General features: G+C 36.7%; 1 protein-coding gene and 1 pseudogene across 1 annotated transcript; both read left to right on the plus strand.

The window, feature by feature from the left end:
* Positions 1–14,390: 14,390 nt before the first annotated feature.
* Muc7 (mucin 7, secreted) lies at positions 14,391–19,685 on the plus strand. The gene is made up of 3 exons (XM_046428735.1): positions 14,391–14,444; positions 18,504–19,338; positions 19,474–19,685. Exons 1-3 carry the CDS (start codon positions 14,391–14,393, stop codon positions 19,683–19,685), a joined length of 1,101 nt encoding a protein of 366 aa, XP_046284691.1.
* Positions 19,686–24,042: 4,357 nt separating this feature from the next.
* LOC124082274 (mitochondrial nicotinamide adenine dinucleotide transporter SLC25A51-like) lies at positions 24,043–25,258 on the plus strand (annotated as a pseudogene).
* Positions 25,259–63,777: the final 38,519 nt, after the last annotated feature.

Consider the following 63,777-nt stretch of genomic DNA (forward strand, 5'->3'; position numbering starts at 1 on the left):
TTAATGGTGATCTTCTTCTCATGCTCTTCCTCCCTATTCTGTTCTTAGTTGCTCTCCTTATATCAAAGATGACATTTGGCATTTGTTTTTTAGGGATTGGCTAGCTTCAGTTAGCATAATCTGCTCTAGTGCCATCCATTTCCCTGCAAATTCCATGATTTTGTCATTTTTTAGTGCAGAGTAATACTCCATTGTGTATAAATGCCACATTTTTTTTATCCATTCATCTATTGAAGGGCATCTAGGTTGGTTCCACAGTCTAGCTATTGTGAATTGTTCTGCTATGAACATCGTTGTAGCAGTATCCCTATAGTACACTCTTTTAAGGTCTTTAGGGAATAGTCCAAGAAGGGGAATAGCTGGGTCAAATGGTGGTTCCATTCCCAGCTTTCCAAGGAATCTCCATACTACTTTCCAAATTAGCTGCACCAATTTGCAGCCCCACCAACAATGTACAAGTGTACCCTTTTCCCCCAACCTCGCCAGCACTTGTTGTTGTTTGACTTCATAATGGCTGCCAATCTTACTGGAGTGAGATGGTATCTTAGGGTGGTTTTGATTTGCATTTCTATGAATGCTAGAGATGGTGAGCATTTTTTCATGTACTTGTTGATTGATTGTATGTCCTCCTCTGAGAAGTGTCTGTTCAGGTCCTTGGCCCATTTGTTGATTGGGTTGTTTGTTATCTTATTGTTTAATTTTTTGAGTTCTTTGTATACTCTGGATATTAGGGCTCTATCTGAAGTGTGAGGAGTAAAAATTTGTTCCCAGGATATAGGCTCCCTATTTACCTCTCTTATTGTTTCTCTTGCTGAGAAAAAACTTTTTAGTTTAAGTAAGTCCCATTTGTTGATTCTTGTTATTAACTCTTGTACTATGGGTGTCCTATTAAGGAATTTGGAGCCAGACCCCACAATATGTAGATCGGAGCCAACTTTTTCTTCTATCAGACACAGAGTCTCTGATTTGATATCAAGTTCCTTGATCCATTTTGAGTTAACTTTTGTGCATGGCGAGAGAAGGGGATTCAGTTTCATTTTGTTGCATATGAATTTCCAGTTTTCCCAGCACCATTTGTTGAAGATGCTATCCTTCCTCCATTGCATGCTTTTAGCCCCTTTATCAAATATAAGATAATTGTAACTTTGTGGATTAGTCTCTGTGTCCTCTATTCTGTACCATTGGTCCACCCGCCTGTTTTGGTACCAGTACCATGCTGTTTTTGTTACTATTGCTCTGTAGTATAGTTTGAAATCTGGTATTGCTATACCGTCTGATTCACACTTCCTGCTTAGCATTGTTTTTGCTATTCTGGGTCTTTTATTTTTCCATATAAATTTCATGATTGCTTTATCTATTTCTACAAGAAATGCCATTGGGATTTTGATTGGCATTGCATAAAGCCTATAGAGAACTTTTGGTAGTATCGCCATTTTGATGATGTTAATTCTGCCTATCCATGAACGGGGTATATTTTTCCATCTTCTAAGATCTTCTTCTATTTCTCTCCTTAGGGTTCTGTAGTTTTCATTGTATAAATCTCTCACCTCTTTGTTAGGTTGATTCCCAATATTTTATTTTTTTGAGAATATTGTGAATGGGGTGTTTTTCCTCATTTCGATTTCAGAAGTTTTGTCGCTGATATACAGAAATGCCTTTGATTTATGCGTGTTGATTTTATATCCTGCCACTTTGCTGAATTCATTTATTAGTTCTAGTAGTTTCTTAGTAGACCCTTTTGGGTCTTCTAGGTATAGAATCATGTCTTTCGCAAATAGTGATAATTTAAGTTCTTCTTTTCCTATTTTTATGCCTTTAATTTCTTTCGTCTGTCTAATTGCTCTGTCCAGTGTTTTGAGAACTATATTGAATAGAAATGGTGATAGAGGCATCCCTGTCTTGTTCCAGATTTTAGAGGGAATACCTTCAATTTTTCTCCATTCAGAATGATGCTAGCCTGAGGCTTAGCATAGATAGCTTTTACAATGTTGAGGTAAGTTCCTGTTATCCCTAGTTTTTCTAATGTTTTGAACATAAAGGGATGCTGTACTTTGTCGAATGCTTTTTCTGCGTCTATCGAGATGATCATGGTTCTTATCTTTAAGTCTATTGATGTAGTGAATAACGTTTATTGATTTCCATATATTGAACCATCCTGCATCCCAGGGATGAATCCTACTTGATCATGGTGCACAATTTTTTTGATGTGTTTTTGTATCCGATTCACCAGAATTTTATTGAGGATTTTTGCATCTAGGTTCATTAGAGATATTGGTCTGTAGTTTTCTTTCTTTGAGGTGTCTTCGTCTGGTTTCGGAATCAAGGTGATGTTGGCCTCATAGAGTGAATTTGGAAGAGCTCCCTCTTTTTCTATTTCCTGAAGTAACTTGAAAAGTATTGGTATTAATTCTTCTTTAAAGGTTTTGTAAAACTCCGCTGTATACCCATCTAGTCCTGGGCTTTTCTTGGTTGGTAGTCTTTTGATTGCTTCTTCTATTTCATCCATTGATATTGGTCTTTTCAAATTGTGTGTATCCTCCTGACTCAGTCTGGGCAAATCATATGACTTAAGAAATTTATCGATGTCTTTACTATCTTCTATTTTATTGGAATATAGGGTTTCAAAATAATTTCTAATTGTCTTCTGTATTTCTGTAGCATCTGTTGTGATATTGCCTTTTTCATCCCATATGTTAGTAATTTGAGTTCTCTCTCTTCTTCTCTTCGTTAGCATGGCTAAGGGTCTGTAGATCTTATGTATTTTTTCGAAGAACCAACTTTTAGTTTTGTCAAATTTTTCAATAGTTTCTTTTGTTTCAATTTTGTTGATTTCCACTCTGACTTTAATTATTTCTTGCCTTCTGCTTCATTTGCTGTTGTTTTGCTCTTCCTTTTCTAGGGCTTCTAGATGAAGTGCGAGCTCATTTATTTGTTGGTTTTTTTCTTTTTTTGAGGAATGACTTCCAGGCGATGAATTTCCCTCTTAAAACTGCTTTCATTGTGTCCCATAGATTCTGATATGTTGTGTCTGTATTTTCATTTATCTCTAAGAATTTTTCGATTTCCTCCTTTATGTCTTCTGTAACCCATTGATCATTCAGTAACAATTGTTCATTTTCCATGTAATGTAGGATTTTTCCTTCCTTCTTTTATCATTGATTTCCAGTTTCATTCCATTATGATCAGATAAAATGCATGGTATTATCTCCACCCCTTTATATTTACTGAGGGTTGCCCTATGGCATAATATATGGTCTATTTTTGAGAAGGATCCATGTGCTACTGAGAAAAAAGTATATCCACTTGATGATGGTTGATATATTCTATATATGTCAGTTAAGTCTAGGTTGTTGATTGTGATATTGAGTTCTATAGTTTCTTTATTCAACTTTTGTTTGGAGGATCTGTCCAGTGGTGAGAGAGGTGTGTTGAAGTCACCCATATTATTGTGTTGTGGTCTATTTGATTCTTGAACTTGAGGAGAGTTTGTTTTATGAATGTCGCAGCAACCTTATTTGGTGCATAAATATTGATAATTGTTATGTCTTGTTGGTGAATGGTTCCTTTTAACAGTATATAGTGTCCTTCCTTATCCCTTTTGATTAACTTAGTCTTGAAGTCGATTTTATTCGATATGAGAATGGCCACCCTTGCTTGCTTACGAGGACTGTGTGCTTGGTATATTTTTTCCCAACCTTTCACTTGTGTATGTCTTTTCCAATCAGATGTGTCTCCTGGAGGCAGCATATTGTTGGATTTTTTTTTTAATCCGTGTTACCAGCCTATGTCGCTTTATTGGTGAGTTTAAGCCATTAACGTTTAGAGTTACTATTGATATATGGTTTGTACTTCCAGCCATGTTTGATTATTTATCTTTTTTTTAAATTTGGTTTGTTTCTCCATGATTAGCTTTCCCCCTGCCCTCTGGCTTTACTGAGGTACTTCCCACTGTTGGTTTTGGTTATTGTTTTTCATTTCTTCCTCGTGTAGTGTTTTGCTCAAGATGCTTTGCAATGCTGGTTTTCTGGCTGCAAATTCTTTTAACTTTTGTTTATCATGAAAGATTTTTATTTTGTTGTCATACCTGAAGCTTAATTTTGCTGGATACAAAATTCTTGGTTGGCATCCATTGTCTTTCAGTGTTTGAAATACGTTGTTCCAGGATCTTCTCTCTTTCAGCGTCTGTGTTGAAAAACCCGTTGTTAACCTTATTGGTTTACCCCTGAATTATAATCTACCTCCTTTCCCTTGTAGCTTTTAATATTTTCTCTTTGTTCTGTATATTGGATATCTTCATAACAATGTGTCTTGGCGTTGGTCTACTGTGATTTTGTATGCTCGGTGTCCTGTATGCATCTACAATTTGTACATCCGTTTCCTTTTTTATTTCTGGAAAGTTTTCTATAATTATTTCATTCAGTAGGTTGCTCATTCTCTTGGTTTGAACCTCTATACCTTCCTCTATCCCGATGACTCTTAAGTTTGGTTTTTTTATGTTATCCTATATCTCTTGGATGTTTTTCTCATGATTTTTTACCAGCCTTTCTGAGTTGGCTAGACTCTTTTCAAGATGATATATTTTGTCTTCATTATCTGATGTTCTGGCTTCTACTTGCTCCACTCTGTTAGTGATACTCTCATTTGAGTTTTTAATTTGGCTTATAGTTTCCTTCACTTCTAGAATTATTGTTTGATTTTTTTAATAATCTCTATCTCCTGATAAAGATGCTTATTTGCTTCTTTTATCTGTTTATGTAATTCATTTTCAATGTGTTCTTTCATTGTTTGAATTTGCTGTCTCATATCCTCTTTAAGATTCCATTCCATCTGTCTAAGATATTCCTTGAGTTCTTTATTTGACCATTTTTCTGATGCCTCTAGATCCTCCTGAATATTTAGGCTGTCCTTCATTGTTTGTACTCCTTTTCTTCCTTGCTTTTTCATGCTGCTCATGTTACTTCTTGTTCTGTTTGACTGCTGAGTTACTGTTTACTCCTATAAATTTATTTGGTTTTGTGTGTCTCTGGGGTCTCTCTTTTGTTATGGGAGACTATGACTAGAGATGATGAGTTTTGTTACACTTTAATGCAGATTCATTCGTTTCCTAAACTGTGTACGGATTCTGATGGCATATAGCAGTCTGCAGTTTGGTCTTGGGACTTATATTTAGGTCAAATAATGTGATGGTATTGATGTTGGTATCTCTTGGCAACCTTGGAGGGTTGCTCTACAGATGAGGGATATTAACAGGAGAATGGTCTGGAGTATTTGGGGGTAGCTAGGGACTTGGTAGCACTATATAACGCCTCAGAACATTGACCTATACATATTTAGTAAATTACACATAAACAGCATAGTGATGCTTGGGAGGAAAGGTATTAGAAGGGAAGGGAAGAAGTCACTAAAGAGAATGAGAGTAAACAGGCAGAATTCAAGGAAAGGGGAATAAGGAAATTGAAAAGACAAAAGAAAAAAATAGAAAAGAAAAAAAATTTTAAAATAATCAACAAAAATAAAAATAATAAAATAATAAAAAGAATATTTTTTAAAAAATTTAAAAAATAAAAATGAAAAAAAAACCCAAATAAAAAAAAAATTTAAAATGCAGTCTTAGAGTTCGATTAACTTTTCTTCCAGTAGGTGGAGCTGTGCCCACCGGGCCAAGCTTCTCCTCTCAATACGCGGGAACCAATCACTGGGCAGCAGCTCCTCCTCCCCGACTGGGCGGGTCCCCAATCCTGAGTGCCTCGGGCCTTTTCTTGTGTCTAGTCACTTCCCCACTTTTCCTCCAGCCAGACCCTGCTCACCACAATACTGGCTACACGCCAGGTCTGCAGCTCACGGGAGTCCTATTTTCTTGAACAACTGGGCACACTCTCCCTGCTTGTCATTCCCTCAGACCCTAAGGTTGTGGAGCTTGGGGCTGAGAACCCTCAGCGTATTTTGCTTGCCCTCCAGTAGCCACGCCCCCGTAGCTGGTGCAAGAGACCTCAGTTGTCAGCGCTGGTGGGAGCGGTAGCTGGGGATCCCGCGCTGCTTCTGATTCCCTCGGTCTGACTATCGGGCTCACAGGAGAGCTGGGAGGGGCCCTTAAGGTTTCCCCGCTGTGTGGAGAGAGAGCGCTAGGGGGTTACACACCTGCCGCCGCCGGTTTCAATGAAGTTATCTCGTCCACCGCATTCTGGTGATGTCAGTTCTCTGCCATGGTGGTATCCCATGTGAATGGCGACAGTTCGTTCCCTTTGCCGGGTGTCCGATGCAACAGGTGGGTCCTGACCGGCTCTCCCAAGCCCCGTCTCAATCCTGTGGCCACTGCCTATGAAGGCTCGGTTGGTATTAACCTCCGCAGGTTCAGAAGGGCTGACCAGTTGTTTCAGTGGGATCATTTAGCGCTGAGTCACAGCGGTTTGTCTGTGAGACGCAAGCGAACGGGAGCCTGAATTCGGCCGATCCGGGCTCGGTGTGTGTTCTGAGAGGCGCAGACTGTTCGCCCCAGATCCACATTAGCTCAGCATTGCCTAGTGATCCTTAGCAAACAGCATTTAGATGGTTTAAGACTCCCTATGCCCACGCAGCTGAAGAGGTCAGAGACTTGATCTCTCTGTGCCCGCCGCCATGTTGGATCTCCCTATAAAATTCTTGCATTGTAACTCCACTCCTCTTATTGAGCTTAAAAGATTTTTCATCTAATAAAGCTAAAAGCTTTCCATAACTTCATTGTAAAAATTTGTCCCAAGTCAGTCTGATTGAGATGTGCCTTTTTAAAATTCAATTTAGGGGGTTCACTTCAAGTACAAATAAAAGGAGTTAGTTTCCTTGATAACTACCATAAAATATTGGTTGTTTGCTTCATTCAACTCAAAAAAAATTTTTCCCATATGGTGCTATTTTGGTTTTTTTGGTTTTTTTTTGTTTGTTTTGGGGTTTTTTTTTTGTTTTTTTGTTTTTTGTTTTTTGTTTTTTGTTTTGCATATTTCCCTGCTGGAAGCTCTGTACCAACTTCTCTAGCCAGTTGCATTTTCTACACACCTATAAAAATATTGTGAGTTAATTTCCACAACCTTGAATTTAAAGTAAGTTCTTGAATGGGTTCCAAAATTAATATGAGTTTCTTCAGTGAGCAGAAACATGGTTGTGGTGACTTTAAATTTACTTCCTCATTGCCATAATTCTGAAATTCTTACATTTAACTGGTTTATAAATAATAGTACCTAACAGTTATTTCAAGTTTACTTTGTGTCAGATACTAAGCATTTAATACTGATTATCCCATATAATCTTCAAAAAACTCCCCAAAATAGATCACATGATCATATATTTATGATGTAAAACTACCTTTGTAATCTTTCTGTTTCTCAGATAGAGTGGAATTCACACAGTTTTTTCAGCAATTGCTTAGAAAAATATTCTGATTTTTTTTAGATTCTATTATAAAGAAGCTGAAATTAAAAGCACCTTAAAATATTTATCACACTTCATTATCTCTTTCTAGAAAAAATAATTGATGTTTAAGGATAAAATATGTTTCAAGCAAAATTTTTAAATGACTAATCCATATTTTTAAAACATTTTCATCACAGATATTAATTGACCATCCTCTTGTGCTCTAAAAGTAAGACTCTACACTTTATAAAAATTAAAAGGATTTAAGAATATACCAGAAAAGTAATGCTGTCAACTACTGTAGACTTATGTATGTTAAATGACAAAGTCATAAATATAAATGCTGTTAATCTACTTTTAAACTCAACCTGAGAAATTCTTTTATGGAGAGTACTTAGCACAGACAGATGCAAAGAATCATCCACTCTTGTGTGTGTCCACCAACTCTGCTCTCCACTACAGAATTATATATTTCTTCCCTGCACTTTTAAGCCCAAGACTTTCTTATCCTAAGTCTTTCCTCCTATTATAAATCAAAATGCCATCTTTAAAGTAGACATATAACTTTAGAGACAGATATGGCAATTACAAAAATAATTGTATTTGCTGCCAATGAAGAAGAACCTTACTCAATGGAAAGACATAGAACTCTCTGTTTACCATTTAAGATTTGCAAATTAACTTACGCTTTACTGAACCCAAGCCAAGAGGAAATGATACAGGTGAAATCTTGAAACTGAAAAGAGAGAGAGAGAGAGAAAGAGAAAAAAGGAAAGGTCTTTAAGTTTAAAAAAAAAAAAAAGGTCACTTTAAGAAAATTGAAGCCAGAGGTACACAGCCAATACAAAGTTATAGTGGTAACAAAGAATGACTGACAAGCTGACATAAGTGGGAGAAATGGAAAATACCAAATGAGTCATTTTCCTGGAAAGTACAAACTATTTATTTAACCTTATCCAAATCAACAAACTTAGAGGAAATATTATTAAGTTTTCCATATCACCATTATCCATTGTTAGCATAGCTATGTCTGTGTCATATTAGCAAATCTTGCTCCGATCTTCCAGATGTCCCAAATAAAGACTGAGGGGATAAATTCTGGAGCCAGATGAGGAACTCTGTTAAAAATAAATATATATTTAAATTTTTAAATATATATATATATATAAAAATTATATTTCTTTATTAGAAATGAATTCCAGGTTTTTAAGTGGTAATAAAAATAGGTTAGTAACTTCAAGTGTAATATTCAGAATTATACTTTCTTGTATAACCTAAATCACTAATAGCTATGAACTATATGAAAGGATTTTGAAAATGAAAAGGACGTAGGCACATTTAAGATATTAGGACTGATAATATAGTAAAATAAATCATAGGAAATAAAAAACTAAAGAAGACTCATAGCCATTTGCTTTTTTCTTTCATATATAGACATAAATTAAATCATATGGTAACTGCCAAGACTAATCAAGGCTGAGACATTTTTCAGATCAATGTTCTGTTGATACTATTGTCAAGTTCTCCTACCCATAACTCCAGATTATTTCTCAAGCCTGGAAGTGGATTCCATAGACTCTCTCATTCTGCAAAGACCTCAAAACCCCAAAGAAAGTCAACACACAAGTTAGAAATAACAGAACATTTAATTCAAATGTTTCTTTTAAATCTAAATATGGGTATAATGAAAGCTGTCTTGATCAACTGAAATAATTTATATTCTCCATATCCTAATAGTACTTTACGGAGGAATTAGAAAACATAAAAGAATCTGAAAAATCCATGGGGCTAAAGGTTCAGGTAGGAAGCAGGTTGTCAAAAGCCTTCTACTACAAAGTCTACTTTAACAGACTTTTCAATTAACCAACCAAGCTCTGGTTTTGCCTGAATCAGATATATTTCTTTTTCTTTTAGTTTTTGTTTTTCAACTACCAAGCATTTTGGTGTGGAGGTGATGGGTGTAATGAAGAGAGCAAAAACAGCTGTAGTTTTTCTGATCCAGAAAATCAGAACTCAATTTATGATTTCCTGTGAGGTTATTATGTCATGTCTCACATTACAAAACCCAGTACTATTTAAAATATGACATAATGGTGATCTGTGGTCTGTAGGCCAGTCATTTCATACATATCATTTCCAAATTTTGTATTCTTGACATATGTGCCCAACTATGAGTCCCTAAAACTCCAAGGGGCCCCAACACTGCATGAATAATTAAAAGAATAAATGTTACCCATTATTTAGTGAAAAATAAACCTGAAAGACACTGCATTGAGTTACAATATGCCTAGGCACTTTTATGTTTTTTCCAACATTTAAAAAATTAATCTGCAAAGCAATATACAGATTCAATGCAATCTCCATCCAAATGCCAATCGAATTCCTCACAAATTTAGAAAAAAAAAACAATTTTTAAATTCATTTGCAAGAATAAGAGGCCTAGAATAGCCAAAGCAATACTAAGCAAGGAAAGGAAAGCAGGAGGCATCACACTGCCTGATCTGAAATTATATACAGAGCTTTAGTGACAGAAACAGCATGATAATGGCATCAAGATAGATATGAAAACCAAAAGAATACAGCAGAAGACACAGAGACAAATCCACATACGATAGCCATCTGATATTTGACAAAGGTGCCAAAAATATATCTTGGAGAAAAGAAAGCATTTTTTAACAAATTAGTGCCGAGAAAACTGGATAGGTATATGAAGAAAAATGAAATTAGACCCCTATCTCTCACCCTGCACAAAAGTCAAATTGTAATGGATCAAAGACTTAGGAATTAAACCAGAAACTGTACAACTGCTAGAAGAAAATACAGGATCAACACTCCAACATATAGGTGTTGGCACTAACTTCCTTAACAAAACTCCTAAAGCTCAAGAAATAAAACCAAGAATCAATAAGTGGTATGCCACTCAACTAAAAAGCTTCTACACAGCAAAGGAATAAGAGCATGAGGACAGCCTACAGAATGGAAAAAAATCTTGGCCAACTACTGCTCCAATAGGGGATTGATATCCAGAATATACAAAGAACTCAAAAACTTAACACCAAATAATAATAATAATAACCCAGTCAATAAATGGGCAAAAGAACTAAACAGAAACTTCTCAAAAGAAACACAAATGGATGTGTAGCTAATAATTAAAAAAAAAAGAAATACAAATGGTCAGTAAGTATATGCAAAATGTTTAACATTTCTAGCAATCAGAGAAATGCAAATCAAAACTACACTAAGAAAGCGTCTAGTCAGAATGGCAATAATCAAGAATATGAACAAAAATAAATGCTGATGAGGTTTTGGGGGAAAAGTTACACTTAAACAATCCTGGTGGGACTGCAGAATAGTACAACCAATCTTGAAAGGAGTATAGAGATTCCTCAAAAAACTAGGGATGGAATCACCACCTGAACCAGCTATAACACTCCTTGGTATTTTCCCAAAAGATCTAAAATCAGCATACTATAGTGAGACAGACACATCAATGTTTATAGCAGCACAATGAGGAGAGGAAAAAGAGCTGTAATTATTTTTTTAAATATTTATGTTTAGTTGTAGTTGGATACGATACCTTTATTTTATTTATTTATTTTTATGTGGTGCTGAGGATTGAACCTAGGACCTCACATGTGCTAGGCAAACACTCTACCACTGAACCACAACCCCAGCCCAAGACCTGTAATTATTGTGATAGCTAAATTATGGAATCAACTCAAATGTCTGTCAATAGATGATGGATTAAGAAATTGTGATACACACACACACACACACACACACACTGGGATTCTACTCAGAAAATAATAATAATAATAATGAAATTACAGCATGTGCTAGCAAATGGATGGAAATGGAGAATATCATGCTAAGTGAAATTAGCCAAACTCAGAAACTCAAAGGTTGAGTGTTTTCTCTCATGTGCAGAAGATAGAGTACAATAAAGGAAAAGGGGAGGGAAGAGTAGGATAACATAAAGAACCATCAAATATAAATTAATATTTGAGTGAAAGACTAGTACAACAAAGGAAAGAGAATGGAAGAGGTAAGTAGGGACAGGAGGGAAAAGGGAGAAGGAAAGAGGGTTATCATGAACTGAAACTGATTTCCATGCATGTATGAGTTTGTTGGGATGAACCCAATAACTATGTATAACTATAAAGCTCTAATTTAAAAAAAATAAACATAAATAAAATAAAATAAATTACTCTGTTATTTCCAAGTATGAGTTAGGACTGGGTAAAATCAAACATTTCTGGAAATCCTATCAATTCTTTCAAGTCATTACAAATCATCACTAAGTAGTCAATAACAAGGTGATTTGAAAATTTTTAATGAACCTATGTACTCAAAAAAGCTTGCTTCATATCAGTAAAAATTATCCTCCACAATTTTGACTGTAACAAGCATATAGAAAATGAGTATCTCTAGTAATTAACAAAAATAAAAGAAGAAAAGAAATTGATATTATAACCCCTATCTAATAGCTCAGTTATAACAGCTGAGAGTTTCTAATTTACAGGCACTTTGTCAGACCCTCTAAATTATCTAATTTTCTATTCACAATAACTTCATAAAGTAGGTACAACCCCTACTTTTCAGATAGAAAACTGAGGCTCATTAAAGTGAGATAATTTGCTAAATATTACATAGCTACCAATCAAAGAAACAGGGAATCAAACCCAAAGAATATAACTTCTGAACCTGCTCTTAGAGACCATGTGTGCAAAAGAACAAATGGCGAGATGTAATCATGAAGTGAAATCATAACTTTAAAATTGCAATCCAGGTTGAAAATTTTACATAGGAGAAATTCCTAATTTCCAGTTTCTAATTTTGAAACCTGTATAAAATGGTTCTTAAGTTTTTTTCCTAAAAGTATTTATATGACAATTTGTCTAGTCATTTAAATTATCAATATCATGGAGGAACAGACATGAAAATGTCTAATATAAAAGAAAGTAACAGTCCTTGGGAGCAGGGGGTTCTTAATTAGAACAAACTGACCAAAAGTATTTTTGGCAAAACTGGGAATTGATGACTGAATTTAAGATTACCATTTGTGTGAATTATTCATATTAGAGGTTGATGGTGCTGCATTATGAAAGTTTTTAGTAATAAATGCTGGAATAATAGAGATTAATTATCATGATTTTTGTAATTTACATTACAATACTTCAACAATCCATTAAGAACATGGAAAATGTTAACAATTGTAACATTTTACTTTGCTCTTTGCCTTTCAGGATGTGTGAATTCAAAAAGTAGTCAAAATTTTTCAAATTTCTCCTATTAAACAATTTAATGTTCATTTCTCAATTTTTAAGAAATTGTACTTTTACTAGTATTTGACACTGTGTTTGTTTTGTTTTCCTAATTCTCTGACCTTTGCTAATTTGTACTGATTGATAGACGGAAAACGGTGTTCTGTCACATTAACTATCAGAAGGCAATCACTGTTTACCTAGACCAAAAGGAAACTGGAAGATCTGTTCCTGCTTGGAAGCTTGGGCCATGGTTATTGGTATCTCAATTAGTGTCATCAATCACTATCATGCTTCTCATCAATCAAGTATATTATTCATTGAGACTCTCCCATTGTCACCATCTTCATCAGGAAGAAGTGGATGCACAAAGGACCATTGTCAACCCCATAAAATTCAACTATTCTTTCTTTGTCTTTAAAAGCAAGTTCCTTGACAGAAATGACCTTATCCTAAATCCAATAAATTTCCTAAATCTAAAAAATCTAAACAAGAGAGTTATAAAACCTGAAAATTCTCTTTGCTTTGTCCCTTTGCTTCCAGTTACCATCCTGAAAGGATCATCTGAAGGCAAGGAATTGGATTGAACATCCTGAGGAGAAAGTTTCACACAATATCAGGTATGTGGGGATATATTCCAATGTAAAATAAGCCACTTTCAAGTTACATATTTTCATTGAGTAATAACAATAATTGGTCTAATACAGTTATTCCCCTCCCCTCTTGTGAACTGCTAAACTAAGTGATAACAGATCCAACTTGTCTATTAATAGATGAAAATATGATTAATGGGAACATTTTTAAAGCTGACAAGCTGATATGTACACACTGTGCTCATGATCACAATAAGAAAAATAAAAGGTCACATCCTTCCTTTTATCTTTCCTCCTACAACCTATTGCCAAAAGTACAGTTACCTTCGGAAGCAGTTATTCAAACAATATTTTAAGACTGTACTATGTATTAGACATGATTACATAAAAATTAATAAAACAAAGTTATCTTGTCCTTTGGGCATTTATAAAAAGGGCATCAAATGGCAAAACTTTCAGGAGAATAATGCTTGAAGAAAAGTGTGTTTGGGGCTGGGGATGTGGCTCAAGCTGTAGCGTGCTCGCCTGGCATGCGTTCGGCCCAGGTTTGATCCTCAGCACCACATACAAACAAAGATGTTGTGTCCACCGAGAACTAAAAAATAAATATTAAAAATTCTCTCTTCTCTCTCTCTCTCTTTAAAAAAAAGTGTGTTTTATATGGTTTTTTGTTCTAATAGCCTCATACCACAGAGTCAAGGAACATCTTTGCAAAGAAGAACATTCCAAAGAACATTTATAAAACTATGTTTAGTAAAAACCAAATAGTTTATATGGCTCTCTAAACAAGATTTCTTGACTCATTATAGAAATAAGAAAACTATTTCCTTCTCTTATTGCTAAACTTACTAAGATCCTGACTTTCCTAGGTGATCTCTATTATCAATAGAAAAGATCTATGCTGCAAATTAGTGATAAGAATAATTCTTTTGTCTCTCCTCCAATGCTTCCTCTCTCAAAGAATGCATTTTAGACTTAAAGCAATTTTGCCTCACCACTCTGGAGTAAAAATATATATGTAATTTTCAGAAACCACTGATCTACATTCTAATAATATAAGTCATTTAACAAAGTTCACCCTTCTTTCACAATGTTATAGCTAACACTGAACCCAGACTTTTCTGCTTTTCCCAGGAGCCAGTAAAAAAAGATGAAAACTCTATCACTGCTTGTATGCATCTTTGTGCTGAGTGCTTGCTTCCCAGTAAGTATCACCTCATGTGTCAATAACAAATATTTAGTGTGTAGATTTAATAGAGATTTCAAGAGTTACAGTTAGATAGGACCAAGAAGTTCTGGCATGCTGTTGCACAATGAAGGTGACTCTAGATAACAATTATGTACTACTTATTTCAAAAAGCTACAGGAAAGGATTTTGAATGTTTCCACCACAAAGAAATAACAAATGTTTGAGGAGACAAATATATTTACCTCAATTTAAATAATAATTGATGTACACACATATTAAGATATCAATATTGCATAGTACCCATTAATATGTACATTTTTTATTCTTTCTTTTAATTTTTTATTTGTTTTAATTAGTTATACATGACAGTAGAATGCACTTTGGTACATCATATATAATAGAGTATAATTTCTCATTCTTCTGGTTATACATGATGTAGAATCCCACCAGTCATAGGGTAATAATGTCTGATTCATTCTATTTTCCTTCCTGCCCCCATACTCTCTCCCTCTCTTCACTCCCCTCTATCTAATATTAAAGTAACTGTATTCTTCCCTAACCCCCTCCCCACAATATGTACAATTTTTATACTTTTATGTGTCAGATAAAATAAATAATAAATAAAGTGAAATGAAAGAAATTTTTAAAAAGTGTTACAGGCAATTTATATGTCCAAAAGATCAAAATATATTGTTTTCTGTGAAACAAAAGAAAATATTTCAATTAAACACAAGGAAACAATTTCTTTTCATCAATATCTATAGAGTACCAACTGTATAATGTATGTGGTAAGCTCTTTCAGAGATGCAGAAAACAGATCTTACAGGCCTTTAGGCCTTGATGTGGAATATGGTTTTTTTTTTTTTTAAGTATGTCAGGAAACCTTGAGATGATACTCCCAGAGTAGTTACATGACTCAGGATTCTAGGGAGAAAACAGATGGCAGGGGACAAAAATTGAGATTAAGAGACTAGTCAGGAAGATATGGTAGCGGTCCAGATAAAAGACAATGGAGATTTGCACTAACTATCAGCACTTAATATAAAAGATGAGGGTATATTTAGATATATTTTGGTAATTGATTCTACTGTACCTTCTGATGGATTAGGTATGTGGTAAAAGAAAGAAATGATCAAGGAGTCCTCTTTTAGACATGTTAAATTAAAAAATGGCTATTAGACTTCTATATTAAGATGTCAAGAAGGCACTTGGATATACATTTTATGAATTTCAGAGATAAACCAAAGGTAAAGTCCATAGTTTAAATATATTTAAAGTTATAAAATCCTACAAGATCACCTAGGGAGAAATTATAGGAATTTTGGAATGGATAGAGAAAATGAAGGAACCACAAAATGGGACAGGAATGTATGGTTTCCAAAACTAAAAGAAGAATACAAAGTGGACCCTGTCTTTAAGACATTTAGAATCCACAGTGAAAGCAAGATTAAAATTAATAATGATCCCTGGTGATATATTCTATAATAATAACCATAATTCTCTCTATCTATCTATCTATCTTTGTGTGTGTGTGTGTGTGCGTGTGTGTGTGTGTGGTGCTGGGGATTGAACCCAGGGCCTTGTGCAAGTGAGGCAAACACTGTCCCAACAGAGCTATATCTCTAGCCCTAACCATATTTCTATCTAATCTACTTTTAAGTAGATTAAAATATTTACTGTGTGTTTATTTACTGAATAAAGTAGGAAAACCCCCAGAATATTATGATGGTAGTAAAAATATAGAGAAGGGAGGGGAACTGGTAGAGTGGGTAAAATTTACTCTTGGATAATCTCATAATTCCCATTTATCACATAATTCTCTTCCCCCACCCAAAACCTTCTTAATCTTTTCCCCTAAATCCTAATGCTAATTTCTGTAATTATAACAGAAAGAGTGTTCAACTGGGCTCAGAAATGTCAAATTAAGCTCATGTCTAAACTGACCATCCAGATTAATCTTCAGCAATTTAAAATCTGTTTATAGAGCTCCAGTTTCCCTATGTACAAAATATTAATAACAGAATATGCTTTAAATATAAAATAATATGATCTCTTCTTATATACTAGTTGATAAGGCTATAAAGTCTGAATATGCACAATTATATCCACTTTTTGATAAGTTTGCTTTTAATAAGAAACTCCTAGATATCAAATATTTCTATATTAAAAGAAATGGTGGAACTCCAATCAACACAAATCATTATTTTATTGTAGAATGACAAAATCTGGGTTGTTATTTTGAGGAGGCCCTTTCTGGTGCTTCCCACAAATCCAAATACCTAATGAATCATCCTTTTCCCAAGCTCAGGTTAAATAAAACTCTTCAAACTGTCCAAATATCAAAAAGTTTATAGAGAAGGAGTTTCCAAATAACTTGAATATATAAAAAGGTAGCACAGAATTGATTTGTTGAATCCTCAGAATATACAGGGATGTAGCAGAAGTGACAGCAACCCACAGCCAAAGATCAGCCCAAAGTTCTAGCAACAAATGACATGTGGAATGATTTCAGGGAGTGGATAATGTGGCTCCTCTTTTCCAGATGCCTCAAAGAAAGATTGAGGGGATATATTCTGGAGTCTGTTATATATAACACTTAATATACTGCTTCCTTCGTCACTAGAAATTGATTACAGGTTTTCAAATGGCCATAAAAATAGGCTATTAACATCAAATGCAGAAATTTAATGTGCTTTCTAGTTTCCAGTATATGTCATCTTGACCTTGCGCTCATCTATTCCCCTTCCATTCTGAATCTTTTTCTTTCATGACTAATTTTTGCCTCCTTTTCCTTTCTTAGAAGAGTTTGCATTACTCCTGTTATTTTAAGAATCTGCTGCTTCCTCACTCCTTCTGGCTCCAAGTGTCATGTGTCTGTCTCCCTTCCCCCGTCCCTTGAGTGCACCTAACTCTCTACCTCCTCTCATTTTCTCCCACTCCTCTGCCATTAAAAATGTGGTTTGCATACAGAGACACATTCTCTTAACTTAATTTCTCTGGAACTCAGTTTCCTCATCTATATAATAAGGATGTAGATAAGGATCTAAATAAACTTGCATTTGGAATTGGGCCTGACAAAAAGTTAAGTGTTATATATGAGGATTTTTAATAAAAGTAAATCACAGATAGAAACAGGCAGTTAAAGATCAATATAGTTAGTGTGTTCTTCCTAGCACATATATACTTACTATAAATGCCTGTACACTTCAGTCATCAAATTTCCCTAGATTCAATTCAAATTAACAAGTTCCATCTATTATGGCTATCTGTAACTAACAGTAATAATTGATTAATAATAATTAATATATTTTAAGTAAATAAGTCAAACTGGTCATTTGACACAGGTTCTATAGTAAATTAACATAATTTATGGTATTTTAATTAATTTGCTTTCATCTAAAAATGCCATAGGTATTATTTGGTCACCTAAAATAAAATAGCTGAAACTATTTTACAATGTAAGTAAAATACTATTAAATGCTAAGATTTTATTCAAAAAGAAATTATTTATTTATTAGTCATTATCAATTTTATGAGTTCCTTCATTCAATAAATATCTAGTGAGTATCTGCCATTTGCCTACCGTCCATTGTTCTAGGAATTGGGCATACAGAGATGACAAAACAAAATCCTTCCCTCATGAAGCAGACCATCTAAAAACAAAATTAACAGCATAAATATTTCAAAGTATTGAGGTCATAGAATTAGACTTGGGTATGAAATTTAATTTGAATTGTTTCACAAATGAGTAAACAAAGATCTAATCAGATTAAGTGACTTATCTAGTCAGTTATTTAAGGGTGGGCACAAGACAGATCCAAACTTTGGCAATATGTTTCAAACATGCTCCTCCAAGACCTGGGCATTCTTCTTAGTGATCACTTGAAAGGGGGAGAGTGAGCTAGTGAAATGTGGGGCTGGGTGAAATTAGCAAACTAATCAATCACTCGATCTACTGGTTATCCAGTCTCTAATCCTAAAACTTCACAAATACTGCTTATTCTATGGTCAACAATGAAACTTTATTTGATAGATCAATGGACTTTTTAACTTTTTGCACTTTCTTTTCTGTAGTTCAGTGAAAGTGGAAGAAAGAATCGCAAATCACATCACAAAAAACATATTCAACAGTCACCTAAACTTCACAAATTACCACATTGTTCTGAATTACCATCCCACCAGAATCAACTCAGTAAAAAGTATTACCATGTTCTTCTACACAAATTATCTAAGCATAGGCCTGAACATTCATATACTAAGTGTTCAGTCAAAAATAACACTGTGGTCAACAATAACAATTCAGAGATCACCACCCAAGTACCATCTTTGAATTCCATATCTCCTTCCATCAAAATTACTACCAATTCAGGTGTGAGACCTCCCACTCAGAATGCTGTTATTACATTTGCAAGAGAAAATATCATGACTGGCTCTTCTGTAGCTACATCAACATCACAACCTTCTTCAGCTCTGCCAGATACCACAGCTTCCCCACCTACATCTTTCCCAGCTACAACTCCACAACCTTCTTCAGCTCTGCAAGAGACCACAGCTGCCCAACCTACATCATTCCAAGCTACATCAACACCACAACCTTCTTCAGCTCTGCAAGAGTCCACAGCTGCCCAACCTACATCATTCCAAGCTACATCAACACCACAACCTTCTTCAGCTCTGCAAGAGACCACAGCTGCCCAACCTACATCATTCCAAGCTACATCAACACCACAACCTTCTTCAGCTCTGCAAGAGACCACAGCTGCCCAACCTACATCATTCCAAGCTACATCAACACCACAACCTTCTTCAGCTCTGCCAGAGGCCACAGCTGCCTCACCTACATCTTTCCCAGCTACACCAACACCACAACCTTCTTCACCTCTGCCAGAGACCACAGCTGCCCCACCTACATCTTTCCCAGCTACAACTCCACAACCTTCTTCATCTCTTCAAGAGACCACAGCTGCCCAACCTACATCATTCCCAGCTGCAACAACACCACAACCTTCTTCAGCTTCACCAGAGATCACAGAAGTCTCACATGCCACACCTAATTCTTCCCCAGACACTGTTGCACCTGAAACTTCTGAAACTACAGCTGCACCAGTACCCCAAACTACTCCTCCAACCACTAGTCAAACTGTTACTGTCACACAACCAACTTCATCTCCCAGTCAAAATATATATCTTCAATTTCTTGCAGGCTTACGATATTGGTTTAATAGAATTTTTGATCATTTAGAAAGGATTCAGTAGTACATTATACATTGTGAAGTGTTCTATCAATTATAAAACATGATTTATGAGTACAGAACTTTCATCTTTAATTTTACCATGAATCCCAAAATGAATTTATAATATTACTTAAATTCTAACTATTATCACTAATCCTTGAATCAAACTATTTTTCCACATGACCTATTAATGTCACAAACCACCTCTATCTCATAAACCAATTGCATATCTAGGATTCAAGATCACATTTTAGGACCTACTGAGGGAACAGAAAAATCTTTAGATAAAAAGGACAAATTGTGTAGGTCATCTACCATTCACTCCCCTAAATGTTGGAAACTACAATCATTACTTTGTACCACCAACCATGAATAGATAAAACTCTTTCTACCTGAACAAAACATCTAAATATCAATATATTGATACATATATGATTTATCTTTATATCTATCTTTTATATTTCCATCTATATTCATCTATCTATACAGACTTATTATATTGCCAATTAAGGACTAAATCCTTTACACAATCATTATAAGTTTTAAATAAAATTTCACTCCGCAAAATGTGAGCTAGGAAAAGGGAAAGATTTGAAAAGAATGAAAAATGAAATCTGGCAGCCAAGCACAAACCAACACTCCAACACTTCATTTTTAAGAGCATGTAATTGTTTAAGCCTTATGATTGACACTGTCTGTATTACATCTAATTTAATTTAGATCTAAGGTATTTGATTCTAGCTTCAGTGAACCACAGAAGAGTGTGTTGTATATACACAAGTGACATATAAAAATTTACTATTAATTCAATTAATTTACATTAAGTCAATATAAGATGTGCTTGACAGTAGAATTTTTTTTAATTTAGTCACACATTTGAATGTGTTTAAAAGTAAACCTTACTGCCCTAGTGCCAAGTTTACAAAATTGTCTCTGAAAATAAACCCTAACTTTAGTTGGCAGAAGAATAAAAATCACATGCTTGGAATATAGAGATAATGTTAACTTGGGACATAGAGTTATTTTTATTTTCTGTCACTACAACTAAGAAATCTGGTGATTGTATTTAGATTTTTTGCTCATTAATAAAGACGTCACATGGCAATTATTTTCATTGTGTATATTTGAAAGTTTTTCGTCTTCCTTAGGCTCTGAGACTGGTGAAAAGAGGTCTAAAGAAAAATTTACATTCTCGTCAACTCTTGCACTAATAAGCCAAATGACCTGGGTCCTCAATATCTCTGAATAGAAAGTGTTTTCCATTCTTCAAACAAAGTGGTTAATATACTTACATTAACTTTATTTTAGTTATTTATGTATGTTTTCAATACAAATTTTGTGTTTATCCTATGCTTTTCTCTCCAACGAATAAAGACCTCATACCTCTTGCTTACCTCTGTTCTTTCCAGGATCATTTTGGAGCAGTTTTATGACATTTGGGATTATTTAAAATAAGAATAGCAACTAGTTCTTTCCATGGGAATATTTCTTGGTTTTAGAAATGGCCAAGATATGCCTTCTTGAGGCTGAAGCCTACATCAGTATCACTATAAACTAAAATATATGAGTTGGAATTCTAAGTATATGGAATGAAATGGAAGAAGTGAAATGGATTGGAATGGAATGGAATAAAGTATTCATAACATTATCCTCAATGAGGACTTTCTACATTACAACAAACATAAAATTCCCTTGCCTTGAGCAATATTAGAGAAAGCAAAGGGAAATTAACTGGTGTAAACCTACAACAAAAGTGAATTATTTGGTTTAATAATTTATTACTATTGACTTTTGCATATGATTATCTGTTTTATCAGTATAAAGAGAGGATTAAATAATTATGCAGTTTTCTTTTTTACTAATATAGCTTGTGATTAGTTAATAATAAGAGAACATCTATCAATTCAATACAAAAGGTAATATCTTAAGATTAAAATTGATATTAAAGCTATTTATGATAATCTATGCTGAGGTGGAGGCATCTCTTATTGAGTCTTCTCCATTGAGATTTCCTCAGAATTTGGGACTTATAGAAAGAAGATGCTAATCACTCCATGCCTTCACCTCTAAATTTACCTGGATATAGAGATAGTGATCTCACCAGATTACCACTGATACAATTTCAGGAGGCCCCCTTCAATCTTTGGTGGGTCCAAGTACCTACTAGTTTTCTGTTGAGTCAGAAGAGCTGGTCCCGAATTGTTTATTAGAAGTCAGGTTATTCCCTGTTAGGGATGCAGTCTTTTGTGCCTTCTGATAGGATAGAGTGTCATTTGGCCCTACTGAATAAAAGCTCCATGTATCCAGTGCTGTCAGATCTATTGTGAGCTCCCCCATGTATACTTCAGAGAATGCGTAGTGTGGCAATCTAAAGTAGAGGTATTATAGTCTGTTTGATGTGGTGCTGGGTGATCCATGAGAAGGGCTGTGTCCCCTCTAGAATAAATGAGTCATTTGTTGGTGAACTTGTATCTGAACATACAGGGTGGAGGCTGGTGTCTGTGGGATGGTCCTCTGTAAGCCACTTTTTGTGGCATACTGCGAATTGTGTATGTGTGAGATTCTCTGCTGGCTGCTTAGTTTTATTCTTGGGAATTGCCTTCTGTCAGTTGGTACATCTGAATTAGAATTGCATTAACTGGCAATTTCAGGACTCATAGCTGTAGACCATCCTAGAGGTGCTGGGACACATAAGCTACTTTCCTGATTGCTATGATTTTCTCATCAGCCAGCACTTGTTCCTCAGCCAAGAGGCCCAAGTCTGCATGCTTAAGGATGCTGCATCTGCTGGCTGTTTCTGTTGGCTATTTCCAACTGCTGTGGAACACTGAGCAAATGTTCCCCCTTGCAGGAGCTTCTTTATAGCAGCATAGAGCTTGGTAGCCATCTGCAGCTGTGGGGGTCTATGAATGCAGGCTTTCTGTGGATAGATTGTGGAACAGAAGACTCCACCCCAGCTGATATAGATTGCCAGGATACCATTCTGTGACTAGGATAGGGTGTTATTTGGCCCACCTTTGAGCCCCCATTGCTGGATGGCAGTTGTGAATCACTACGTGCTCACCCACCTCCACTGGAGCTTCTTTGTAGAGGCACTATCTAAGCACTTGGTGGCTGTCTGCAACTGTGGGGCCTGTGAATACAGGCTCACTGTAGGTAGTCTGTGGCTCAGAAGACTCCACTCTGGCTTCTGTGGATCATCAGGATTTTACGTATCATTGTAATAAGAGTAAGGTATCAGTTGTCTTCACCTGAGTTTTGACAGAAGTTGTGGAGAGTGCTGAGTTGAGGTTAGTACTCCACAGCAGTGATTTGTTCTTGCATGAGCTTTATCTCACTCCCCTTTACCACAGTGGTGGGGAGATGGTAGCAGCCTTCGGCTAATACAGATACTTCTATGAGTTCCTTCTAGGTATACTGAGACATGTTTGCACTCAGGTTTTATTTGTTACTAGCTGTAGGTGGGGAAAACCTGTATTAATTTAAATTTTCCTAGGGAGGCTTTCTAGCTGTGGATGCTACAAAATGGCTATCTTGTCCAGAACAGCTTTCTGCCCACATTTTGAGCTAAATTATGTCATCTCCTCCACTGTTTTTGCTGTTCTTGTCTTATTTTAACATGTTCTGCTCTTCTTTCCAACTGTTGTTAAAGAAGAAAGCTTATAGGCTCTTCTTATCCCTCTTTCTCTCTTTGTTACCCCTCCCCCAACCTTATCCTGATCAAAATTCAGGATCAAGGAAATTCATCTTTATTTTATGCTCAAGTAACCATGTTCCAAGTCCCTCCGAGTTTCAAGCTGTCAATATTGTGTTTTAAAAGTATTTATTCTGTCACCCACCTCTCTGGTCAGTTGTTCTTTCACTGCTTTATTTCTGAGCTTTGGAGAAATTGAGGGCTGCTGCTTAAATCCACTCCACCATCTTTCAGCTATCTGTACTTGCTTTCTGAATATGCCCCACTTACACTTTATTTTTCCCTGGATTGATGGGTGCCCAAACTATGAGTCCAGGCCCAGGAATGAGACTGTAACAAAAACTATTAGGAAGTTCTAGGTGATTGGAGATGGAGCTGCCAAATTATGAGTTTACAAAGTGGATAAAAGTTAAGGGCACTTCTATTGGAAATTGGTGGTCTGAACTCAGATCAGTAGTGCAGCTGACAGGGGACAGAATGGGGAACATATCAAGGTCCAGTGGAAAGTAGTAACCCTGCAACATTCTACCACAAGGTCTGTGTTACCTTTCCTATATTAAGAAGAATATGGAGGATAAATTAAAATGTCCCAGGTGGAGGTCTGTGCCTGCACGGGCTGGTGGCTCGGGGCGTGGGGCCCGGCGCCCGCAGCCATGGGGAATCCAGTTATCAAAATGACTCCAGAAGAACGAACCTGATAAACCAGTAACAATGGAAGAAATTGGGAAAGTTGCCAAAAAGCTAGCATCCCTCACACCACGAGGCTCATCTGGTGTCACAGGTTAAAAAAAATCCTTCATGAAGAAGAGAGACCTTAAGCAACATGATGGATTCAGAAGCTCATGAAAAGAGACCACCAACCCTTACATCTTCAAAACAAGACATCTCACCTCACATTACAAATGTTGGTGAGATGAAGCATTACTTGTGTAGAGGCTGCGCAGCTTTCAACAATGCAGCCATCACATTTCCCATTCAGAAGATCCTTTTTCGTCAGCAGCTCTATGGAATCAAAACCTGGGATGCAGTGCTTCAGTTGAGGAGGGATGGATTTAGAAACTTGTATCGTGGAATCCTTCGGCCATTAATGCAGAAAACCACCACCCTGGCACTTATGTTTGGTCTGCACGAGGATTTGTCTTCCCTTCTCCAAAAGCACGTCAGTGCCCCAGAGTTTGCAACCCGTGGCGTGGCGGCAGTACTTGCAGGGACAACAGAAGCCATTTTCACTCCATTGGAAAGAGTTCAGACATTGCTTCAAGACCACAAGCATCATGACAAGTTCACAAACACTTATCAGGCTTTCAGGGCACTGAAGTGCCAGGGAATTGGAGAGTATTATCGAGGTTTGGTGCCCATTCTACTCCGTAATGGATCCAGCAATGTCCTTTTCTTTGGTCTTTGAGGTCCCATTAAGGAGCACCTGCCTACTGCAAAGACTCACAGTGCTCATTTGGTCAATGACTTTATCTGTGGAGGTCTACTGGGTGCCATGTTGGGATTCTTGTTTTTCCCAGTTAATGTTGTAAAAACTCGCATACAGTCTCAGATTGGTGGAGAATTTCAGTCTTTCCCCAAGGTTTTCAAAACAATCTGTCTAGAACGGGACAGAAAATTGACAAATCTTTTCAGAGGTGCCCATTTGAATTACCATCGATCTCTCATCTCTTGGGGGATAATCAATGCTACTTATGAGTTCTTGTTAAAGGTTATATGAGAAAAGTCGTTGGTGAAGTGCCATGTATTAACTAAATAGACCTAAGAATGTAGTTTGGTCTTATTCCTAATTGGCTCAAATATAAGTTGGTGTCACTAAGTCCCGGCTGAATGAATTATGGGCAAAGTTAATTTCCTTAAGCCTCAACAACAAAAATAAACAATAAAAAGTTTCAGTAGGAAAATTTAAGGGTTTTTTGTTGTTTTTGTCATTACTCAAGAGCTTTAGGCTTGTTGTCTGGTAAATAGCTTCTGTCTGGTGACCTTTCACAGGGTAACCAAACAGTGAAGATATGATTATTTTTTTCCAGAACAGCCTGAAGACTTCGTTATTGAAACATGAATGCCTGTGACCAGCCAGTGAGAATGCTCTAGGGCCCTGGGACTTCTCAGGCTTACTTTGTTACTCCATTTCTTGCTTCTTGGCTTTCAGAAGCACTTGCAAAGGGTAGTCTTCATTGAACTCCAGCGTTTATGTGTTAGACAAAGGAACAGAACAGAGAAGAACAGCTAATTAGGTGTAGGTGTTTCATGATGAATTGTTGGTTTTAGTTTTGAAACTAAGCACCTGTTGGGATCGTGATTGTCCAAACTGCCTGTTTAGATGTGGTAGAATCAAGCATCTAATGAAAGTTTTGCTTTCTAGCTTTGAAAGTTTTCTCTTTAATTCTGACTATGATCTTAAGCCCTTCCATAATATCCTTGTGTTCATTTTACTGATTTCTTTGCTAAAAGATGGAGGACTATAAATATTTCATGCTATTAAGAGGTCATAAATGCATATGGATCACACTCTTTTATCTTGGTTTCTTTAACATTATTGGTGCCAACTTAGCAGAGGGCTTTGACAGTTTTCCCCCCTTGAGTAGTAATATATCATATTCAAGCATCCTGGTCTCTTGAAACTACTTTTAAAAGATAAACACTTCCATAAAAGATAAACACTTCCATATTAACTGATCCCCATTTTTTTCCTGCTTTCTAAATGTTACAGGGCTCAATGGGGAAGCTCAGGATAGATTTTGCTCCATGGTATTAGCAGTCTTTATTTTACTTTTGGAAATAGGGACATCTTAGGATTTGGGCATTTGGGGAACTTAGTTCTACCAGTGTGACATTAAAACAAAATAATTTAAGAGCATATGATCTAAATAAAGACATTAGAAGGCTTATTTTGAATTTTAGAGCTTGGTATTGGCCCGACAACTACTCGTACCTTATTTAACAGATAAGTTATTTGTTAAAAGAACCAGGAAATATTAGAACTTTTTTTCGAGGTAGATGAAACAAAATGACTCTAGGATCAATTGAAAAACTAATGAAACATAAGGAACATTCTAGAGAAGTAGCTTATGAATCCTTAAAAAAAATCCATTTGTAAATATTATATAGCTTTTGCCTCCCAATATATGACATGAAGAAGTGGGTGGGTTTGGGGGAGGGGGTTTGCTTTGGTTTTTTGCAGTGCTGGGGATGAAACCCAGGACCTTTTGCCTGCTACACAAGTACTCTGCCACTGAGCTACCCTTCTCACCCCCCCTCCCCCGCTCCCAACCTACTTTGAAAGGTTTTTTGATACAAATTTTTCATTTTTCTGGGTAATATGTGCACATACCAACCAAAATAAATCAGGGCCTCATCTAGTAGCTTACTCAAAAGTTTTTGTGGACTTATAGTCCAAACAGTCATTTACCTCTAAACACAGTGTGGCTGGTTAAATCAGGTGACCATCCTTCCAACTGTGAAGGGTTAGGGAGCACATTAAATATTTGCAAGGCAGTAATGGAATTAAATAGCTTTACAGCAGCTCTGCTTCATATTTTTGTGGTAGATACAGCAGTTCAAAGACCAAGGTACAGATGTGAGGATTTCAGAAAGCAAGAACTTGACACCAAATAAATTTTAAATAGCTTCCCTTGGCCTACTGAGTCAGGATTTAAAGGGAGTATCAGAAGTGAATGGAGACGGCACTCCTGACCCCCAGTCACGTGTGAGCAGAGGTGCTCCGCACATGGAGCAGCCCCTGGCCTTGAAGACACCTCCGGGCCCTCCATTCTGTGGGTCTTTTTGTCTTTACACTCCACACAGGGGAGAGATTTAAGTTGTAAAACATTTTTGTGAAATAAAAGTGATACGAGAATTGAAAGTGCTTTGTTTTTTTTGTGTGTGTGTCTCAAACGTGACATTTAAAAACAACATTGTTAATGGTTTTAACTCATTTTTAAACTTGTCATTTTTACAGCTCTTGAAGACCAAACTGCAAACACATTACCAGATGTTGAGAGCTATAGTATCTCTTGAAGATGCTGGTAGGATTTCCCCTTCTTCTACTGTTTTCTCTTTGCTTTCCACTATACAAAGTCTAATCTGGGACAGAAAAGATCCATTCTTTATAGGACATATCAGGGCACATACAGGATTGCCTGGAGCCCTTAGTTTGGGCAATGATTTAGCAGATAAAACTACACATGACATACATATTTTCTCTACACTAGAAGAAGCTATAAATTTTCATAAAAAGTTCCATGTCAATGCTAATACTTTACAAAAGCACTTTAAAATAACTAAGGAACAAGCTAGACAAATAATAAAACAATGTCAAAATTGTGTGACCTTTTTACCACAAGTTAATCTTGGAGTCAATCCTAGAGGATTGATACCTAACCATATTTGGCAGATGGACGTCACACACTTGCCAGAATTTGGAAAATTAAAATATTTGCATGTTACAGTTGATACTTCTTCTGGATTTTTGATGGGCTCCCTTCATGCCGGAGAAAAAACTAAAGATGTTATAGCTCATTGCTTACAAAATTTTGCCACTGTGGGTGTTCCAAAACAGTTAAAAACAGATAATGCCCCTGGTTATACTTCTACCTCTTTTAAACAATTTTGCTCAACATTTGGCATTACTCATATAACAGGAATCCCATACAATCCACAGGGACAAGGCATAGTTGAAAGAGCTCATCAAACTATTAAAATGTACTTATTAAAGCAAAAAGAAGGAATTGGGAAGGGGTATATATTCCCCAAAGATAAACTTAAAATAACCCTTTTTACTCTAAACTTTTTAAATTTGGATTCATCAGGACTTAGTGCTGCGGAAAGGCATATGTGTCCAAAAAATGTACATAAGCCCAAGGTACTTTGGAAGGATATTCTAACAGGACAATGGAAAGGTCCTGACCCAGTAATTGTCTGGAGTCGAGGGTCTGTTTGTGTGTTTCCACAGGGAGAACAGCAGCCGATTTGGATTCCAGAGAGATTAACCAAGGTCCTGACCCAGTGATTGTCTGGAGTCGGGGGTCTGTTTATGTGTTTCCACAGGGAGAACAGCAGCCGATTTGGATTCCAGAAAGATTAACTAAAGCGATTTCTACAGACCAAAAAGAAGATGATTTGGCTCAAATCCATAACAACTGATATCCAAAACTCCAGTTTGGCTATTCTTACATCTGCAACAGAACCAGGATGCTTTTTTCAATATCTATTTTATTATTGCCCTTTGCCATATCATGAAGTTCTATTTTGTTTTTTGAGCTCATACAGACCTAGGTTAATGTTTTGCTGATCAGTTCTATTTTTTGACTATAGAGTTTTTAAACATTGCAATGGAGATTTCACCTGTAAAAAGTTATAAGGCCTTTACTATAATGTTATGTGTTGTATGTATTATATTATGTGTGCACACTTGTGTTTTGTGTTATATGTTTGAATGTACGTATGTCCATATATCATATATGATGAGCGCTCATGATAAAATGGATCCAAATATTTTTTTTTCACGTGATTTATATGGTTTAATTTAAATTGGGTAAACAACTGTTGAGGATTGTTTTAATATGTAAACAAAAAAGGTTAACAGATCTGTTTGTTTACTTTTACCTTTCCTTTTCATTATATTTAATAATTCTCTTAAAGATAATGTAAATTGTTAAGAAAATTGTTTTCTTTTAGTGCCTTCTGGAATGTTACATAATTTTTTCTTTAGCCATTATTGCCAGAATTCCTATCTTCATCCCAGTGCTGGTGAAGTGAAAGATAAAACCAATCTACAGCTTCTATAATAGCCATCACTGAACTGCTTGCAGAACTTGCCTGGACACATTGTGAGCTCACCTGTATGCATTGTGAACTATCTGTTGGTACAGCGAATTGTGGTAGTGCTGGAGTATTTTTGCTGATGGTGTCACCGGTGGTACAATTTTTCAAAGGAGCCCTCAATTGGCTTAATGTCATGGCATTTTGCATCCTCCTCTACTAGTGATGGTCTAAAATTTGGGGGCCAACAGAGGTGAGGCAAAGAACCTCACCCCCCCACAGGTGCAAAGGCCTATCCACAAGTATGGCTGTATGCTGGACCGGTAGTCAGTGACGGGTATGATCCAATTGCAGTGGTACCAACCTAAGACAGGAGGCTGACGCCTAGAGGTCAGTTCATCCGATGACGGGTAAGGACCATATGTTGAATTGGACTGCCTAACAGGCACGGTCCCTAAGCCACATGCTTGTTGTTTAAACAGAGAGGGGGAGATGTTGAGAGCCACAGCCAAAGGGGCCCCAGCAAACTTCCAGCTGCCAGCAAACTTCCAGCTGCTGGCTGATGATTGGCTCACAGCGGCCCCAGCAACATCTAGCTGATTGGCTCCTCGGCCCCAGCAACATCTAGCTGATTGGCTCCTCTGCGGTGATGCTCATTGGACTGTTTCCCTGCCCTTTCAGACCACGGAGCTGCTCATTGGGGGACTTTTTTGGCTCCGCCCACGTGACCCAGCCAATCGGCCTCAAGAGCAGGAGGATTGTGGGAGGTGGAGAGAAGCTTGTGTGGGAGAGAGAGGCTTGTGGAAAGCCGGTGGTGGCAGTTGAGGCTCTGAGGGTTTTTCCTGAGAGGCTGTTTTGTTTGGCGTGTGTGGTTCTAAAAATAAAGTTAGTTTCTTTTGACAAGTGGCTCCTGATTGTGCCCAGCCAGACTGCGGCAACCAGAGATGATTTTGTGTTTTCCTAGACTTTTTTTTTTAATTTGTCAATTCAGAACTTGTAGCCAACAGCTTTATTTGAACTTTAAGTCAAAATGTGTACTTAAGAAATTCTAACTACTGTTTTTACCTTCAGTGTGAACTGTTGTGCCAATCATTTTTTAAAGGCAAACATGATTGAATAACTATCTGAAGAGCTTTAAGTGGCCTTTCTGTTACATACATGGCACAGGCAGCTCATGAGTATAAGACACTTGAGGTTTTGTGTCCTATGCTCCCTGTTTGATGCCTCCAGAAATGTTATGAATTCTGCATTTAACACACTTCAAGTGGTACAAGCCCTCAGGACTGCACCACAGAGCAAACACAGCCTTTGTATGGTGGCAAATCTTGTGTCTTGTTCTTTTGTAGTAGGGGACAAAGTTGATGTTTTTGTCTAAATAATCAAATGTTCATCTTGACTCATGGTCGATTATATAATCACCTGCTATACATTGTGACCTGTGCAATAAAACTTGTGTATATAAACTTACGTTTGGATGCCTGAAATTCCCAAGCTCAACAACAGTGATAATACTCATATAAGGCTGTGCAAACCTCTAAGGGAATACTGAGCCGCAGACAGGGTGTATGTGGGATCTAGAGGGCTTGCTTCCAGGAAGCCAATCATGTACAACCAACAGAAGGGCAATACAGGTGAAGTACTGTGGTGTGGGAGTCCGAAAATGAAGGCAAGGCGGGAGATGGTACTGGAACAAAGGGTAAGCACTCAGACTCGGTTTCCTTTATATTAAAATCTTTGTTTTCTCATGTGCAAATAAATGATATTGAAGACTTGAATGGCATTCTCTCTAAATTTGAGGATTTTTAGCTTTTAATGCTTTTTGCTTAATATTTGCTTGCCTACATAGCTCCCAAATTGTGTGGGGGTCTGTTCCCTCTTAAAGTTTTGTTATTAAAAGCAGTTAAGCACACAAACTCTTTGCTGTTTTGAGTTATGTGACTATGAGTTAAATTCAAATCTGTTAAATGTTTCAGAGTTAACATACTTTTTGCAGTAATTGGAATAAAGTTTGTTTTTTAAGCCCAAAAAAATAAAATAAAATGTCCCACAGACCTTCCCCCAGCACACAGACAAACTCTCAGAAAAAAAAGGTGCAACTCAATCCAGATCAATCCAAAGACTTCATGGGCAGGAGAACTGGCCAGCAGCCCTACCAGACATACACTTCCACCCCTGATCACAGTAGCAAAGGCAAATTTTGATGGTTAAGTCTTCTCTGAAATAGACAATGCTCCCCAATTAGATGCTGCCAGTCAAGGAGGAGGCATAGTTCAGTGTACAGATTCCCCTAACAAGTTTGGCAAGTTTGGGTGGGAGCTGAGAACAAATAAACATCAAGATAATTGTGTCACACAAACTTGCTCATAGCCAGGAGATTCTAAAATCAAAACAGAAATGTCTCCATTTTAAAAATCCCAACAAGAAGAAAACCAAATGTCCTGATGGCTGTTATTGCCTTAGCTGCCCAAAGCAAACTGATTTCTATAGTCTTTCCATGTTCTGTTTTTTCCCAAAGTTCTAATTTTGGGTATTTTGTCAATTAATTAGATCCTCTCTCAATATTTCTTTTCTTCTTTCTCACCTGCATTCCCTTACCCTCCTGTTCATTCTTCTTTCTCTTTTCATTTTATTGTCTCCCTTCCTCTCCAAGCTTTTTTCTTATGTTTTCTGTTTCTGTCTCCATTTTCTTCATTTTTTATTCTTTCTTCCAATTCAATTCAGTATACTGTCATTAATGCTTATCTTTTCAGCCCATTGCATACATTTCTCATCTATTATATATTCTTTCTCTTTGGTTAATAGAACTGTAGAGATAATTACTAAAAACTTTCATAGCATATGTTAACATATGGTTTGGTCCTAAATTATGTCTGTTACTGGACATTACTTTCTCTTCTCAAAGTAGTGTGGTAGTTGAAATTAGCACTTTGATTACATTGATTGGAAATGTTGAAGCTAAGATATACCTCCAGCCCAGGGATCATTACAAAGAGATACTCATTAAAGGGACCTCACAAAAAATAGAAAGGGGAATCCATCCCAATAGATGCACAGAGACTAGGAAGATGTCAAAGTGGAACAAGGCAACAAGTCTCTACTCCTCTGTGGTCCTAAATCAAAGCACTGAGATAAGAACTAATTAGAAAAGTGAGTGACAGAGGGAATAAATTAAGACATAATATTGGACAGTCAGAGACTTGTTGAGACTTGGAAATTCTGGATATTGGAACAGGGGGTTGCCACAAACAGTCTCTACCAAACGTACACAGTCAGGGACCTGCTGACAGTATGCCCCAGAAGTTAGCATAAACCGTGTGATTCCTAGAAACTAGCAGAAGCACCCTATACCCCAGCAGTACCATATGACCCACAAGGCCCTCAGACATGTGCCCCACAGAGTTCAGCCACTGCTGACTTCACCCAGAGTGGGTCAGCCATTACATGCTCTAGCAGCTAATAGGAGGCATATGAGTCCCAGAAGCACCACACATAGCACAGAGGTGACCTGCAAATGCACACACGACAGACATTGGCTACCACCAAATATGCCCAGACACAAGCTAGACATCACATGTGCCCTGGTAGCTGACAGTTGCCATTCAAGCCACAGCAGTTGGGAAAAGTTGCTTGCACCTCAGCAATGCAATATGCCACATAGGCAGCACATAGAACCATGCTCCAGACACCAATTACCAATGAATATGCCAACTCAGGCCCACTGATGTGCCTACCCAGCCAGGGGTGACTACACTGAACCTCCCAGACCACTGAGAACCACTAATTCTGGACTGCTATACCTCTGCCATAGGCCATCACATCCCATGAACCCAAAAACCTACTGGGGTTTGGGGTTCTGTTAATTTCTTGTAACATAATAATAATTACAGCTGATATATTTGATATATTTATTACCTTGTCATGAGGTTAGGAAGTTTTGCTTTACTTTTATTCTAATCATAAGAAAGTGATGCTTCATTTATCTAGAGTTTTTCAAGTCTGGTCAATCAATCATAAATTTTCAAGGAATCCATTACTATTGTACTTCTGTTGTTTTACTTTCTTTTTTTTTTAAATAGAGTGAGAGAGGGAGGGAGAGAGAGAGAGACAGAGAGAGAATTTTTAATATTTTTTTTTTTTTTTTTTTTTAGTTCTCGGCGGACACAACATCTTTGTTTGTATGTGGTGCTGAGGATCGAACCCAGGCCGCACGCATGCCAGGCGAGCGCGCTACCGCTTGAGCCACATCCCCAGCCCTGTTGTTTTACTTTCTAATTTACTATAATTCTTTAAGTTTTGATTAGTTCTCTTTGAACACAATGTATCAATTCTTTAAACATTTAGCCAATAAAAATTTCTAAATTATAAAATGAAAATATATAGAACGGCAGAATGAGTTTTAAAACAAGACCCTAATATATGTTTCTCCCAAGAAACACACCTCACAGGCAAAGACATTCACAGGCTAAAAGTAAAAGGATGAAAAATGATATTACATTCAAATGGGGACCAAAGTGAAACTGAAGTAGTTGCTTTCATACCAAAGTAGATTCCAAGTAAAAATTAATCAGAAAAGACAAAGAAAGTTGTTACATACTAACAAAGTGAAAAATTCAACAAGATGAAACAACAATAGTAAATATTTATGCCCCAAATGTTGGTGCACCTAACTATATAAAACAAATCCTACTTGACACAAAACTCAGAGAGATCACAATACAATAATATTCAGTGATTTCAACACACCTCTCTCACCAATAGGTAGGTCATCCAGATATAAAATCGGCAAAGACTAGAAAATACTATAAGTCAAATGGACTTAACAGGCATCTATAGAATATTTTATCCAACAACATCTGAATACACTTCTTTCACAGCTGCTTACGGAAATGTCTCCAAAATTGATGATATTTTAGTCCACAAAACAAGTCTTAACAAATACAAATGAGAATTGATAAAATTTTGGCATGTTATCAGATGATAATGGAATGAAATTAGAAATCAACAGCAAGAAAATCCAGGCATAGAGGCATAATTCTGTAATTTCAGTGACTCAGGCATCTTAGGCAGGAGGATTGCAAGTTTGAGGTCAGCCTCAGCCTCTTAGTGAGACCCTCAGCAACTTAGCAAGACCCTGCCTCAAAATAATACTGGAGATGTATTTCAGTGATAAAGTATCCCTGGGTTCAATCCCCAGTATAAGAAAGAAAGAAAGAAAGAAAGAAGAGAAACTACAAAGAAAATACATAAACACATGGTCATTGAACAATACACATTTGAGCAATGAATGGGTCATAGAATAATTGTAATTCTGTTCATAGAGTATCAAACAAGAATAGACATACAACATCTCAGAATCTCTAGGATGCTATGAAGGCAGTTCTGAGAGGAAAATTTAAAGCTATGAGTGCCTACATAAGAAAATCAGAAAGAAATCAGTAAACAAACTAATGATACATCTCAAGATACTATAACAATAAGAAAAACAATTAAAAAACTGGTAGAAATAAGGAAATATTAAGATCACAGCTAGAATTAAAAATACACAGAATTTTTAAAATATAAAGAATCAATGTAATAAAGTGTTGGTCTAAAAAGATAAACAGAATTGATAAACTCCTAGCCTAAATAATAAAAAGAGAGAAAGAATATCCAAATTAATAAAATTAGAGATAAAAAAAGGAGATATCACCACATACACCACCAAAATCCAGATGATCAGTAGGGACTATTTTGAAAATTTATATTCTGATATATTGAAAATCCTAGAGGAAATGGTTAAATTTCTAGACATATATGACTTATCAAAATGAAAGAATAATATTTGAAAAAGTCTTCCAACAAATAAAAGTCCAAGACTGAATAGATTCTCAGCTGAATTTTACCAGATCTTTAAAAAAGAATTAATGCCACTGTTTTTCAAATTATACCATGAAATAGAAAAAGGGAAGGGTAACACTTCCAAATTCATTCTATGAAGCCAATATTATCCTGATACCAAAGCCAGCTAAAAGCACATCAAGGAAAGAAACTACAGACCAATTTCTTTGATAAACATAGATGTAAAAATTCTTATTGAGATATTAGCAGATCACATTCAAAAACACATTAAGATGATTGTACATTGTGATCAAGTTCATTTCATTCCAGCAATGCAAGATTGGTTCAATATACACAAACCAATAAGTGTAATTCACTACATAAATATAACAAAGACAAAAATCACATGATTGTCTCAACTGATACAGAAGAACCAACAATATCATCACCCATTCATGAGAAAAACTCTGAAGAAACTAGGCATAGAAGGAACTTAACATCATAAAAACTATATATCACAAACCCAAAACAAACATTATACTAAATGAGAAAAACTGAAAGCATTTTTCTTAAAATTAGGAACAAGTCAGGATGGTGGTTCTTACCACTTCTGTTCAATATAGTATGTAAAATTTTAGCCAGAGAAATTATGCAAGACAAAGTAGTAAAGGGCATAAAAAATAGAAAAGGAAGAAGTCAAATTATCATTATTTGCAGAAGATATGACTCTATACATACAAGATCAAAAACAACTCCATCAGAAGACTTATAGATCTTAAAAACACACTCAGCAAATTAGCAGGATACCAAATTAACACATAAAAACCAATAAATTTTGTGTACAACAATAATGAATCCACTGAAAAAAGAAATCAGGAAAATAATTTTATTCATAATACACTCAAAAAATGCCTAGAATTAAATCTAATGAAGGAGATGAAAGACCTTGTTTCAGTCAGCCTTTTCACTGCTATGACCAAAAAAAAAGGAAAAAAAACCAGATAATAACAATTAGAAGAGTACAAGTTTATTTGGGGGGCTCGTGTTTTTAGAGGTCTCAGTTCATCTATACCAACTCCATTCCTCAAGGCCTGAGATGAGACAGAACATCATGGCAGAAGTGGATGGTTGAGGAAAGCAGCTAGAAACATATCATCAGGATGCAGCTCACCAAAGTCATGCCCCTAATGACCCACCTCCTCTAGCCACATCCTACTTGCCTGCAATCACCATTCAGTTAATCCCTATCAGGGGATTAACACACTGATTGGATTAAGCCTCTCATAACCCAATCATTTCACCTCTAAAATTTCTTGCATTATTTCCTACATGAGACACCTAATCTATACCATAACATTCCAACTTTGGCCCCCAAATATTCATTCTCATCTCACAACACAAAATACATTTAGTCTATTTCCTAGAGTCCCCATAGGCTTAATAGTTTCAAGATTGAAAGTCTCTACCAATTTGTCTTGAGACAAATTCTCAGCTTGAGCCCTTGTAAAAAGCAAAAGCAAGTTACATATATCCAATATATAAAGGCACAAAGTAAACATTTCCATTCTAAAAGAAATATATAGGGCATAAGAAAAAAAAATTGCTTAAATGTTTAAGGAAAGGGAAATGTTAATACCCTTATTTGATTTTTACACGTTGTATACATGAATAAAATTATGACACCATAAAAAAAAAAAAAAAAAAAAAAAGAAAGGATGGGGCCAAAGCAAGACTGAAATCCATCTGGGAAAACTAGTTCAGTGGCTCTAAGCCCAGCATCTGGAGCACATGGCAACATGATGATTCTCCAAGGGGCTTGTATTGTTTCATCCCTATGGTTTTGCTGGTTGCAGCCCACATGGCCTCTGTGTTGGCTAGTCTCTGCTTGGTTCCTGCAGCTTTCCTTGGTAGACTTCCACGTTAGTGGCATTTCTTAATCTCAGGGCTCTCCACTGCAGCTGCACCTTCCTCCTCACATCTCCATGCACTGCCCACTTAGGGGCTGACTGAAGGAAGTCTGATCTGGGACATTTTTCCTGGCCTCCCTGGCCTTCCTTTGAAATCTTGGTGGAAGTCTCTATGACCCACTAACTCCAGCATACAGCATTCTTGAAGAATCAGCACCATGTGGTTGCTGCCAAGGTCTGCAACAATCTTAACAGTATCCAAGCCTCCAGGGACCCTTCCTATAGCAAACTCTCAGAGCCTGGGTAGCTGAGCATGTTGAAAAACTTCCTAGGCCCCTCAGTGCATGCAGTGTGACCCACTGGTCTCTTCTCAAAGGAATTTTTACTTTCATACCCTTGAGCCTGAGATGGGTGTGGTCTTGCCAATTCCTGAGATGCTCTCAAGCCATCTTTCTTATTGTCTTTGGACAAAGACTAGCATTTCTTTTGGTGACCACAGATTCCCTAGCCCATTTTATTCACAGTTTTCTAGCCGAAATGCAAGTTTTTAAAATCTTTCTGCTTTGCTTTCTGCTCCTGATTATCACAATAAACTTGGCTAAAAGTCACAAGCAATACCCATAATAACATCTGAATGCTGTTATCACAGGAAAGTAGGGAGCCTAAACTCCAAACCTCAGTTCTTGTGTTCTAATGAAAGAAAATTTAAAGTCAGACACCAGTAAAATAAAAGCAAAGAGGGGCTTAACCAAAGAGCACTCTCAAAAGAGAGAGTGGGCCATCTCCCAGCAGAGAACAATAAAGGAAATAATGCTGTCCCCAAATTTTTTAATGTTTGATGTTTACCAGGAGAGCTGGGGACCACCTTCTGTACTTTATGCCAATCAGGTGTTTAACATCTCTTTCACATCAGGAGTTGGAGTTTTTGGTCTTAGTTTGCCCTCTCTGGAACTATTAGGGTGGCTATCCTATTTAAGAGGGCTTCACCTACAAGTCAATCCCATGCTAATGTGGGTGCTAGTGTGCAGGTTAGAAGTGCCTGCACTACTAAAGAAATCTTCCTTGAATCAAATTGTGAAATATGATATATCAAGAACTATGTAATGTTTTGAACAGCCAACAATAAAAAATTAAAAAAAAAAAAAAGAAATCTTCCTTCCCAGACAATTGGTGACCTGTGTAGCCATAATTCCTAACTTCACATCAACCTCAGTGGATTCTGTCAAGAGTTAGTACCATTAATCCTTCTCTCTTGATGTGATTTCCAACTAGCTCCCTTACTTCTATTTATTTTCTACAAATTAACTACCACTCTTTACTTTCTTGTCTACTTTGGAATTAGTTTTAAGCTGACCCTAAAGTAATTTAAAGAACACTTGTGACCTTACCTGCATTTCACTGCTCATTGCTAGCTACTACCAAACACTGTAATCCCTAGAAATTTCCTTCAACATATTAAGTTCATCACCTTTAAATTTAGCCTCACTGAAAGTCTCAGAACACAGGAAAAAAAGGAGACAATTTCTTAGCCAGAACATAACACAAATGGCCTCTATTCCAATTTCCAATAAAGTCTTCCTCTCTGGAATTCTTGAGGCCTATCTTTACTGTCAACAAACCTATGGGCATTTTGGTCTTCTGAGCTCCCACCAGAATTGTCCATCAAGCTCCACTTACAGCAACCTAAAACTTTTTCAGTTTTCATTGCTATACTTTCCAAAATTCCCACAAATTTCAAAAAGCTACAAAGGCTTCTGAACCACATGTCACGTTAGTCACAGCAACAATCCTACTTCTCAAAACCAATTTCTATTTTAGTAAGCTTATTCTGTGCTGTGACCAAAACCAAACCAAAACAAACAAAAAAAGGAGAACAATTTGAGGAGGAAATATTTATTCTTTATTTTGGGGCCCATGGTTTCAGAGGTCTTAGTCCATAGAAAGCCAACTCCATTTCTTAGGGCCTGAAACAAGGCAGACAATCATAGTAGAAGTGTGTATCTGAGGAATGTATCTGGGAAAATGGCACCAAGAAGCAGAGAGAGACTAAGTTCAACTCACAAAGAAAAAAAATTTTAAAAAAACATATCCCAAAGGAATACCACGAATGACCCACCTCCTCTAGCCACACCATATACTGATTGGGTTGATGCTCTCATACCAATCAATCATTTCACCTCTAAACATGCTTGCCTTATTTCCCACATGTGTTTCCCACATGAGCTTTTGGGGAACATCTAATCTAAACCATAACAGGCTTATAAATAAAAATTATAGAACACTGAAGAAAGAAATTAAAGACATTAGAAAATGGAAAGATCTCTCAGTTTCATTGATAGGCAGAATTAATACTGTTATAATAGCCATATTACCAAAAGCAATCTACATATTCAATTAATTCCCCATGAAAATAACAATGATATTCTTCACAAAACTAGAGAAAAAAAGTCCTAAAATTCATATGAAAGTATTAAAGATTAAGAATGGCCAAAGCGATACTGAGCAATAGAGTGATGCTGGAGGCAACACAATACCCTATTTCAAATTATACTCCAGAGCTATAGGGAAAGGAAAAAGTACTGGCATAATCACAATATATAGACCAATGGAATAGAATAGAAAGCAGAATGAAAAACCCATGGAGATACAGTTATTGGATCCTTAACAAAGTTGACAAAAACATGTTGGAAAAAGGCAGTCTTTTTAACAAATGATGCTGGGAAAACAGGATATCCATATATAGAATAATGAAAATAGACCTCTATTTTATGACCCTGCACAAAAGTCAACTCAAAGGGGATCAAAGATCTAGTAATTAGGCCAGAAATTTTGCAACTTCTAGAAGAAATATAGGAACAGCCCTCAACATGAAGGCACAGGTTTTGACTTCATTGTTAGAACTCCTAAAGCTCAAAAACTAATAGCAAGAATTAATAAATATGTTATCAAATTTAAAATCTTCCACACAGCAAAGGAAACAAGAAGGTAAAAAGAGAGTCTACAGAATGGGAGTAAATCTTTGCCACACAAAACTTATATCCAGAATACATAAAGAGCTCAAAAAACTTAACACCAAAAGAAAAAATAACCCAATCAATAAATGGGCAAATGAACTAAGTAGTTCTCAGAAGAAATAAGAATGATCAACAAATACATGAAAAAATGCTCAACATCTCTAACAATTAGGGAAATGAAAATCAAACCTACCCTGAGATTTCTTCTCATTCCAGTTAGAACAACAATCATTAATAAAACAAGTAATATAAATTCAAGAGAGAATGCAGGGTGAAAAGGAATACTTACACACTGCTGTAAATTAGTATAATCACTATGGAAATCAGTGTGGAGCTTCTGCAAAAGACTAGGAATGGAACCTCCATATGAAGCAACTATAGCACTTCTCAGTATTTATCCAAAAGAATTAAAGTCAGTATACTATAGTGATAGATGCATATCCCCAAGTTAATAGCAGCAGAACCTCCTTCTTTTTAAAAAATAACTTTAAATCCTAAAGTTAAGAAGAAAGGACTGATTACACAAAATTCTAAATCTTCTGTAGTGTTAATTTAAAAGAGAGAAAGGAAAAAACAATGCAAACAAAGAACAAATAACAAACTGAAAAAAAATATATTTTTCCTTGATTTTTGTCATCAAACCTATGTAAAATTTCTAACTTACAAAATTATAGAGAATAAGTTTGTATGGTTTTAAACCATTAAATTTGTGGTAATTTGGTAAAACAATAGAAAACTAATAAAATGTGCCATATATATTCCTCTTATACTTTCTTGGGGATATTAAAAATGGTGACTTTAGAAAGTAGAGGGAACTGTGACCACGCACAGAGCAGGCCCAGCGGCCTGCTGAGGGGCAGAGCCGCCCCCCACCCCCCGCGCCTGCCAGGTAGGTGGAACTGTGACCACGGACAGAAAAGGCCCAGTGGCCCGCGGCGGGACAGAGCTTCCAATCACTCCTGCAAGGTAGGCAGGCCTGCGACCCACCGGCAGAAGAGGAGCAGCGGCCTGCTGAGAGGCAGAGCCGCCCCCTCCCCCTGCACCGGCAAGGTAGAGGGAACTGTGACCACGCACAGAGCAGGCCCAGCGGCCTGCTGAGGGGCAGAGCCGCCCCCCACCCCCCGCGCCTGCCAGGTAGGTGGAACGGTGACCACCGACAGAAAAGGCCCAGTGGCCCGCGGCGGGACAGAGCTTCCAATCACTCCTGCAAGGTAGGCGGGCCTGCGACCCACCGGCAGAAGAGGAGCAGCGGCCTGCTGAGAGGCAGAGCCGCCCCCTCCCCCCTGCGCCTGCAAGGTAGACGGAACTGTGACCACCATCAGAACAGGCCAGACCTGCAACCGACAGACAGAACAGGCCCAGTGGCCTGAGGAAGGGTAGAGCCGCCCCCCCCCCCCCCCGCCTGCAAGGTAGGCGGACCTGCGACCCACTGGCAGTACAGCCCCAGAGGCCTGCAGAGGGGCAGTGCCGCTGCCTGCGCCTACAAAGTAGACAGAACTGTGACCACCGACAGAACAAGCCTAGCGGCCCGCAGAGGGACAGAGCCGCCGCCCACGCCTGCGAGGGAGACTTTGCAACTATACAAGACCAATATAAATATATAGGGGGAAAATTCAATAGCACAACAGTTTCACCAAGTAGAAAGGAACGCGAACAGTATGAAGAGACAAGGAAAGAAAGGACCACAAGCATTGCAGGTCAACTCAACATTAGAAGAGGTAATAGCTGCAGCAGATGGAATGTCAGATAAAGAATTCAGAATATACATGCCTCAGATGATCTGGAGTCTCAAGGAAGACATCAGACAGCAAAATCAGACAATGAAAGATCACTTCAACAATGAATTACATAAACAAATCCAAGAAGCAAAAGATCAACTATACAGGGAAATAGAGGTTATAAAAAACAAACAAACAGAAATCCTAGAAATGCAGGAAGCAATAAGCCAACTTAAAAACTCAATTGAGAATACTACCAGCAGAGTAGAACACTTAGAAGACAGAACATCAGACAATGAAGATAAAGTATTTCAACTTGAAAAGAACATAGACAGCTCAGCAAGACTGTTAAGAAACCATGAGCAGAACATCCAAGAAATATGGGATAACATCAAGAGACCAAATTTAAGAGTCATTGGGATACAGGAAGGGACAGAGTTTCAAACCAAAGGAATGAGCAATCTATTCAATGAAATAATACGAGAAAACTTCCCAGACTTGAAGAATGAGACAGAACCCCAAATCCTAGAAGCCTACAGGACGCCGAATGTGCAAAATCATAAGAGACCCAGACCTAGACACATTATAATGAAGATGCCCAACATACAGAATAAGGAGAGAATTTTAAAAGCTACAAGAGAAATGAAGCAGATCACATTTAAGGGTAAGCCAATCAGGATAACAGCTGATCTTTCAACACAGGCTCTGAAAGCTAGAAGATCCTGGAATAACATTTTTCAAACACTGAAAGAAAATGGGTTCCAACCAAGAATTGTGTTTCCAGTGAAATTAAGCTTCAGGATGGAAGATGAAATTAAAACCTTCCACGATAAACAAAAGTTAAAAGAATTTGCAGCTAGAAAACCATCTCTTCAAAACATCCTTGGCAAAACATTACAGGAAGAGGAAATGGAAAATAACAATGAAAACCAACAGTGGGAGGTAGGACACTAAAGGGGGGAAAATAATCAAAGAGGAAAACAAACCATGTTTAGTAACAGAAATAAACAAATATGGCTGGAAGAACAACCCATATCTCAATAATAACCCTAAATGTTAATGGCTTAAACTCACCAATCAAGAGACACAGGCTAGTAGAATGGATCACAAAACAAGACCCAACAATATGCTGCCTACAGGAGACGCATTTGATAGGAAAAGACATACATAGGCTGAAGGTGAAAGGTTGGGAAAAATCATATCACTCATATGGACTTCGGAAACAAGCAGGAGTATCCATACTCATATCAAATAAAATAGATTTCAAGCCAAAGTTAATCAAAAGGGATAAAGAGGGACACTACATACTGCTCAAGGGAACCATACACCAACAAGACATAACAATCATAAATATATATGCCCCAAACAATGGTGCAGCTATGTTCATCAAACAAACTCTTCTCAAGTTCAAGAGTCTAATAGACCACCATACAATAATCATGGGAGACTTCAACACACCTCTATCACCACTGGACAGATCTTCCAAACAAAAGTTGAATAAGGAAACTATAGAACTCAATAACACAATTAATAACCTAGACTTAATTGACATATATAGAATATACCACCCAACATCAAGCAGTTACACTTTTTTCTCAGCAGCACATGGATCCTTCTCAAAAATAGATCATATATTATGTCACAGGGCAACTCTTAGACAATATAAAGGAATAGAGATAATACCATGCATCCTATCTGATCATAATGGAATGGAACTGAAAATCAACGATAAAAGAAGGCAGGGAAAAGAATACATCACTTGGAGAATGAACAATAGTTTACTGAATGATCAATGGGTTATAGAAGACATCAAGGAAGAAATTAAAAAATTCTTAGAGATTAATGAAAACACAGACACAACATATCGGAATCTATGGGACACATTGAAAGCAGTTCTAAGAGGAAAATTCATTGCTTGGAGTTCATTCCTTAAAAAAAGAAAAAACCAACAAATAAATGATCTCATACTTCATCTCAAAATCCTAGAAAAAGAAGAGCAAAACAACAGCAAAAGAAGTAGAAGGCAAGAAATAATTAAAATCAGAGCTGAAATTAATGAAATCGAAACAAAAGAAACAATTGAAAAAAATGACAAAACTAAAAGTTGGTTCTTTGAAAAAATAAACAAAATCAACAGACCCTTAGCCATGCTAGCGAAGAAAAGAAGAGAGAGAACTCAAATTACTAACATACGGGATGAAAGAGGCAATATCACAACAGACACTTCAAAAATACAGAAGATAATTAAAAATTATTTTGAATCCTTATACTCCAATAAATTAGAAGATAGTGAAGGCATAGATAAATTTCTGAAGTCATATGATCTGCCCAGATTGAGTCAGGAGGATATAGACAACCTAAACAGACCAATATCAATTGAGGAAATAGAAGAAACCATCAAAAGACTACCAACTAAGAAAAGCCCAGGACCGGATAGGTATACAGCAGAGTTTTACAAAACCTTTAAAGAGGAACTAATACCAATACTTTTCAAGCTACTTCGGGAAATAGAAAAAGAGGGAGAACTTCCAAATTCATTCTACGAGGCCAACATCACCCTGATACCTAAACCAGACAAAGACACTTCAAAGAAAGAAAACTACAGACCAATATCTCTAATGAACCTAGATGCAAAAATCCTCAATAAAATTCTGGCCAATCGGATACAAAAACTTATCAAAAAAATTGTGCACCATGATCAAGTAGGATTCATCCCTGGGATGCTAGGCTGGTTCAATATATGGAAATCAATAAATGTTATTCACCACATCAATAGACTTAAAAATAAGAATCATATGATCATCTCGATAGATGCAGAAAAAGCATTCGACAAAGTACAGCATCCCTTTATGTTCAAAACTCTAGAAAAACTAGGGATAACAGGAACATACCTCAATATTGTAAAAGCAATCTATGCTAAGCCTCAGGCTAGCATCATTCTGAATGGAGAAAAATTGAAGGCATTCCCTCTAAAATCTGGAACAAGACAGGGATGCCCTCTCTCTCCACTTCTGTTCAACATAGTTCTCGAAACACTGGCCAGAGCAATTAGACAGACGAAAGAAATTAAAGGCATCAAAATAGGAAAAGAAGAACTTAAATTATCACTATTTGCAGATGACATGATTCTATACCTAGCAGACCCAAAAGGGTCTACAAAGAAACTATTAGAGCTAATAAATGAATTCAGCAAAGTGGCAGGATATAAAATCAACACGCATAAATCAAAGGCATTCCTGTATATCAGCGACAAATCCTCTGAAATGGAAATGAGGACAACCACTCCATTCACAATATCTTCAAAAAAAATAAAATACTTGGGAATCAACCTAACAAAAGAGGTGAAAGACTTATACAATGAAAACTACAGAACCCTAAAGAGAGAAATAGAAGAAGATCTTAGAAGATGGAAAAATATACCCTGTTCATGGATAGGCAGAACTAACATCATCAAAATGGCGATATTACCAAAAGTTCTCTATAGGTTTAATGCAATGCCAATCAAAATCCCAACGGCATTTCTTGTAGAAATAGAGAAAGCAATCATGAAATTCATATGGAAAAACAAAAGACCCAGAATAGCAAAAACAATGCTAAGCAGGAAGTGTGAATCAGGCGGTATAGCGATACCAGACTTCAAACTATACTACAGAGCAATAGTAACAAAAACAGCATGGTACTGGTACCAAAACAGGCGGGTGGACCAATGGTACAGAATAGAGGACACAGAAACCAATCCACAAAACTACAACTATTTATATTTGATAAAGGGGCTAAAAGCATGCAATGGAGGAAGGATAGCATCTTCAACAAATGGTGCTGGGAAAACTGGAAATCCATATGCAACAAAATGAAACTGAATCCCTTTCTCTCGCCATGCACAAAAGTGAATTCAAAATGGATCAAGGAGCTTGATATCAAATCAGAGAAACGCCTTCTGATAGAAGAAAAAGTTGGCTACGATCTACATACTGTGGGGTCGGGCTCCAAATTCCTCAATAGGACACCCATAGCACAAAAGTTAATAACTAGAATCAACAAATGGGACTTACTCAAACTAAAAAGTTTTTTCTCAGCAAAAGATACAATAAGAGAGGTAAATAGAGAGCCTACATCCTGGGAACAAATCTTTACTCCTCATACTTCAGATAGAGCCCTAATATCCAGAGTATACAAAGAACTCAAAAAATTAGACAATAAGAGAACAAACAACCCAATCAACAAATGGGCCAAGGACCTGAACAGACACTTCTCAGAGGAGGACATACAATCAATCAACAAGTACATGAAAAAATGCTCACCATCTCTAGCTGTCAGAGAAATGCAAATCAAAAACACCCTAAGATACCATCTCACTCCAGTTAGATTGGCAGCCATTATGAAGTCAAACAACAACAAGTGCTGGCGAGGATGTGGGGAAAAGGGTACACTTGTACATTGCTGGTGGGACTGCAAATTGGTGCAGCCAATTTGGAAAGCAGTATGGAGATTTCTTGGAAAGCTGGGAATGGAGCCACCATTTGATCCAGCTATTCCCCTTCTCGGTCTATTCCCTAAAGACCTAAAAAGAGCATGCTACAGGGACACTGCTACATCGATGTTCATAGCAGCACAATTCACAATAGCTAGACTGTGGAACCAACCTAGATGCCCTTCAATGGATGAATGGATAAAAAAAATGTGGCATTTATACACAATGGAGTATTACTCTGCATTAAAAAATGACAAAATCATACAATTTACAGGGAAATGGATGGCATTAGAGCAGATTATGCTAAGTGAAGCTAGCCAATCCCTAAAAAACAAATGCCAAATGTCTTCTTTGATATAAGGAGAGTAACTAAGAACAGAGTAGGGTCGAAGAGCAGGAGAAGAAGATTAACATTAAACAGGGATGAGAGGTGGAAGGGAAAGGGAGAGAGAAGGGAAAATGCATGGAAATGGAAGGAGACCCTCAGAGTTATACAAAAGTACATACAAGAGGAAGTGAGGGGAAGGGGAAAAATAATATAAGGGGGACAAACGAATGTCAGTAGAGGGAGCAGAGAGAGAAGAGGGGAGGGGAGGGGAGGGGAGGGGGGATAGTGGAGGATAGGAAAGGCAGCAGAATACAACAGACACTAGTATGGCAATATGTAAATCAATGGATGTGTAACTGATGTGATTCTGCAATCTGTATATGGGGTAAAAATGGGAGCTCATAACCCACTTGAATCAAATTGTGAAATATGATATATCAAGAACTATGTAATGTTTTGAACAGCCAACAATAAAAAATTTAAAAAAAAAATGGTGACTTTAGGGGAAAATATGATAATTTATCTTTTTCAAATTTAGCTATATTTATTCTTTTCCAAGCAATCTCATTTTTAGAAATCTATCCTACAAATATACTTGGATAAGTACAAAATTATATATGCATAAAGTTATTCATTGTTGATCTTAAAAATGGCAAAAGAATAAGAAATATCCATGGGATTAGATATAGGGTCTTTGTTGAAATAAACAACAAATTTCATTTGGTATATCCACAAAATGAAATTCTATGTAAGATATAAAAACAAATGAGGAGGGGCTGGGGCTACTGCTCAGTGGTAGAGTGCCTGCCCAGCACATGTGAGGCAGTGGGTTCCATCCTCAGCACCACATAAAAATAAATAAAGGTATTGTGTTCTTCTACAACTAAAAAAAATATATTTTTTAAAAATGAGGAAAATCTTGTGTTCTGACTTGGAGAGATCTTCAAGATACATGATTAGGTGGGGAAAAAATCAAGAGATAAAATAATACATACACTATATTTTGCATAAGAGTAGGAAAAAAACATAAGACTATCTATGTATGTATTTGCTTGTATTTTTTATAAATATAAATTTTTAGTAATTTTTTAGAAATTAAAAAAGTTACCCAAAACAGAAATGAGAAAGGTAGGTGGGTGCATTATAGAAACTAGACATTTCCATTTATAACTTTGCAAAATAGTTTAATATTTTGAACTATGTCAATACATTATTTATTTTTAAATGTATTTTAGTTGAAAATATGTAAACAATAAACATAGCAACTATGTAAATCATAGAGTACATTATGTGGTATAATATATGAGTTTTCCATTGTTAATATAACAAATTATCACAAAATTTAATGGTTTAAGACAATACAATATTGTTCTCTACAGTTTTGTAGGTCAGAAATTTTACATAGGTCTAATGACTAAAATGAAGGTATTATTAGGGCTGAAGATATTCTGGATCCACTAGGGACAATCAATTCCTTGCTTTTTCCAACTTTTAGACAACACTTTCTCCATCTACAAAGCCAGCAATATTGTATCTTTCTACACTTTTCCTCCACAGTCATATTTCCCTCTCTCTTCTGCCTCCCTCTTCCATGTTTTTTACACCTTTATTCCATTTTTAAGAACCCATGTGACTATATATAGCCCACAAGATAATCCAGAATATTACCTCTATTTTCAGGTTGGGTGATCTGCATCCATCTGCAAACATTTGTTGTGTAACCTAACATATTCGTGGATTCTGGGGATCAAGATGTAGACATCTTTTTTGGGAGGATGGGGTCATTATTCTGCCTACCACATATATCAAAGGCAATAATTGTATACAAAATGTGGAAAAGAACAGAGTAAACGCTGAAAATATGCTGCAATTTTAGGATGTGAAGATAAACCTCACTAAGAGGATTACGTTAGAGAAAGATGGGAAGGAAAAGTTAACTTCAGCCATTCTCTTTCTCTTGCTTTTCAAATGAGGCACTCTGTGACCACAAGACCTATGCATAGTTTGCTCTATCCCTAGAACTACCTTTAGCCAGATATGTACATGGATGACTATTTTGCTCAAAGATAGTTTTAAAAGGTGGGAGATATTTTAGTAACCAAGTTTAGAAGGATCATATATTTTTTCTTCTCATGTTCCATGGACCAGAATTAGACATAGGCCCTTATATCCAAAGACAGTGGAAAATTCAGTTTAGATGTGTTCCCAGAACCAAAAATGGGTTTGGTGAACATCTAGCCAATATTTGTATTTTCTACACAATTCAGTGTGCTTTTGATGGACTTAGTATATATTTACACCTGTATCCCTGACTGTCTAGAAAGCTAATTAAATCCTATGGATATAAAGTTTCCAAAAGCAACTGGGCATTATAATATTAATGACAGTGAGAATCCAATGAACCGAAAGAATTACATAGCTTAATCCCTTGACATAAAATTCAGTGGGAGAATGTGACTCAAAGAATCACAGTGTTCCTCACTAATGAATAAGCATGGAAAAATCTGTGCCAAACATTATAACTACCATTTCTTTGTGTGAATAAAGATTATCAATGCAGAAGTAACCCTCTTTTCCAACAGAACTTTCTCCTATTGCCAACAAACATTGAAGACTATAAGAAGGATGCCTCTTTAAAAGCTTTCTTATTTGATTCCACTGCCATCCTGAGAATAAAACAGCAACTCACCACCATCAAATTTCAGCAATGTCCTGACCTATGCATGAGAAGATATATACTTTCCATAAAGGTAGGCACTGGAATTCCAAATTTGAGACTTTATAATTCTATTTTAACTCAGATCATTTTATATAAACATCTTGAAACATTTTATGATTTTTTCTTTTTTTATTTTGAATATAGGGAAGTTTTATCCTGAAAAATAAATTGGAAAAAGAAACTCAGTCTTCAACTTATATAAGCCAAACTAAAAATGAAAAGTACATTTTCTTTTCAGAGATTCAAAAATTCCTAGAAGAATTGCCCCTAGTCACCTGGCAGAGTTACAGGGAAGGTAAAGTTTTAGTGGATAGAACACATTTGAAGATGTTCTGGAGCCAGACTAATAAACATACCTCCATGCACGTCTACAATAATCACATTTCCTTCTGCTTTTATTAGAGGTAATCTTACACATGACTCTTATTTTGGACATTGACCCTCTTGTCACAGAAAACTTGCTTTAGAAATTTCTGTATCCCGTGCTGTGCCCAGCATAAAGCCTGCCACAAACAAGTCATGCAAAATATCTCCCAAATAATACAAACAGCTGGGGATTTGGAAACTGATATCCAAGATGATTATAACAACATAAGGGCCAATCACTTTACAACTCTCAAAGTGCTTTCACATTATTTGGTCATTTACTTCCTACAGTGACTCCACAAGAAAGATGTCATTTTTCATTTTACATATAAGGAAACATTTTAGGTCCTCCCCCAATCCCCACACTAGAGAGTGGAGTATAGGAAGAGATTGCTGTTCTCTGCTACTATGATAATCTGAACTCTACCAATTCATGAACCAGACCCTCTAAAAATGTATTGTATAGATTCAGGACACATTTCTCTTCTCTGAAACTCTTACATAAGGAACATAAAATTATCTACTTCGTATATTTTTAAGGAAATATTTTGTTTCACTCATTTTGCCCTAAGCATGTGGTCAGACATAGCAGAGACCCCTTCTGAGTATAACATGTACTTAAAAACTTGAAAAATCACAATTTAAAAATGATTTTAATGACTATGTTCTGTTCCAGCTTTTTACTGACATAAATCTTGGTAGGAAATCCAAGCATTTTACAGAAAACATAATGAATCAGGGAAAGAGATTGATTGGTGTGTGCAAAGTTTAGTCTGGTGCATAGAGAAGAGGATTGACAGTTTACTCTCCTCTGGAGATTAAAATATAGAGAACATGAAAATGCTTTAACATTGATATGAACCTTTTTAAGTTCATAATCAGTAAGATAGTTGTGCAGTAAGAAAAGCTTTTGTAAAATTTTTTTTGTAGTTGAAGATAGACATCATGCCTTTATTTTATTTGTTGTGGGTTGGTCGTGGGGGGGGGGTTGTTTTTTGGTTTTTTGGTTTTGTTTAATGTGGTGCTTAGGATTGAACCCAGTGCCTCACATGTACCAGACAAGCACTCTGCCACTGAGCTACAACTATAGCCCTGAGAAAAGTTTTTCAAAGAGACAATAAATAATGATTTTTATAATGAGAATCACTTATATCACCTGAACATAGGATAATGATTTTGTTTATTCGTGTGTCAGTTCCTATGAAAAACTATGATAATTGTACTGTCTAGGAAATTTTAAAATGTTCTAACCCTAATTTTACCAAAATCCCTTTTATGATTTTTAAAGAAACAATATGAGTATTTATTTATATGATGTACTTTTTAAAATTGAGCATTTCTTTATGTAAAATCCCCAAATATTTTCTCAGCATCATTATGCAGAAGGCTTGAGGATTATATATAAAAATGTAATTTTATCAGTTAAATAATTTGAACCTAAATAATGTATCCATGGATGTGGCTAAGAGGGATAACCATCTGACCATTTTCAGGTAATAACAAGAAAGAATGAAAACATTATCACTGATTCTTGGACTTTGAGTTCAAACTTCCAGCTATTGGTAAGTCCTATCAATCACAATCCTTCAACCTTTTTTCTCTATTCAGGCCATCTTTGCAAATTCAGTGATAATTCTTAGCTTCTTTTGGGTTCTCTGAACTCTCCAGATACTAGATATTTTGGAAGTCCATTGAAAAGTATTGAATTTTATCCATAATTGAGCTATTGTCACCTGCATTTCAATGTTGCTATTTGAGTAAAACTTTTATACCCCTACATACTCCCTTTAAGAAGCAAAGGTAGATGTTCACATTTTTAAAAAAATCATCTTCCTTTCGTGCCAGCTTGATACTCTGCCATGCCTCCTCTCTTATTAGAGTCTTACTGGACCTATATGATATTAGATGAGGAAAATATCACATTGCTCAGAGCTCTCTCAGAGGTTCAGATAAAGCCAAAGTACTATAAACAAAGAACCTCTGACCCACAGTGTAATTTATTTTTGAAATGAGAATTTGATTCAATTTTCATTTTCTTTCCCCTTATTTATTTAATAAAAGAGTTTGGGTCCATAATTTGAATATTAGCTTTCCCCTTCGTTCTCAAGTCTGAATGAATCTTCTCTGTGAAGATTCATAAATAATTTATGATAATTTATACTGAATCTGGAGAAGTGTATAATTTCCACAATTTACAATGATGTATAGGTGACTAGCAGTATGCCATTAGCACTTACCATCTTAACACCTAGGCCATCTGGTAGCTGTAGTCTTATTATTGACACAAATTCATCAAGCTATCTCATATCAGTTAAGTATTAGATTTGAAAAATTCCAGTTTTTACCAAATCACCACTTGTTTCTCACATTTACAAGGAACAAACATTTTGGCCAACTTCCATAAGTATATAAATTACTGTACATTAATAAATGATGTTGAGTTACATAAAAAAATAACTTATTTTAGAACTAAAGGGAACAACTAAAGCAAAAAAAAAAAGTGTCTCTTTACCTTAAGTAAAAAGTATCCAATTTGTTGATGAGGCCAAGAGAATCAGAAAAAGATCAAACAATGTAGCAAAATTTAGTTTCTGTGAATTCTGTGAATAAAGCTTCCTTCACAATGAAAGAATGAAGAGTAATTGTTGAGAAAAGTATCTAAATTGAGCAAGAAAGAGACAAATAGAAGCTTGTGACAATAGGAAAGGGGAGAAGAAAAGAGAAATTTAAAAATTTTAGGTCCATAATTTATTAACACTTCATTATATATAGAAGAAAGAATCCTAGAGCCACAAAAGTAGGAGATTCATTGTGCTTCTCATAGAAGTTGAGTGTAGGAATGGTGGTTACCAGAGACTGAGGAGAGTACTGGGGAAGAGGATCTGAGAAAAGGTTGATCAAGCTACCTTTACAGTTATAGAAGCAAGAAGTTCTGGTGTGCTTTTGCACAGTACAGTGATAGATAACAAAAAGGTATCATAGATTTCAAAAATGTTAGAAGAAAGGATTTTGAAAGTTTTAGCATTAAAAAATTATAAAATAGGAATATTTGAATGATGTGATAAATTATGTATGCCTTAGATCAGAGATAGCATTTTTTTCAAAGGGAAAATACAACATATTTTCCAGAAAAAGTCTGAATCTAATAATGTAAATAGACTGTACACAAGGAAAACTAAACCAAACATTTCATAAAACCAAGATAAAAAGAAAAAATATATATTTTTTGAACCAGAAAAAGGTAGGTATACAGATTCTCATTTCAGTAACATAGTCCATATTTCCTTTCCCCACAACAAGGACTTGGTGGTAATTCTTTTCCTGGAAGGCTGACCCATACCTTTATTCCTAAAGAGTTGGTGATTTTAGCAGTTTGCTGTATTAAGGTAAAATCTCTTCTGATTTTACCTGAAGATATGAGAGGACAAAGAAACATCTAAGGAAAATATATCTATGAAAGATTTTTAAGTTTTCTAAATAAAAAAAAAACTATAAAGTACTATGGAAATAATTAAAAGTCTAAATGGAAGAACATATATTGTTCATGGATTAAAAGATTCATTACTGTAGCCAGATATGGGGACCCATGCCCACAATCCCAGAGACTCAGAAACCTGAGGCAGGAGGATCACAAGTTCAAAACTAGCGTCAGCAACTAAGCAAGCCCCGACTTAATAAGACCCTGTCTGAAAATAAAAAATAAGTAAATAAAAAAGGGCCGGGGATGTGGGTAAGCAGCCCTGGGTTCAATCCCTGGTACCAAAAAAAGAAAGTTTAGTGAAATTGCTGTACTAATTTTTAGGACTTATTTTAAAGCCATAGTAATTATAGTGCATAATTTTGACAAGAGATAAACAGAAACACCACTGAAATGAAGCAAATGGCCTAGATACAGTCCCATAGATAATGGGACTAATTTATAAGAAAGGTGGCATTACAGATTAATGGGGAAATAATGTTCTTTTCAATAGAGGTACTAACTTAATTAGATATCCAAGTTGGGGGGAAAAGTATAACTCAAATAGATATTATTCCACCTCTCTTCCTCCCAAAAAAAAAATTAAAAAGACTAGTGAATTGTAAATCTCAAAGTAAAAGACGATACACTCTAGTGTCTAGAAAATAACAGGCTATCTTTAAGACTTTGGTTATATTCACATAGCTAATAAATTACATATAAAAAGATTCAACCTCATTTGTAACTGGGAAATGCAAATATAAACCACAATTGAGATACTACTACAGGCTTATAAGAATGACTAAAAAATACAAAGACTGACAATATCAACTTAAGATTGGAGCAACTGAAATCTTACATATACTATTTCTGGGAGCACAAGTTAGTGAAATTGCTTTAGAAAACTGTATGGATTTCTATACTAATATTGAAGAGATACATGCTAAGAAATCAAGTATGGATATACTCAATATTAGTATATTTCCCACAAAAACTCATGTACACCTAACAACAACAAATATATACAAGGATTTTCATGGTGGCATCATTTCTAATGAAACAACACTGGAAACATTCTAATGGTTCATAAAGTACAGAATGGATAAATTTGTGGTGAATTTATAGAAAAGATTAATTACTCTACAGTGACTTTATAAATTAATTACACTTACACTCAATATGCATATTCTCAGTAACAACATTGCACAAAAGAAGCCAGACATACAAAAAATACTGTTTTATTCTGTTTATATAAAATTCAAAGACATATCTACACAAGTGTTAAAAGTATAATAGTTAACTTTAAGGAGGAAGGAGGGAGAAAACTGGGAAGAAGCCAAGTGGCTTTTGGTAAATGGCAATGGTCTATTTCTTTATGTTGTGGTTATAGAGGTATTTGCCACCTTTTTTTTTTAAACTGAGGAGTGAATCCATGGGTGCTTAACCACTGAGGTGTTTTTACAGTCTAGTGAAACAAAACACAAAACATAGTACTCCTGCAACGAAAAAGTAGGACAACTGCTCTTTTATCTTTTTCAAAAGATCCTATTAATAAATTTAGCATTGCTCACCAAAACTCATTTCCACACAGAACACAGAGGTATCATGAGAAACCACCTAACGTATGGAGACAAATACATAGAACAAGATGTCTACCTAGGGAAGCTTGCAAACTAGTTCTAAAACCATCTTCATGCCATGAAATTTGTATTAAAGAACCTGTCTTACCAAATGGATTTTAAAAAGTCCCTCCAAAAATTCCTTCAACCAACTGCTTTTCTGTCCAACTAAATTGCTGTGAACATTCTAGATTAATCTACCACTCTTTCATTTATTATTTAACCAATTACAGAAGCTTCTTCAATCACCAATGAACCCCATACACACTCAGAAGTTACCTCAAAACCAAATATGACTGCAGCAACCACTAAAGCTAAAAATGCCATGGTGATGACCCCTGAAGCTGAAAGTACCACATGATGACATCAGAACCCAAAGCAACTTCATTTGAAAAATGTGTAAGAAAACAACACAACAATCACATCCAAACTTAAAGTAATCAAACCACCTGTAACTCTTCATCCACCACAGGGACTACCACAAAGATTGAAAACAGTCTGGCAATCTCTGCTGAATCTCAAACCACTCCAATAATCCCCATTGAATGGATCATCCCTGAACCCAAAATAACCACAGCAATCACCATTGAAATTGAAAACACCCCAGTGACCACCAGGAAAACTGAAACAACACGAGGATCCACCCCAAAAGTCACCAAGCAATCCGAAACTGTGGAAAGTACTGCTGAACTCAGATTCATACCTAAGTCCACTTCTAGATCAAAAACCACCCTGGAAAATTGTTGATCTTGAAATGAACACAGAGACTATCACAGAAAGTGAAACCATTCCAATGAATATCACTAAACTCCAAACTACCCAGAAATCACCCACAGACTCAAAACCAGCCCAGAGTCTACCACTGAACCTGAAACCATCCCAGAAACAATCACCACTAAACTCCAAACTACCTACGAAACTCTACTAGTCCCAAAATCATCCCAAAATTCCTTCAGAACATAAAACCACCCTAAGAACTTTCATTAAATCCCCATTAACAATAGTGAACATGAAACTACTACAACAATCACTACAGAACTTAAAATTTCTCTGGAGAACACCATCATACCTGAATCCATCCCAACAACAATTGTTAAACATAAAACAGTTTCATACAATACTATCAAATCAGAAGTAACTCATGCTTGACCTGAAATATCCATTCCCCAAGTCACAGTGGCCTCAACCACAACTAAATCAATTCAAACCACTTCTCTAACCACATTTCTTTCTAATACAACAAACACAGCTCAGGCTCTGATTACTTTAACCATCTCTACCACTTCTTTAGCAATTCCATACAGAATAAGAATACAACACTTCAATTATGAAATATCAGTTTCCAAAACTCTTTTTCCTTCTTAAAGCATTCCCCAACTTAAATCATTACTATTAAAATTCCTAAGTTAAGCATATAAGCCATAAAGTGCTTTAAGTGGAAAGGATCTATAAATATAAAGGGCAAACTACAATTTCTACTATTACTAGCATACCTAACTATAAATGTTAAGTATTCATCTATTACAATTACTAAAACAAAAATCACTCACAACTTAGAATAATATCCCTATTTACTTATTATAGTTACTGACACCAAACTATCTCCCTATAATCTAAAATCTAAACTAAATAACACTGTCCAGAAAACTAGATATAATCCTTTGATGGAAAGTTGTTAGTCTAAATTTTAAAATTAAAACTTTATTTATGAGTTATCATTTAAAAATTTAAGCCAGGCATGGTGGTATACACCTGTAATCCCAGTGGCGCAGGAGGCTGAGACAGGAAGATCTCAGAGTTCAAAGCCAGCCTCAGCAACAACGAGGTGCTAAGCACTCAATGAGACCCTGTCTCTAAATAAAATACAAAATAGGGCTAAGGGTGTGGCTTAGTGGTCAAGTGCCCATGAGTTCAATTCCTGGTATCCTCCAACCAAAAAAAAAAATGTATATATATATAGAAATTTGAGTCAGCTCCTACAACAGGAATCACTTAGGAAGAAACTTTTCTGCCCTCCTATGTCCTGGAATGATCCATTCAGCCTGACGGCTTTAAAATATTCATAAAAAACATGAATTCACTGTTTGAGTACTTTTTTATTTTTTTATTTTCTATGAACTCAATGATAAATAACAAAACCTCTAGCAATTTTTAATAAAATTGGAATGTTCCATTAAGAGTGTAAAAATGGAATATGTTCATGTAGAAAATTTAATGAAAATCTGGAGGCTTTATGACATTCCAATATAATAGAAACTAGTAAAACCAAGAAGTACAGGTTATTGATAGGCCAAGTTGCATCAATCACAAATAAGGTTTTAATCATCTTTTTTCTCACCAAAACTATTGATATTGTTTTTTTCTAAAGTATTTTTTTTATTTGTAGATGGGCACAATACTTTTCTTTCTTTATTTTTTTTTATGTGGTGCTGAGGATAGAACCCAGTGCCTCAGACATGCCAGGCAAGCACTTTACCACTGAGCCACAACCCCAGCCCTAATATTGGTTTTGCTAAAGTGTTTTACAATGCAAATTTTCAGTTTTGCAGATGCTATGAAGCAATTATATAAAGCAATTATTAACAAACTCAACCCACAGAATTAAAATATCAAGTGATAGAAACTTATATTTTTCTAAAAAACACATAACTTTAGATACTAAAATTGTCTTTATGAACACTTTCTCACAGATCTTCACCAATTCAAAGAATTCACTGCTAATCATATTGCGGCTTGCTTCCAATCCTCCAAAAGCTAATTTTATTTTATTTTATTTTTTTAATTTTTTATTGTTGGTTGTTCAAAACATTACAAATTTCTTGATATATCATATTTCACACTTTGATTCAAGTGGGTTATGAGCTCCCATTTTTACCCCATATACAGATTGCAGAATCACATCAGTTACGCATACATTGATTTACATATTGCCATACTAGTGTCTGTTGTGTTCTGCTGCCTTTCCTATCCTCTACTATCCCCCCTCTCCTCCCCTCCCCTCCCCTCCCCTCACCTCTTCTCTCTCTACCCCCTCTACTGTCATTCATTTCTCCCCCTTGTATTATTTTTCCCTTTCCCCTCACTTCCTCTTGTATGTACTTTTGTATAACCCTGAGGGTCTCCTTCCATTTCCATGAAATTTCCCTTCTCTCTCCCTTTCCCTCCCACCTCTCATCCCTGTTTAATGTTAATCTTCTTCTCCTGCTCTTCGACCCTACTCTGTTCTTAGTTACTCTCCTTATATCAAAGAAGACATTTGGCATTTGTTTTTTAGGGATTGGCTAGCTTCACTTAGCATAATCTGCTCTAATGCCATCCATTTCCCTGTAAATTCTATGATTTTGTCATTTTTTAATGCAGAGTAATACTCCATTGTGTATAAATGCCACATTTTTTTTATCCATTCGTCCATTGAGGGGCATCTAGGTTGGTTCCACAGTCTAGCTATTGTGAATTGTGCTGCTATGAACATCGATGTAGCAGTGTCCCTGTAGCATGCTCTTTTTAGGTCTTTAGGGAATAGACCAAGAAGGGGAATAGCTGGGTCAAATGGTGGCTCCATTCCCAGCTTTCCAAGAAATCTCCATACTGCTTTCCAAATTGGCTGCACCAATTTGCAGTCCCACCAGCAATGTACAAGTGTACCCTTTTCCCCACATCCTCGCCAGCACTTGTTGTTGTTTGACTTCCTAATGGCTGCCAATCTTACTGGAGTGAGATGGTATCTTAGGGTGGTTTTGATTTGCATTTCTCTGACAGCTAGAAGTGTTGAGCATTTTTTCATGTACTTGTTGATTGACTGTATGTCCTCCTCTGAGAAGTGTCTGTTCAGGTCCTTGGCCCATTTGTTGATTGGGTTGTTTGTTATCTTATTGTCTCATTTTTTGAGTTCTTTGTATACTCTGGATATTAGGGCTCTATCTGAAGTGTGAGGAGTAAAGATTTGTTCCCAGGGTGTAGGCTCCCTATTTACCTCTCTTATTGTTTCTTTTGCTGAGAAAAAACTTTTTAGTTTGAGTAAGTCCCATTTGTTGATTCTAGTTATTAACTTTTGTGCTATGGGTGTCCTATTGAGGAATTTGGAGCCTGACCCCACAGATCGTAGCCAACTTTTTCTTCTATCAGATGGCGCGTCTCTGATTTGATATCAAGCTCCTTGATCCATTTTGAATTCACTTTTGTGCATGGCGAGAGAAAGGGATTCAGTTTCATTTTGTTGCATATGGATTTCCAGTTTTCCCAGCACCATTTGTTGAAGATGCTATCCTTCCTCCATTGCATGCTTTTAGCCCGTTTATCAAATATAAATAGTTGTAGTTTTGTGGATTGGTTTCTGTGTCCTCTATTCTGTACCATTGGTCCACCCGCCTGTTTTGGTACCAGTACCATGCTGTTTTTGTTACTATTGCTCTGTAGTATAGTTTGAAGTCTGGTATCGCTATACCGCCTGATTCACACTTCCTGCTTAGCATTGTTTTTGCTATTCTGGGTCTTTTGTTTTTCCATATGAATTTCATGATTGCTTTCTCTATTTCTACAAGAAATGCCGTTGGGATTTTGATTGGCATTGCATTAAACCTATAGAGAACTTTTGGTAATATCGCCATTTTGATGATGTTAGTTCTGCCTATCCATGAACAGGGTATATTTTTCCATCTTCTAAGATCTTCTTCTATTTCTCTCTTTAGGGTTCTGTAGTTTTCATTGTATAAGTCTTTCACCTCTTTTGTTAGGTTGATTCCCAAGTATTTTATTTTTTTTGAAGATATTGTGAATGGAGTGGTTGTCCTCATTTCCATTTCAGAGGATTTGTCGCTGATATACAGGAATGCCTTTGATTTATGCGTGTTGATTTTATATCCTGCCACTTTGCTGAATTCATTTATTAGCTCTAATAGTTTCTTTGTAGACCCTTTTGGGTCTGCTAGGTATAGAATCATGTCATCTGCAAATAGTGATAATTTAAGTTCTTCTTTTCCTATTTTGATGCCTTTAATTTCTTTCGTCTGTCTAATTGCTCTGGCCAGTGTTTCGAGAACTATGTTGAACAGAAGTGGAGAGAGAGGGCATCCCTGTCTTGTTCCAGATTTTAGAGGGAATGCCTTCAATTTTTCTCCATTCAGAATGATGCTAGCCTGAGGCTTAGCATAGATTGCTTTTACAATATTGAGGTATGTTCCTGTTATCCCTAGTTTTTCTAGAGTTTTGAACATAAAGGGATGCTGTACTTTGTCGAATGCTTTTTCCACATCTATCGAGATGATCATATGGTTCTTATTTTTAAGTCTATTGATGTGGTGAATAACATTTATTGATTTCCGTATACTGAACCAGCCTTGCATCCCAGGGATGAATCCTACTTGATCATGGTGCACAATTTTTTTGATATGTTTTTGTATCTGATTTGCCAGAATTTTATTGAGGATTTTTGCATCTAGGTTCATTAGAGATATTGGTCTGTAGTTTTCTTTCTTTGAGGTGTCTTTGTCTGGTTTAGGTATCAGGGTGATGTTGGCCTCGTAGAATGAATTTGGAAGTTCTCCCTCTTTTTATATTTCCTGAAGTAGCTTGAAAAGTATTGGTATTAGTTCCCCTTTAAAGGTTTTGTAAAATTCTGCTGTATACCCATCCGGTCCTGGGCTTTTCTTAGTTGGTAGTCTTTTGATGGTTTCTTCTATTTCCTCAATTGATATTGGTCTGTTTAGGTTGTCTGTATCCTCCTGACTCAATCTGGGCAGATCATATGACTTAAGAAATTTATCGATGCCTTCACTATCTTCTAATTTATTGGAGTATAAAGATTCAAAATAATTTTTTATTATCTTCTGTATTTCTGAAGTGTCTGTTGTGATATTGCCTTTTTCATCCCGTATGCTAGTAATTTGAGTTCTCTCTCTTCTTTTCTTCGCTAGCATGGCTAAGGGTCTGTCGATTTTGTTTATTTTTTCAAAGAACCAACTTTTAGTTTTGTCAATTTTTTCAATTGTTTCTTTTGTTTCGATTTCATTAATTTCAGCTCTGATTTTAATTATTTCTTGCCTTCTACTTCTTTTGCTGTTGTTTTGCTCTTCTTTTTCTAGGATTTTGAGATGAAGTATGAGATCATTTATTTGTTGGTTTTTTTTTCTTTTTTTAAGGAATGAACTCCAAGCAATGAATTTTCCTCTTAGAACTGCTTTCAATGTGTCCCATAGATTCCGATATGTTGTGTCTATGTTTTCATTTATCTCTAAGAATTTTTTAATTTCTTCCTTGAAGTCTTCTATAACCCATTGATCATTCAGTAACCTATTGTTCATTCTCCAAGTGATGTATTCTTTTTCCTTCCTTCTTTTATCGTTGATTTTCAGTTTCATTCCATTATGATCAGATAAGATGCATGGTATTATCTCTACTCCTTTATATTGTCTAAGAGTTGCCCTGTGACATAATATATGATCTATTTTTGAGAAGGATCCATGTGCTGCTGAGAAAAAAATGTAACTGCTTGATGTTGGGTGGTATATTCTATATATGTCAATTAAGTCTAGGTTATTAATTGTGTTATTGAGTTCTATAGTTTCCTTATTCAACTTTTGTTTGGAAGATCTGTCCAGTGGCGAGAGAGGTGTGTTGAAGTCTCCCATGATTATTGTATGGTGGTCTATTAGACTCTTGAACTTGAGAAGAGTTTGTTTGATGAACATAGCTGCACCATTGTTTGGGGTATATATATTTATGATTGTTATGTCTTGTTGGTGTATGGTTCCCTTAAGCAGTATGTAGTGTCCCTCTTTATCCCTTTTGATTAACTTTGGCTTGAAATCTATTTTATTTGATATGAGTATGGACACTCCTGCTTGTTTACGAAGTCCATATGAGTGATATGATTTTTCCCAAACTTTCACCTTCAGCCTATGTATGTCTTTTCCTATCAAATGCGTCTCCTGTAGGCAGCATATTGTTGGGTCTTGTTTTGTGATCCATTCTACTAGCCTGTGTCTCTTAATTGGTGAGTTTAAGCCATTAACATTTAGGGTTATTATTGAGATATGGGTTGTTCTTCCAGCCATATTTGTTTATTTATGTTACTAAACATGGTTTGTTTTCCTCTTTGATTATTTATCCCCCCTTTACTGTCCTACCTCCCACTGTTGGTTTTCATTGTTATTTTCCATTTCCTCCTCCTGTAATGTTTTGCCGAGGATGTTTTGAAGAGATGGTTTTCTAGCTGCAAATTCTTTTAACTTTTGTTTATCGTGGAAGGTTTTAATTTCATCTTCCATCCTGAAGCTTAATTTCGATGGATACACAATTCTTGGTTGGAACCCATTTTCTTTCAGTGTTTGAAATATGTTATTCCAGGATCTTCTAGCTTTCAGAGTCTGTGTTGAAAGATCAGCTGTTATCCTGATTGGCTTACCCCTAAATGTAATCTGCTTCCTTTCTCTTATAGCTTTTAAAATTCTCTCCTTATTCTGTATGTTGGGCATCTTCATTATAATGTGTCTAGGTGTGGATCTCTTATGATTTTGCACATTCGGCGTCCTGTAGGCTTCTAGGATTTGGGATTCTGTCTCATTCTTCAAGTCTGTGAAGTTTTCTCGTATTATTTCATTGAATAGATTGCTCATTCCTTTGGTTTGGAGTTCTGTACCTTCCTGTATCCCAATGACTCTTAAGTTTGGTCTCTTAATGTTATCCCATATTTCTTGGATGTTCTGCTCATGGTTTCTTAACAGTCTTGCTGAGCTGTCTATGTTCTTTTCAAGTTGAAATACTTTGTCTTCATTGTCTGATGTTCTATCTTCTAAGTGTTCTACTCTGCTGGTAGTATTCTCCATTGAGTTTTTAAGTTGGTTTATTGCTTCCTTCATTTCTAGGATTTCTGTTTGTTTGTTTGTTTTTTATAACCTCTATCTCCCTGTATAGTTGATCCTTTGCTTCCTGGATTTGTTTGTGTAATTCACTGTCAAAGTGATCTTTCATTGTCTGATTTTGCTGTCTAATGTCTTCCTTGATACTCCAGATCATCTGAGGCATGTATATCCTGAATTCTTTATCTGACATTCCATCTGCTGCAGCTGTTACCTCTTCTAAAGTTGAGTTGACCTGCATTGCTTGTGGTCCTTTCTTTCCTTGTCTTTTCATACTGCTTGCGTTTCTTTCTGCTTGGTGAAACAGTTGTGTTTTTGAAATGTTTTTTTCCCCCTATATATTTATATTGCTCTTGTATAGTTGAAAAGTCTCCCTTGCAGGGTCGGGCGGCGGTCTGCCTAACTTGCATGCACGGGCGGCGGCTCTGCTCTCTCCTTACTCCAATTGGGGTGTCGTGACTACCACGCCGGCAGGTCACTGGGCCTGTTCCGGGCGCAGGTGGTGGCTCTGCTCTGCCCCTACTCCAAATGGGGTGACATATCTGCCACTGGGCCTGTCCTGCTGGTCGGTCGCAGGTCTGCCCACCTTTCGGGCACGGGTGGCGGCTCTGCTCTGCCCCTACTCCAATTGGAGTGTCGTGACTACCACGCCGGCAGGTGGCTGGGCCTGTTCCTGGCACGGGCGGCGACTCTGCTCTGCCCCTACTCCAATTGGGGTGACGTGTGTACCACGCCGGCAGGCTCCTGGGCCTGATCCGCCGGTCTGTCGCAGGCCTGCCTACCTTGCAGGCGCGGGCGGCGGCTCTGCCCTGCCCCTCCTCCCACGCCTGCGGACCGCTGGGCCTGATCTGCAGGTTGGTCGCAGGTCTGCTCACCCTGCGGGCACGGGTGGTGGTTCTGCTCCGCCCCCACTCCAATTGGGGTCACGTGATCACCACACCGGCGGGGCCTGATCCGGGCGCGGGCGAAGGCTCTGCTCTGCCCCTACTCCAGTTGGGGTGACGTGTGTACCACGCTGGCAGGCGCTGGGCCTAACCCGCCAGTCTGTCGCAGGTCTGCTTATCTTGCAGGCGCGGGCTGCGACTCTGCCCTGCCCCTCCTACCACGCCCGTGTACCATTGGGTGGCGGGTCTGCCCATCTTGCGGGCGCGGGTGGCGGCTCCACTGCGCCCCCTCTCCAATTGGGGTCACGCGATCACCACATCGGCGAGCCGCTGGGCCTGCTCCGGGCGCGGGCGGCGGCCCGGCTCCTCCCCTCTGGCTCGACGACAAATCGAGAGAGACTCGGGTGTCTGTGCCTCACCCTCCCTACCAGGAAACCAACTGTTTCTGTCGCCGCTGGTATTGATGAAGTTCTCTCCTCCGCCGCTTTCTGATGACATCAGATC

This window comes from Marmota monax, unplaced genomic scaffold (genome assembly GCF_021218885.2).
Source record: "Marmota monax isolate L192 unplaced genomic scaffold, Marmota_monax_Labrador192_F-V1.1 WCK01_AAM20220418_F8-fsc00132, whole genome shotgun sequence".
NCBI lineage: Eukaryota > Metazoa > Chordata > Mammalia > Rodentia > Sciuridae > Marmota > Marmota monax.

Coding starts and splice junctions, on each gene's coding strand:
- Muc7 (XM_046428735.1), top strand. CDS start 14,391: ATGAAAACTCTATCACTGCTTGTATGCATCTTTGTGCTGAGTGCTTGC. Junction 14,445..18,503: donor TGCTGAGTGCTTGCTTCCCA/GTAAGTATCACC, acceptor TCTTTTCTGTAG/TTCAGTGAAAGTGGAAGAAA. Junction 19,339..19,473: donor GACCACAGCTGCCCCACCTA/CATCTTTCCCAG, acceptor AAGTCTCACATG/CCACACCTAATTCTTCCCCA.